At 37.9% G+C, this 72,089-nt stretch overlaps 1 protein-coding gene and 2 long non-coding RNA genes across 3 annotated transcripts; all 3 read left to right on the top strand.

Moving 5' to 3' along the window:
• The first annotated feature begins 31,054 nt into the window (after positions 1-31,054).
• LOC128126650 (uncharacterized) lies at positions 31,055-31,855 on the top strand. Its single transcript, XR_008224617.1, has 4 exons — positions 31,055-31,144; positions 31,239-31,341; positions 31,487-31,603; positions 31,707-31,855. It is a non-coding gene; the product is annotated as an uncharacterized LOC128126650 (long non-coding RNA).
• Positions 31,856-32,596: 741 nt separating this feature from the next.
• LOC128126651 (uncharacterized) lies at positions 32,597-33,233 on the top strand. Its single transcript, XR_008224618.1, has 3 exons — positions 32,597-32,801; positions 33,007-33,078; positions 33,170-33,233. It is a non-coding gene; the product is annotated as an uncharacterized LOC128126651 (long non-coding RNA).
• Positions 33,234-40,120: 6,887 nt separating this feature from the next.
• LOC111890510 (transcription repressor MYB6) lies at positions 40,121-41,135 on the top strand. The gene is made up of 2 exons (XM_023886616.3): positions 40,121-40,338; positions 40,445-41,135. Exons 1-2 carry the CDS (start codon positions 40,206-40,208, stop codon positions 41,116-41,118), a joined length of 807 nt encoding a protein of 268 aa, XP_023742384.1. The 5' UTR covers positions 40,121-40,205; the 3' UTR covers positions 41,119-41,135.
• Positions 41,136-72,089: the final 30,954 nt, after the last annotated feature.

Raw genomic sequence — 72,089 nt, forward strand, 5'->3', positions numbered from 1 at the left:
ATAAACTTCGACTCATATGGCTTGTTCTACTACTTGTTGAATCATACACAAAGGCACGTTTTATAACATCGAGTTACCAATGCGTTTTTGTGCAATCAATGTACTATCAACTCATAGTAACAACTCATATCTCTAGGTTTGAAGAATATAAGATATTATCGTCTCATGATCACTCGTGATAAAATCCATGAAGTGATTCCAATGAGCGCGGGTTGAATCCAATAATCAGAACTTATGAGCACTCATGAGTGTTGTAGCCCTTTGTCCAACATCTTAGACCTCTACAAGCCAACCCATGACAGTCTTGATTCATATCTACTTCCAACATATGACCGACTGTGGATGGTTTGAATAACTTAGTCAATCAAAACAATGACCTAGTTATTCTGGAAGTCAAAACATGCAAATTGAAACACAATAATAATCGAATCCAATATGGTATCAAAACCTATGAACATAAATAAAACACCAAGCATGTACACTACGTTTTCTAAACACTAGTCATGCCATACACCAAGTATACATACTATGTTTTTCTATGATCTTCACTTTGTGAATTAGATCAATTGAACATAACTCCAATGATCCTCTTTCACAGTCCCAAATCCTTACTGCAAATGCAAGAACTCCAAATTCATGCCATTTACTGAAATTTGTTAGATTCTAAACATATATGCATTGATCCTCTTGTAATGATTATGCACAAATTAACAAAGACTTGGCAACAATCATTACAGAGTATTCCAAAGGAGATCAAATCCTTGGAAAAATCCTTCCTGCATTAAGTTTCCTAATCTTACACAGATTGAACAATTTTTAACTTTGAAACATTTCCATATTCCATTTTGACTATCACTTCTGAACAAGAGTTTCCTCTTTACAGATTATGTCAATATGGTCCTTCCAGAATTATCACTATACTTCCAATTGTCCTTGAGCAACAAATTTTTGGTAAACCTTAGATTGTCCTCAATAATTGCTTAATCATTTTAGTCATATCCAATTCTAGACCTTTTCCCTTCTTAATGCCCCAAGCATTTGGAAAATTTTTAGAAAGGATGAATATAGCACATGTAATCGATCCTATATCCGAAACATATGGGACACGATTCATGATGTCTCACATAAAGACTAAACCAGTCTTTTGCTATAACATTTCCATTTCTATTTGCCAAGTTCTCATAATTCAGATTATGAAAAGGGATGTTGTAATCATAATCGAATTTTAGAACGCAAATAATGGACCCATATACATAATTTCCTTATGTTGAGCCATTCCAACATGAAATTCATATATATATCCTTGACTAAATGATTAAAACCTCACGATCTAAGCTTATAGATTTGAGATGAAGTGTAATTTCCTCTTCCTTAATTATAGCAAAACAACTTTTCCCCAATTGAAACCTTTTGTTTTCTATAATTAACATTGCTAACTTGCAACCTTTATCATAATTATCATGCTCCCACTAACATGATGATTATTAGCATAACACTTATGCTCCCACTAGCTTTGACATGTACTCAAAAATTAGCTGACTTTCTTACTAAAGTTCAGATTTCTGATACTAGATTGCTTTGATAAAACTTTATCAAAATCATACACCTTATCTTAGATAGCTCACAAGTGTGTCTAAACAATTTTAAGAACAATGAAAATGGATGTTGTAATCATAGTCTAAATTGTTTAGACCTTTGCCACTTCTCACAAGTCCATGTTAGTGTGCCGGTAAACCACACACGCTCCACTAATGACTTTGAGAATGCAAATATCACAATTGCTATCTAGCTAAAATCTACTTAGTGAAAGTGTTTCCTCACCATCATTTTCATGATTCGGAGAGAAACCTTATGACACTTAGATTTATTGGTGTATGTGTTCTTATCCATGTGAATTGTCAAAACCATAGTCACAAGACAAGGGTAATGACAAATCCAAACTCATATGGTGTATGTGTTCTTGCCACCTGGCAGCTCAAGGGCCTACCATTGCTTCCAAGTTGTTGTGCAACAAATTGACAACTCTAAGAACTCATATGCAAAGCCAACTTTAACTGGAATAGGCACAGAATATGTCAACACGATAGGTTATAAAGCTCAAGTCGTGTGCTAGTGAAGAACTTCAAGTTTTATTCTTGATTAGTTCTTGAGACTTTCAAGACCTTTAAGACTCCCAATGTCCTCTTGACATATAAGACTTTCTTGTCAGATATTCAAGAGATAGTGTGGATTCTAATCAAGACAAACACTTCACACAATTGGCCTAAGTTGGTCTTTGTTTTATCCAAAACATCACAACTTACCAATTTCAAATGTACAAGAGTAGAAAACTTTTACTCTTACATTTGACAAGTGTTTTAAACCTTCTTTAAGACATGTCACTCAAATTACAATCTTGGAGTATGACTCTAAGACTTGTATTGGAACGAAGTGTGACTCATCTTCTTGATTTAACCATTTCAACAATTCAAGTTCCTCTTCTTAGTCATAAGAATGCACTAAGATTTCCTTAGAGAACTAATTTTGATATGGTTTCTTAATCATTAAGATGATCACAAAAACTGATACTAAAGTACTCTCCCATCTTTTTATATTTGAGATACTTTTATGCTTCTGCCTAATTTGATTCTTCTTATTCGCTCTGTTATACATTGGAACCTTTTCCAATGTCTCAGGATTACACTTAAGCTTGTAAGTATAACCATATTTACTGAAGTTAAGTAAATCATGACGAATAGTCTTATCGATCTTTTGTTGTGGACTTAATCAGTGCACAAGAATGTGTACTTTCCTTAGTCCGTTACTTGACTCACACATCCATGTGAACAAGTAGTTAGTCTTAATTTTTCCAATGCTTGAAAGTTCTCATTCATCATGCTTTACAACTTGCATGATTCCAAGTTTCTATCCAACTGAAACTTGGGTGACGAGAATTTTTCCTTATTTGGTAAATTTAGACACTACCACAAATGAAAGAATCAAATTCATATTTCCACTCTTGCTCTTAATGGAATCTTATAAGCAACAAAAATTTTCACAGATGCCATTGTAAGGATATTTTAAAATAAATAAAAACAGAAATTTTCCTTTTATTTTAAAAACTTTGCGGAAAAACTTATCCTTACAATCCATATGAAAACTTGTCGTTGTCTATTCCTAAGCAAAAATATCATAACTCCTAAGAAGTAGCTCAAGAATCTAATCTTCAAACTATGCGATAGAAATCCATCTATGCGATCAAATTCAGCATATTCTTTCTTTAAGTTTCTTTACTTTTTCTTTGATTCTTAAAACATCAACATGTGACCCAGTCACATCATGTATCAAGAATCTCATAATAGAAACTTACCAGAGTTAGATAGTGGATTTTACCTGAAATAAAGTCAAACTTATTGACTTTACCATCCTTACGTAAAATTGGCAGCTTCGCAACTAATGCCCCTTCCTTTGGCAATATAACATATGGACGCTTTGGTAATGGAACATGGGACTATCACAGACTTAGCCTTTCTCTTTACCATTTTGTCAACCGAGTTGACAATGGCCGATCCCTTTCCACTGGGAAGAGAGAGCTTTACTAGATATCCAATGTCATCATTGTCAATGTCCATAAAGTTTTAGGAAGTTGATCTTAGCAAATATATTGTAACATCCCGAGTTCAGAAGTGCAAGTTCAGGGTTCAAAGTGTATGTATGAAAGGGCAACTCGGCGAGTCCATGGGTGGACTCGGCGAGTAGGGTCGTGATTTTGGTCGCGTGTTAAGTGACCAACTCGGCGAGTCGGCGGCTGGACTCAGCGAGTTGGTGCTGTGTGGAGAAAAACCTAGTTTCAGAGGATGAGCCCTATTTAAAGGACATTATACCCTCTCCCCAGCCTCTTTACCCTCTCTTGAAGTCCAGAAAACCCTAAGGCGAGTTTGTGAGTGGGTTAAGAGCTTTTGAACCTTGGAGAAGAGATTTTGGAAGAGATTTTGGAAAGCTAAGAGGCTTGGAGCAAGGGGCTTTGCAAGGATTTGAATTTCTCTTCTGTTGGAGCTTTCCTTTGAGGTATTATTTCGTTGCTTGGGCTATTATTCATCATTTTGGAGTTTTTGGAAAAGATAACTTGTGGTATTTTGAGTTGGAGGTTAGATCCGAGGTTGCTACCTCAGATCTGGAATGGAGAAGGTCTAGAGAGCATTAAAGTCCCTGTTCTTGAGTGATTGGTGCAACCATCTTGTCCCAAACCCTAACCCTAAAGTGTTATATGCTTAGATCTCTTTGAATTCACGTAAAGTTTGCCACTTTACATGATGGATGGGTTGTAGAAGGGTAGATCTATGGTTTGGATCATCTGCATGGCCTGGAAAGCTTCTGTATGGATTAAGATCTTGGGGTACTCAGCGAGTCACAAAGGTGTACTCGGCGAGTTGTTTGAAGGTGGGCAGGAACTCGACGAGTTGGAAGAACAACTCGGCGAGTTGGTTGAAGATAGCCTTGGACTCGGCGAGTCTGGTCGTGAGCTCTTAACCTTCTTCTGGTTGAGTCGTGAATCGATGAGTCAAGGGAGGACTCAGTGAGTTGAGTGCGAGGGGACTCAGAGTTGTTGGACTCGGCGAGTCTGGGGGTGACTCGTCGAGTTAAGTCGTGGATTGGGGAAGTTCTGAGCATGGGGAATTGTCGAGTCATCGGGCTGACTCGACAAGTAGATTCAGTCAGGAGGTTGACTTTGACTTTGACTTTGACCAAGGGTTGACATGTTGACTTCCAGGGGCATTTTGGTAATTGTTGGCATTGTTTTGAGTTCAGTGTTGGTGTTGGCTAGTGGTGGAGATCGTGTCAGTGGTCGGAGCAGCTCGGTCTTATCTTTTCAGTCGGCAGTTGTGAGGTGAGTTATCCTCACTATATCAACAGGGTCTACGGCACCAAGGTCGTCCCTTTATCAGATTGTAATCCGGGTATCGTTGTTATGTTATTGATTTGCTATGTTTGCATCCTGGTTAGGATGGTATGTGTTAGAGACCTGGTTAAGGTTGGTATCCTGGTATATAGGATGATGATATGCTAGTGACCGGTTAGGTCGGTATCCTGGTTAGGATGGTGTTATGTTATGTGATCTGCTAGATCGGTTTGATTGGATGTGAATTGTCATATGATTGAATGTTTATGTGCACATGGTTGTTGGACTGGGGTTGGGTTGAGGCGGGTCCTGCTTTGTGCTGTAGGCCAACATACCCAGGGCGGACCGGTTATCCCGAAGGCCCAGCGAGCGGTCCGGATAGGCTGTAGGCCCTAAGAGGGCGGACCAGACGTGCCGAGGCTCGGAGAGTGGACTAGGCCGACTAAAGGCCCAGTGCGGGCGGACCAGTCATACTGTAGACTTAGAGAGTGGACCAGGTGGATTGAAGGCTCGGTTCGGGCGGACCAACCACACTGTAGACTCGAAGCATATGGATAGACTCGGAGGGTGGACCAGGTGGAGTGAAGGCCCGGTATGGCGGACCAGTCACACAGTAGACCCAAAGTGCATGGTTGTTCTGTGTTCTGTTATGATATGGCATGTTGTGCGTGTATGGTATATGTGGTTGGTATTTTGGGGGTATCTCACTAAGCTTTCGGGCTTATAGTTGTGATTTAATGTTTTTCAGGTTCGTCAGGAGACCGTGGCAAGGCAAAGGCGTGATCGTACCGCTCCTCATGATTGAAGGCTCCTCATGACTGGTCCAGTCACACAGTAGACCCAAAGTGCATGGTTGTTCTGTGTTCTGTTATGATATGGCATGTTGTGCGTGTATGGTATATGTGGTTGGTATTTTGGGGGTATCTCACTAAGCTTTCGGGCTTATAGTTGTGATTTAATGTTTTTCAGGTTCGTCAGGAGACCGTGGCAAGGCAAAGGCGTGATCGTACCGCTCCTCATGATTATGTTTTATGATGTGGTTCTGGGAAGACTCTGATAAATAATTGTAGTGAATACCTTTTTGTAATATCTTTATGAAACCGGGTTGTTTTTGAAAAGTTTAAATTGGTTGAAATTTTTAGAGTGTTACAAGTTGGTATCAGAGCCTTGGTTTGAGTGAATTGGAGGAACATTCGCGTGAATCCAGTCTCAAATCAAGGAGAGTTTTCAAAAGAGAATTTAAAATGGTTTTCAAAATGAGTAAAGGAGGACGCGGAGGTACGGTCAGCGGAGCGAATAAGTAACCCAAAAATACCATACATGATATTTGTTTTTGAGCTATGATAGAACAACATGCTAGTACTAGGCTAGGGATCTTCAGGATTTCATGATAATGTTGCCTGATTTATGATGCCTGCTAGCCTAGGGTTTCTTCTGTGGGAGATTTCCAGTGTTCCTCTAGGAGTGAGGGTTGAGTGGTTGTTATGTATGTTTTCACTAGGGTGTTGGGGTAATACTTGATAAAAATATGGGTAGGTGTGGAAGGTAGTATGGGCCTGTACTACTGAAAGCACAGGACCCATATGCGTATCAAAGAAACCATGACCTCTAGGGTTGGATTGGGGGTTGGTTCCCAGGTTTGTGGGAAGTATCTGAGACCTTGAGGTGTTTTTCAGTATGGTGGTTACGCGGCATGCTAGGAGCGGATCCGGGTTAGGATCGGGAGCAGGAGAGGGCGGTCAGGGTGGGTCAGTACCGCCCGAGGTTATTGGTCAGATGAGCACAGGCGAGTTGGATGCTAGGATTCGTGAGATTCTGCATGATGAGGTTGCTGTGTTGTTCCGGTTCGAGTTGTCAGAACTGTTTGGGTCGATCAAGACCGCCATGGTTGAGTATTTTGATGAGCGCTACGCGGCTCTCACAAAGACGGCTGTCGCGGCGGCTACGGTGGCTGTAGCAGCGGCAGGGGGAGGAGCCGGTAGAGGTTTTCAGTATTGGGACTTCGATAATACGAAGCCCCTACCTTCGATGGAGTTCAGGACCCGATTGTTGCTATGAGATGGTTGTCGGACGTGGAGGGTGTTTCTTCACGTGTTCATGCCCTGCTGATCAGAGGGTGAGGTGTGCTCTGAACCTGTTGAGGCTCGGGGCGAAGGATTGGTGGAGATTGACCACAGGGTCATATTCGGATGCGCAGAGGGCTGCAGTTTCTTGGGATCAGTTCCTGGAGATGTTTAGCACTCGTTATGTTCTGCGGGTTGAGAGAGAGAGAGAGAGAGAGAGAGAGAGAGGTTGGTTCAGGAGTTCCTGGAGCTGAAGCAGGATTCGGAGTCGGTGACGGAGATCACCAGGGTGGTCACTGAGAGGGAGGTGTTTTGCCCTGAGTTCGCTTCGGAGCAGGCTCAGATGTCCCGATATCTGAGTATGCTCAAGAGGGATGTCAGGCAGTTTGTGTCTATGCAGAGGTGCGAGACCTTCTTGGAGTTGCAGGAGGCCGCCAGGCGGTGTGAGTTGGAGATTGAGTTGCAGTTGCGAGAGCAGAGGCAGGCTCTGGTGCAGTCGCAGCCGGCGACGAAACAGTCCAAGACCGGTGATTCTAGATTGGGATATCAGTGCAGCCACACTTGTGGGAAGTGTGGGAAGGGTCACACCGGAGTTTGTAGGTCCGGTGGTTCATGCCGCAAGTGCGGAAAGGAGGGGCACTATGCGAGGGATTGTCGGCAGACAGCCCCGGTTCGGGATTTGAGGATTTGGTATCATTGCCATCAGGTTGGACACTTGAGGGTCAACTGTCCACAGCTTGTTGCGGGACCAGTGCAGGCTCCAGCACCAGCCACTTTGAGGATCACGGGTGGAGGTCAGGGTGGAGCGGAGCCCCTAAGGGCTCAGGGTCATGCTTTTCAGCTTACAGCGGAGGAGGTCAGGGCAGTGCCGGATGCAGCTACGGGTATGTGTCTTTCTTGATGTCTTGTTATTTTGTGATTATTATGGAGTATTGTTTATCTGCTAGTCTCGTTGTGTAATTTTCGGTATGGTTAAGGGTTTTGGTATTGGGAATTTCGTTGGTTATCATTCATGGGGATTATTAGTGGGAAATCCGTCTTTTGGTCTGCATGTCGGGTAACATCTTTAGTCTGAGGAGTGGTTTGCTGAATGTCGGTTCTTTTTTGATGTCCGAGACGATCTGTGTTGATATGTAACTTTGTGAAGGTTGCTCGTTCTAGTGGGAATCAGTTTGCGTGTAAAGGATTGTGTTGTGTAGGGTTGTTAAGGGAGGTCGGTGATGGCGACCGATGGTTGGTAGTCAGTGCTCTAAGTGGGGGAGAATTGGAAATTCTCCGGAAGATCGATAAGCATGAGTAGTCGATTAGCTGGTTGGGATTCAGTAGCGGTTCGGTCAGCCAAGAGCGTAGGCTGGTATGAGCAAGTGACAGGCAGACGAGGCGGGATACAGACCAAGGGTTTTGTGAAAAGGGTGATTGATTGTGGAAGGCCTAGGATCAGGCTGGGTTTGAGTATGTAGGATGGAGTCGGAGTTCGGAGCCCCTAGAGGGCTAGAACAGTATGCATGGGAGAGTTTTCTTGGAGGGATAATTCGGGATGTTGGATGCTAGTTGAGCGGTCCGGATAGACTGAAGGCCGGTGGGTGTACCAGTCAAGCCGAAGGCTCGGAGAACGGTCCAGACAGGCTGAAGGCCCTGGAGGGCGGTCCAGACCTACTGAAGGTTCTGAGGGTGGTCCAGATGGGCTGAAGGCCTGGTAAGGCGGTCCAGTCATGCGGAAGACTCTGCATGTGATGATAGATCTGTAAGAGGAAATGGAATGAGTATGTCGCGACGTGATAGCATCAGAAGGTCTGGCCCCGGGTATTGATCGTGATTAGTGGGAGGTAGTGCATGCACTCGAGAGTCCCTGCGAGCGGATTGAGAGCATGTATGGTTCATGAGATAGAGGTTACTATATAAGGGAATGGTGTAGTAATAGGTGAGCTCCGTGGCACTTGTGGTAGTGACAAGGTAGCCAAGTGTATCTCCTTGGTAAGGAAAGGGAAAGGAATGTAGCTCCGAGAGGGAGTGTAAGTTCACGGAAGTGAAAGCAGTAGTGTGGAGTTATCTTTGGGGTGTTCCAATTATGGGTATTGAGCAGTGTGTTGTGGCGGTGGTATGGAATCACATCAGGGTTGGATGTCTGCTGAGGTCGCGGAAGGAATTCCACGAGTGTTGAGCCAGAAGTCTCGGAAGGGATGCAGGGATGGAATCTTGGATTTCCAGTTTGATTTTTATCAAGGAATTATGTATGTGGTGGAAATTCATCCTGGAGGATGTTTGGAGGTGTCGTTAGTGTATCGGGTTTTCCCAACCCGAGGATGTTAGAGCCAGTTCAGCATGGGAATGAGATTGTGGAGGAGAACTCATAGGAGTTGCTCTGAGACTAAAGGAAGTGTCACCCTGTCAGCTTGGAGTGGATAAAGTTGGTCTTAGTTTGGGATTCCGGTGGTGCAGGGTTATTTCTAGCTCGTATGAGTCAAGTGATTGTTGTCATTTGGAACGAGCGAAGTATCATGAAGTAGTACACGGTTGATAAGTGTGGTTATCAAAGGATGAGGCCAGTGGCCGGCTTGAGGCGGTGGTCAGGACACCGCAAGGGGAAAGTTGGGTTTTGGGTTTCGGTGGTTGTGTTTTGAGGAACCTGGTCTGGTTAATACCAGGAGGGGCATTGCGAAAGTAATTCTAGAGTTGTGTTGCCACAGGCTTCGAGGATGAAGCCTAATTTAAGTGGGGGAGAATTGTAACATCCCGAGTTCAGAAGTGCAAGTTCAGGGTTCAAAGTGTAAATATGAAAGGGCAACTTGGTGAGTAGGGTCGCGATTCTGGTCGCGTGTTAAGTGAGCAACTCGGCGAGTTGGTGGCTGGACTCGGTGAGTTGGTGCTGTATGGAGAAAACCCTAATTTCGGAGGACAAGCCCTATTTAAAGGACATTATACCCTCTCCCCAGCCTCTTTACCCTCTCTTGAAGTCCAGAAAACCCTAGGGCGAGTTTGTGAGTGGTTTAAGAGCTTTTGAAACTTGGAGAAGAGATTTTGGAAAGCTAAGAGGCTTGGAGCAAGGGGCTTTGAAAGGATTTGGATTTCTCTTATGTTGGAGCTTTCCTTTGAGGTATTATTTCGTTGCTTGGGCTATTATTCATCATTTTGGAGTTTTTGGAAAAGATAACTTGTGGTATTTTGAGTTGGAGGTTAGATCTGAGGTTGCTACCTCAGATCTGGAATGGAGAAGGTCTAGAGAGCATTAAAGTCCCTGTTCTTAAGTGATTGGTGCAGCCATCTTGTCCCAAACCCTAAACCTAGAGTGTTATATGCTTAGATCTCTTTGAATTCACGTAAAGTTTGCCACTTTACGAGATGGATGGGTTGTAGAAGGGTAGATCTATGGTTTGGATCATCGGCATGGCCTGGAAAGCTTCTGTATGGATTAAGATCTAGGGGTACTCGGCGAGTCACAAAGGTGTACTCGGCGAGTTGTTTGAAGGTAGGCAGGAACTCGACGAGCTGGAAGAACAACTCGGAGAGTTGGTTGAAGATAGCCTTGGACTCGATGAGTCTGTTCTTGGACTCGGCGAGTCTGGTTATGAGGTCTTAGCCTTCTTCTGGTAGAGCCGTGAATCGGTGAGTCAAGGGAGGACTCAGTGAGTTGAGTGCGAGGAGACTCAGAGTTGTTGGACTCGGCGAGTATCGGGGTGACTCGGCGAGTTGGGTCGTGGATTGGGGAAGTTTTGAGCATGGGGACTCAATGAGTCATCGGGTTGACTCGGCAAGTAGAGTCAGTCAGGAGGTTGACTTTGACTTTGACTTTGACCAAGGGTTGACCAGTTGACTTCCAAGGGCATTTTGGTAATTGTTGGCATGGTTTTGAGTTCAGTGTTGGAGTTAGCTAGTGGTGGAGATCATGTCAGTGGTCAGAGCAGCTCGGTCTTATCTTTTCAGTCGACAGTTGCGAGGTGAGTTATCCTCACTATATCAACAGGGTCTACGGCACCAAGGCCGACCCTTTATCGGATTGTAATCCGGGTATCGTTGCTTTGTTATTGCTTTGCTATGTTTGCATCATGGTTAAGATGGTATATGTTAGAGACCTGGTTAAGGTCGGTATCCTGGTATATAGGATGATGCTATTGTTGGATTAGTGTCTAAGTCTATAACTATTTTGGTATGTACTTGACCCGATGGTGCATGGTCCTTTTGGGTTGCCTTCACCAAAGCAACTTGATAGGATGAATTATGGAGAGAAAGGATTAAATGTGATTTATTTATATATTATGAGAATAATATATTAAAGGAGAAATCATATTGTTTAATTAATATTAGTCAAGAATTAAGTTTGTGGCTAAAAGAGATTAATTAAACTTAAGGGACTGGAATTGTAATTATAAGATAATTGCAATTGGGCTATGGATTACCTTATAATATAAGGTTGGACGAATTCTATGGGGAAACCCATTAGAAATCGTCCAAGGCTTATTAAAGAAGGGTCCATGGGCTGGTTAGGGCTTAAGCAGACAGTTTAGGGTTTCCTAGTTCAAAACCCTAATAGCCTACATCTATTTAAAGGACCCTTAAGCCCCAAAAACGTGGTGAACATATTCCTTATGGTTTCCACACGTTTTGGGCAGCCTCCTTCTCTTCTCTTCTTCATCCTCTTGCTCTTGGTGTTTGTGAGCCATTAGAGGAGTGACATTTGTGACTCTAAGCTTTCGAAAGTAATTACAAGAAGGATTTGAGATTGTTATTGCTACATAACAATCAATGTATAATCTAAACCCTAATTCATATATTATATTGTTTATCATATGCTAGATCTAGGGTTCAAAGTCTTGGATGAATTGCATGTACAATAGAGAAACCTAGATCCAAGCATTAGGGTTTGTATGAGCACATAGGATGTTCTTATGGCTAAAACCCATCAGTGGTATCAGAGACTTGATTGGTTTCTATTGTATTGATGCCTTGTATGTTTGTTCAAGCTGTAAAATCGAGTTTTGGGCTCCCTGCCTGATGAACTCGGCGAGTCCCATTGTGGACTCGGCGAGTAGGCTCCTACTCGGCGAGTCCATAGGGGTACTCGGCGAGTTCGAGCGTCAAAAAGAGGGGATTTCGGGATTTCTTGCTGTTTTTCTCATGGATACTTGCCTTATCTGTTTTAGGTCATAAAAATCCGATTTTATACATATTTATGAGTATATCCTTGATTAAACAAAAGATAATTACCAATTAATTAGATAATAACTTCCTTATATGATTAAAGTTTGATTATTTGTATTAATTAGGTAACTTATTTTGCAAGAAATTGAAATTAGGTCAAATATAGATAATGATAAAATTAATTGTTTAATTTATACAATTTGTTACTTGATCCTTGTGTTATGAAAAGTTTCAATTTTTCCCACTTTAGGTTTTATAGTTTAAATTTGAACTCAAAAGTTTTTGTTTTGAAATTTAAATAGTTGAAACCCTAATGTTTTGAAATGTTTCAAACTTTCCCTCAAGTTTTGGAATTTAAAAGTTGATTAAAAGTTTAATTTAGGAATGTTAAATTCTAAAACCCTAATTTTGTTTTGAAAAGTTCAAATCACACCCTTATGGTTTTATTAATTAATTAAGGTGTATAATTAAAAGAGGTTAATAAATCCATAAAGTTTTGGTTCACAATTTAATTGTTAAATTTGACCACCTACTACTTTAAAAGTGTAAAATACACCCTATACTATATATAACATTAAAAGTTTAACATTATATATATGTATGAGTAAAATTCAGTCTTACTGTTAGTAGGCCTCATTCACGAAGCTGGTCTATAAGGGGTGTTTAAGGAAATTGCCTATAAAATGACGATTGAATGGGTATCCACTCTTACCCACCGCACTCTTGACTAATGGAGGGTCGTTAGCCAAACGGGTAGGGTAGGACAGAAACCTTCCATTATAAGTATAATAAAGTACGAAAGTAACTAAATGTTTTACAAATTCCCAATCTTAGTTACTTTAGGCAAAAGTGAATTGATGTAATTCCATGAAATTACACTTTGTGCCCTTGCAAGGACGTTAGTGGAGCGTGTGTGGTTAACCGGCACACTAAATAGTTCTAAGCAAAGGTAGCAAAGGGTGACTCAATGTTTTTCATAGTTCGGTGGAGCGTGTGTGGTTTACTGGCACATCGAATAGGTGACTGTAACATGTGAGGGCACCATGTAAGTTTACATGGTTATTCACACCCGCTTTGTGATCCTCGGCATCCCAGTCACAAACCAGAGGGGCATATCGAGATTTAAACATGCCATTGAAAAGTTCAATGAATCTCAAAGGATCTAGGAGTTTTCAAAGCATTTAAAACTTAATTAGTTTTTCGTTTTTCATGGTGGAAAATTAGTGAATCGTCATTCACTTACCTTCAAATGTTCTGCAATTTGGGTTACGGCATCCCTCTCCCAAGTTGTGGAATATTGTGTTGGGTCCTAGCCTTAATATCTCATTTGGGTGATTTATTAAGGACTCAATCTATCAACTAACTTGAATTTATTTTTCTCCCGTTTTGTAGATGTCAATGTACGACAACTATGGTCTTCCCAAATCCCATGGAACAAGCTTTCCACATGAAGATGATATTCCATGATTCGATCGAGGAACAAGATATCATGCATCACTTCCTCCACCTCCTCCAATTATTCTCCCTAACCCACAAGATCGAAGAATTGAAAGGTTCAATGTCACTAAATCCCTATTGGAAATGAAACATGAAGATGGTAAACCCGTGTGTGCCCATGTTCTAGGAATGAAATCACACATCGATAGGTTGATAATGTTGGGTGCGTCATTCCCTGATAAGTTGGCTGTGGACTGGGTTCTGCAGTCACTCCCTGAATCATATAATGAGTTCAAAAGAAAGTATTATATGATGGATCATGACGAAAACCTCAGTGACCTAACTTACATGCTAATTGCTGCTGAATCAGAAATGATTTGGCAAAGCAATGGAGCATATTTGTTGGGAAAGTCAACCAACCATGCTTCTGAGGACGTTCTATGAGAATCGACCTGTGTTTGCTGCCAAGAGAAAGGGCGTTGGATACTAGTCTGCCCTAAGAGCCTGAAGAGTCCAGAAGATGGGAGAGTCAAAGAGTATGGTTGCGCTTCAGGTAAAATCCACTATCTAACTCCATTAAGTTCCTATTCGTTGATTCTTAATACACGATGTGATAAGATTGCATGTTTTGCAGGATCAGTGAAAAGAGAGGAAGCTTGATGAAAGAGCAAGATAAGTCTAATCAAAAAGAGATGGATCTCAATCGCATGGATTTGAAGATTAGATTTTGAGCTTAGAAAGTTATGATAGAGTTGTTAGGAATTTTTCTTTTGACTACATAGTTTTCAGTTGACTTTGCATTGTAAGGACAAATGTTTTCCGCTGCTTTTATGAATAAAATTAATTTTGATTTGACTCGTTTATTTATTTATTTATTTCCTTGCAATGAAATCGTTATGAAAAATTGATGTTTGCATATTTCTACAACAAATGGATGTGATTCTTAATAATGTTATGTCAAGAGTTTACCAAATAGGGAGAGTTTCTCATCGCCCAAGTTTCAGTTGAACAGAAATTTGGAATCACGCAACTTGGTTGCATGATGAATGAGAAATTTCATATTTGGAAATTAGACTAATTCGTTGACAAAGTGTCAAGTGAAGGACTAGGAAATCTAGTACACAAAGTTGTGTGTTGATCAAGTCCACCACAAGAATAATAAAGATATTCGTCATGATTTATTAAAAGTTTAGTAAATGTGATTATACTTACAAGATTAAGTGTAATTTTGAATTGATTGAAAAGGTTTAAGTCGATAGCAGAACGAATAAGAAGAATCAAGTAGGCAGAAAGATAAAAGTTTCTCTATTCTAAGAAGAAGGGAGAGTACCTTTTATCATGTTTTATGATAGGTCTTAATGATTATGAACCATATCTCAATTGATCCTCTAAGTGAGTCTTAGTGCAATTGTATGTATCACAAGAGGAATCAAGAATTGAAGAAATGGTTAAATCAGAAAGTCAATCATACTTCATTCCAAAACAAGTCTTAGAGTTAAGACTGTGACATTGAGTGACAAGTCTTAAGAAGGTTTATAACATTCATCAAATGCAGAATTTAGAAAAAAGTTTTGTCTTGATAAAAGCTACACTAACTCTTGAATATTTGGTTGTCAATAAATGTTTATTGACAAGAAAATCTTATATGTCAAGGAGTCAGTGGGATCCTTAATGGTTTTGAAAAGTTTAAGAACTAATCAAGAATAAACCTTATAGATCATCACTAGCACACGAGTAGAGGTTTACAACCTATCGTGTTGACATTATCTTATTTCTGTGCCATTCCAATTGAGTTAATTATGCATATAAGGCAAGGACCTTGACCAATGAAAAGTACATTGATAGGAAAGGGTGAGCTGCTTAACTACTTGGAAGACATGGTGGGCAGCCGTGTTACCATAAGGCAAGAAATCAAGATTAAGAAAGTTCAGTCCATACAAGTTTGGATTTATCGCAAAACCTTGTTTTTGACAAATTCACATGGATAGGAACACATACACCATTAAAATGTAAGTGTCATAAGATTCCCTCCTTCATGAAAATGACTGTGAGGAAATGCTTTCACTAAGAAAGATTTTAAGAAGATAGTGATTGTGAAAATTGGATTCTCGAATTCGATTATGGTTACGGTATCCCTTCCATGATTCGAATTGTGAGATTTGGCAATTAGTCTGAATTGTTTAAGACACACATATGAGATATCTAAGGCAAAGGTGTATAAGTTTAAAAGGCCTTGATAAAAGATTATCAAAGCATTAGGTATTAGAAACATGGACTTAAGAAATTCAATAGGTATTGTTTTTTTTTTTTTTGAAAGTTAAGCTGTTTCTGAATACATGTCAAAGCTAGTGGGAGCATAAGTGTTATCTTTATAATAATCATCATGATAGTGGGAGCATAAATGTTATGATTGCATGATTATTAAGGCAAGTATTGCAAGTTAGCAATATTAATTATAGAAAACAAGAGTTATACTTTGCAAAGTCGTAATGGTTGTAAAGTTGTTTTGCTATAATTAAGGGAGAGAATATATGCTTCATTTCAAATCTAAAGGCTTAGGTTATGGAATGCTAATAAATTTTGTCAATGAAACATAGTGCGTTCTTAAAATTCGATTATGATTACGGCATTCCTCTTCATAGTTCGAATTGTAAGAACGTAGCACATAAAATATTATGACAGAAGATTGATAAAGTATCAAATCTTTATGTAAGACATTATGTATCGTGTCCCATACGCTTCGGGTATAGGATCGATTGCAAATATTTGACCATTCTAAAATTTTCCAAATGTCTAGCGCATATAGAGGAAAAAGGACAAGAATCGGTCTTGACTAAGATAATTAAACAACTATCAAAGGACGATCCAAAGCTCGATGAGGATTGGTCGCTTGTGAGAAGTTGGAAGTATGATATTGGATGGACCATATCGACATTATTATGAATAGATAAGATTCTATTGAGAATGAGTTGTCATATGGTAAGTATGGAAATGTTTCCATATTGGGAGTTGGATATTGAGAGTCTATGTCTAGATTAGAAATTTTATGCAAAATGATGTTCAATGGAATGTACTTTGAGTGAGAGACATCATGTCTAGGGAATTGTATTGTAACAATCTCAAATAGAGGACTTTGCAATTTCATTGGCAATAGTCATTGTGACTTTTGTGCTATGACATTACGAAAGGATCATTGCATAAAATGTTAGAATCTAGCATATTCTATAAGTGGCAAGAATTTGATATTCTTTCACTTGTGAAAAGGATTAGGAGTTGTGAAATGAGTATGATTGGAAATGTGTTCATTTGATCTATTTCACAAAGTAAGAACCATAGGTAAACATTGTGTGCATGCTAAGAGCATGGGACAAGTGTTGTAATAATTCAAGTAAGAAGTTAATTACCCAAAACAATAAATAATGAGTAATCAATATGGTGATAAATAAAAGGTGTTTTATTTATACTCAAAAGTTTGAGGCCATATGGGATTAGTATTATTCTTGTGTTTCACTTTGCATGTTTTGACTTCCTGAATAATTTAATTGGTTGAGAACAGTCAAATTATTCGAACGGGCCACAGTCGTTCATATGTTGGAAGTAGGTATGAATGAAGACTGTCGTAAATTGGTGTGTGGATTGTCTAAAGAGTATTAGACATAAGCAAATGTTTGCTACAACGTTCATGAGTGCTTATGAATATGATTTGAGCATTGGATTAAACCCACGCTCACTTGGATCACTTCATGGATTTAATCACGAGTGATTGGTGAGACGATAACATCTTATATTCTTGAAACTGAGATGTGTGAGTTGTATCTTGCGAGTCGGTTGCACATTGATAATATGTAAACGCACCAGTAACTTGGTGTTATAAAACATATTGTTGTGTGTGATTCGGTGAGTGAGTGCAAGTGAGCATTGAATCCAAGTTTATCCATTCCTTTTATCCAAAGTAGGATAAAAGCGATATCTTTGGGCCCCTCGATGATTTAGTGATGGCACCTAAGCGCTTGGCCAAGCTGGGACTAAATTGACATGTTCAATTGTAGTCTGTTGTCAATCGTCATAAATCGGAAACCGGGAAATGGTATAGAGAGAATGATTATATATTTCATGTCTCATATCTATATGATATCTAGAATGGAGGAATATATGATCCCTTATCTAAAGGACACGCGTATCTGATAAGATCAGAGTTGACAGCGGCTTTGGAAAGCTACGATTGCAGATCAGGATCTGAAGTCATACGCAGAATAGTTATTAGACTTATCCAAGTGGGAGACTGTTGGATTAGTGTCTAAGTCCATAACTATTATGGTGTGTACTTGACCCGATGGTGCATGGTCCTTTTGGGTTGCCTTCACCAAAGCAACTTGATAGGATGAATTATGGAGAGAAAGGATTAAATATGATTTATTAATATATTATGAGAATAATATATTAAAGGAGAAATCATATTGTTTAATTAATATTAGTCAAGAATTAATAAGAATTAAGTTTGTGGCTAAAAGAGATTAATTAAACTTAAGGGACTGGAATTGTAATTATAAGATAATTGCAATTGGGCTATGGATTACCTTATAATATAAGGTCGGACGAATTCTATGGGGAAACCCATTAGAAATCAGCCAAGGCTTATTAAAGAAGCGTCCATGGGCTGCTTAGGGCTTAAGCAGTCAGTTTAGGGTTTCCTAGTTCAAAACCCTAATAGCCTACATCTATTTAAAGGACCCTTAAGCCCCAAAAACGTGGTGAACATATTCCTTAGGGTTTCCACACGTTTTGGGCAGCCTCCTTCTCTTCTCTTCTTCATCCTCTTGCTCTTGGTGTTTATGAGCCATTAGAGGAGTGACATTTGTGACTCTAAGCTTTCGAAAGTCATTAAAAGAAGGATTTGAGATTGTTATTGCTACATAACAATCAAGGTATGATCTAAACCCTAATTCATATATTATATTGTTTATCATATGCTAGATCTAGGGTTTAAAGTCTTGGATGAATTGCATGTACAATAGAGAAACCTAGATCAAGCATTAGGGTTTGTATGAGCACATAGGATGTTCTTATGGCTAAAACCCATCAGCTATGCTAGTGACCGGTTAGGTCGGTATCCTGGTTAGGATGATGTTATGTTATGTGATCTACTGGATCGGTTTGATTGGATTTGAATTGTTATATGATTGAATGTTTATGTGCATATGGTTGTTGGACTGGGGTTGGGTTGAGGCGGGTCCTGCTTTGTGTTGTAGGCCATCATTCCCAGGGCGGAACGGTTATCCTGAAGGCCCAGCGAGCGGTCCGGATAGGCTGTAGGCCCCAGGAGGGCGGACCAGACGTGCCGAGGCTCGGAGAGTGGACCAGGCCGACTGAAGGCCCAGTGCGGGCGGACCAGTCATACTGTAGACTCAGAGAGTGGACCAGGTGGATTGAAGGCCCGGTGCGGGCAGACCAACCACAGTGTAGACTCGATGCATATGGCTAGACTCATAGGGCGGACCAGGTGGACTGAAGGCCCGGTACGGTGGACCAGTCACACAGTAGACCCGAAGTGCATGGTTGTTCTGTGTTCTATTATGATATGGCATGTTGTGCATGTATGGTATATGTGGTTGGTATTTTGGGGGTATCTCACTAAGCTTTCGGGCTTACAGTTGTGGTTTAATGTTTTTCAGGTTCGTCAGGAGACCGTGGCAAGGCAAAGGCGTGATCGTACCGCTCCTCATGAATATGTTTTATGATGTGGCAAGGCAAATCGGGTTGTTTTTGAAAAGTTTAAATTGGTTGAAATTTTTAGAGTGTTACATATATAAGATCATTAAGGGTCTTGTCATAGTCTATTTCATAGGTGTCCCAAAGGAACTCACTATGTAACTTAGAAAGTGATTGAGCCACCAACTTTCTCAAGACTTTGACACCCAAATCTCTCGGCTTGTCAATATGTGACTACATCTCCAAGATGTGACCACACCTAGACCTTGCCTTGCCAATAGGGCTTGAGTGACCTTAAACTTTTCAAGAACTTGTGGGTTAGGGAGAATAATTGGAGGAGGTGAAAGAAGTATGATTTCCATGGGACATCATCTTCATTTAGGAAAGCTTGTTTCAAGAGATTTGGGAAGATCATAACTGTCTAAACCAGACATCTTTTGGGAGATATTCAAGATAGTTGATCTAAAGTCCTTAATATGACACCCAATATGAAATATTAAGGCGAGGACCCAACAAACTATTTTATAACTTAGAAGAGGGATGCCGTAATCCAAGCTATAAAATGTTTGAAGGTAGGTGAATAACGATTCACCAGTTTCCATCAAGATAAACAAAATGTATTATTAGGTTTTAATTGGTTTTGAAACTCCTAGATCTTTGAGATTCATTGAACTGTTCAATGGTATGTTTCAATCTCGAGTGTGCCCTTCAGGTTTTGTGACTGGGATGCCGAGGATCACAAAACAAAGTGTGAAGTAACCATGCAAATTACTTGGTACACTTAAATGTTTACCCCTCAATCAATGTGTCGGTTAACCACACACGCTCCATCGATACTATGATAAACATTAAGTTACCCTTTGCCTACCTTGTTAAATACGAGTTAGTGTGTCGGTTAACCACACACGCTCCACTAACCGACTTAAACAAAGTAAAAAGTGTAATTTCATGGATTAGCACCTTATTCACGTTTTCCTAAGTAATTAAGATTGGGTATTATTATGAGTTTAGTTACTTAGTATTTATCATTAATACTTTTAATGAAAGGAGAATTATAGTCCTGTCAAACCCGTTCGGCTAATGACCCTCCACCGGTCAAGGAAGCGGTGGGTGAGAGTGGACACCCATTAAACTGCCATTTTATAGACAGTAACCTTTACCCCCTTATAGATCGGCTTCGTGAATGAGGCCTACTAACGGTAAGACTGACTTGCTCTTATATATATATATATATATATATATATATATATATATATATATATATATATATATTATTCACTTATAAGATTATAAAGTATAAGGGTTGAATTTTAACTTTTAGAATTCTAAGGGCTAACTTGGAATTAAAGTATTTATAAGAGAAAACTTTACAAATTCCAAAACTTGAGGGCAAGTTTTGAAACTATTCAAAACTAATTATTTCCATAACTTATGTGTTTAAAGTAGTTTTAATCCAAAAACTCTTCAAGTTCCATAACTTGAGGACAAGTTATGGAAGACTTTAAACTAATAAAAGAATTAACTTATCTTTATTTTATCAGTTATGGAATTAATTAAGGTTACACTTTTTTTATTATTTAATGAAGAGACTCTTGGTCCTCCATAACTTGAGGACAAGTTATGGAGTCATAAAACCATTTAATTAGAACTAGACTCTTCATTTTGTAACCTTTGCCAACTTTTATGAGTTTTATGAAACTTAAATGTGACTTTTCATATAACTTGAGGACAAGTTACAAAAACACATTTTAGAATCAACTCTTAGATTAATTTGGATTGAAAACAACTATTTCACTCAACTTTTCTATTAATCTAAGCAACTCATAAGAACAAGATAATTCAAATCAAACTTTTTCATGTAATTAGTCTAAACCTTAAACTAATACAAAACATGAATCTATTAACAATTATCTTTGAAATTGGATTAGCATGAACATTACCACATCAAAAACAGGTTTATAAGTCCAAAAACATCTTAGGGTAATGTTCCTAGTCCAATTCCAGCCAAAAAAAAACTTGAAAATATGCTGTCTGGAGCTCCAACTCGTCGAGTGCACGAACCAACTCGGCGAGTTGGATGCATTTTGCCTTGGACTCGTCGAGTCCCTTCATGGACTCGGCGAGTCTGTTGGGCAGACAACAACAAAACTTGATTTTTCAGCTTCTATTGCAAGTATAACAAGAAAACAAGCCTAGGCTCTGATACCACTGTTGGGTTTAGAGCATTCTAACACTCCTAAGTGTACATGCAACCCTAAATACCTTGGATCTATGTTTTCTCTATTATACATGCAAATATGAACTTCCAAGGAATTATCCTAATCTAGCATACAAAAACAATGAATATAACAAGATAGAATACATACCTCTTTAATGTAGTATATCTTCATGAAGCTTGAGTGCCTAGCGCCCCAAGTGTGACACCTCAAATGGTTCACACAACACCAAATACACTTGGAATAACTTGAGAGAAATCTACACTTCATAAAATCGGCTAGCCCTTCTATTACCCACATTAGTGGCCGATTTTGGTCAAGAATAAGATGCGTATATAGTTAGGGTTACACCATGTAAACCCTAATTGACATGGCCTTTCATTTCTATGTTCCATGGGTACAAAAACACCATGGAGCATCCATGAAGTATCATATGGGTTTTAGCCCAACTAGATAATCCATGGAGCAATAGCCCACTATATAAGTATGGATTTACACAATCAACCCATATATTTAATTAGTCTTCTTTTGATCACTTAATTAATCCTAGATTAATTCTTGATCAATACTAATTAAATAGTCTTATTATTCTTATTATTAATATACTAGAACTAATAATATATTAATAACCATAAGTGTCTTATTTCTCTCATTTTAGTCTATCCAAGTGCATGATGCCATGCAACCCAAATGGACCATGCCGGGTCGGGTCAAATCTTACCAATTATAGTTATGGACTTAGACATTAATCCAACAGCTCATAGCATGCACACTATGTTTTCCTATGGTCTTTACTTTGTGAAATAGTATAATTGAATAACATTTTTAATCACCCTCATTTCACAATTCCTAATCCATTAGTGTAAGAATACAAAATTCTCGCCACTACTAGAATATGTTAGATTCTAACATTTTATGCAACGGTCATTTCGTAATGTCACAGCACAAAAATCACCAAGACTCGGCCAATGAAATTACAAAATGCTTTATTGGAGATTGTTACAAGACAATTCCATAGTCATGAAGTCTCATATTCAAAGTACATTCCTTTGAACATCCTTCTTGTATAAAAGCTTCTAATCTAGACATTTATTCTCCATATCCAACTCCCAATATGGAAACATTTCCATATTTTCCATATGACAACGCATTCTAAATAGAATCTTATCTATTCATAATAATGTCAATATGGTCCATCCATGATTATACTTTCAACTGTCCACAAGCGACCAATCATTGGCGAACCTTAAATTGTCCTTGGCAGTTGTTTAATTATTTTAGTCAAATCCAGTTCTATTCCCTTGTTCTCTCTAAATGCCCTAGGCATTTGGAAAATTTTAGAACGGTCGAATATTACAGCATATGCAATCGATCCTATACCCGAAGCATATGGGATACAATTCATAATGAAAAACGTGATACTTTACCAGTTTCTTACTATAATATCTTTATAATATTTCTATTTGCCATGTTCTCAAAATTCGAACTATAAAGAGGGATGCCGTAATCATAATCGAACTTTGAGAATGCAAATAATAAATATACCCTTGACTAAATTCAATTAAAATTTCTCGATCTATGCTTTTATATTGGAAACGAAGTATAACATTCTCTCCTTTAATTATAGCAAAAACACCTTTTCAACCCCTGCAACTTTGCAAAGTGAAACTTTTGTTTTTCTATAATTAATATTGCCAACTTGCAATACTTAAATAATAATCATGCTCCCATTAACATGATGATTATATCCATTCCAGCATAACATTTTTGCTCCCACTAGCTTTGACACGTATTTAGAAACCAACTAAACTTCTAGAAAACAATACTTATTGACTTCCAGAGTTCATTGTTTCTAATACGATATGCTTCGATAAGCCTTTATCTAAGCTTCTCAAAATCACACACCTTTCCTTAGATAGCTCACATGTGTGTCTATACTAATTCAGAACTTATTATACTAAGTCCCAAATGTTCAAACTAATTGCCAAATCTCACAATTCGAATTATGAAGAGGGATGTCGTAATCATAATCGAATTTGAGGATGCAATTTACATAATTACTATCTCCTTAAAATCTTTCTTAGTGAAAACGTTTCCTCACAATCATTTTCATGAAGGGGAGAAACCTTATGACACTTAGATTTTATGGTGTATGTGTTCCTATCCATGTGAATTTGCCATAACCATAATCAAAAGATAATGTTTGTGACAAATTCAAACTCTTGTGGACAGAACTTTTTCATTCTTAATCTCTTGCCATCAAGGGTCCCACCATTGCTTCCAAGTTATCTAGCAGCTCACCTATGCCAGTTAATGTACTTTCATTGAACAAGGTGCTTGCTTTATGTAGTCTATTTAGAAATCATAGAACTCATATGCATAATCACTCAACAGGATTGGCACAGAAATAGAATTTTGTCAACACAATAGGTTACAAACCTTAAGTCGTGTGCTAGTGTTTAATAGGTTTACTCTTGATTCGTTCTTGAATCTTTTCAAGATCTTCAGACTCCCACTGACCTCTTGACATATTAGATTCTCTTATCAAGAAACATTTCTTGATAAACAAATATCCAAGAGTTAGTGTGTGTCTATATCAAGATAAAACATAACACACATTTGGTCTTAGTTTGTTCTTGTCTTCTCCAAGACATCACAACTAACCAATTTCAAATGTGAAGGAGTAAGAAAAACAATTTTCTACTTCACATTTGATGAGTGTGTTTCACTTAATTCACAATCTTGGAGTACGAATCTAAGACTTGATTTTGGAACGAAGTATGACTCATCCTTTTGATTTAACCATTTCAACAATTTTCGATTCCTCTTCTTAGCCATACTAGTGTACTAAGATGTCCTTAGAGGATCAATTTTGTGATATGGTTCTTAATCATTAAGATGATCATAAAATCCGATATAAAAGTACTCTCCCTTCTTCTTAGATTGGAGAAACTTTTATCTTTCTGCCTAATTGATTCTTCTTATTCATTATGTCATTCATTGAAACTTTTCAATGATTCAGAACTAAACTTAATCTTGTAAGTATAACCACAATTACTAGACCTTTTGGTAAATTATGATGAATAGTCTTATTGTTATTTGTGGTGGACTTGACTAGAGCACAACATTGTGTTCTAGTCCTTTAGTACTTCACTTGACTCACATACTTGTGTGATCAATGAATTAGTCTTAATTTCCTAAGTACCAAGATTTCCATACATCACATGATTGAAATCATATGATTCCAAGTTTCTGTCCAATTGAAACTTGGGTGATGGGAATCTTTCCTTACTTAGAAATTTTTGACACTACCATAAATAACATAACTAAGAATCACATCCATTTATATAAATACACAAACATCAATTTTTCACAATGATTTCATTGCAAGGATATATAAATAAGACAAATCAAAATTTATTTTACTCATACAAGCAGTGGAAAACATGTCCTTACAATGCAAAATCAACTGAAAAACTATGTAATCAAATATTCCTAACCACTCTATCATAACTTTCTAAGCTCAAAATCTAATCTTCGAATCCATGCGATCGTGATCCATTTCTTCGTGATCAGACTCATCTTGCTTTTCCATCAAGCTTCCTCTATTTTCTCTGATCCTGCAAAAAATTCAAATGTAATTTTATCACATTACGTATTAAGAATAAATGAATAGGAGCTTAATGGAGATAGATAGTGGATATTACCTAAAGTAGAGCCATACTTCTTGACTCTCCCATATCTTAGATTCTTCAGGTCCTCTGGGCAGCTTTGTATCCAACGCCCCTTCTCTTGGCAGCAGAAACATGTGGCTTCTCTTGGAGCGACCACAGAAGCATTGTTGGTTGAATTACCAGAAAAATATCCTCCATTACTTTGCCAAATCATTTCTGATTCAGCAGCAGTAAGCATGTAAGTTAGGTCAATGAGGGTCGCGTCAAGATCCATCATATAATACTGTCTTATGAACTTATCATATGATTTAGGGAATGACTGAAGAACCCAGTATACAGCCAACTTATTTGGAAAAGATGCACCCAACATTGTCAACCTACCGATCTGTGATTTCATCCCTAGGACGTGAGCACACACGTATTTTCCATCTTCATGTTTCATTGCCAACAGGGCTTGAGTGATTTTGAACTTTTCAATTCTTCGATCTTGTGGGTTTGGGAGAACAACGGGAGGAGGTGGAGGAAGTGAAACCAAGCTAGTCCACAATGCAGGGATTGATCTTTCACCTTCATTGTGTAATAGACTTTCACTTTGAGCAGGAAAACCTTTTCCATGGGATTCGGGAAGACCACGGTGAGATTCAGACATCTACAAAACAGGAGAAAAATCATGTTAGCTGATTGATTGAGTCCTTAATAAATCACCCAAATGAGATATTAAGGCTAGGACCCAACACAATACTCTACAATTTGGGAGAGGGATGTCATAACCCAAATTGTAGAACATTTGAAGGTAAGTGAATGACGATTCACTAATTTTCCACCATGAAAAACAAAAAAAGAGATTAGGTTTTAAATGTATTTAAAAACTCCTAGATCCTTTGAGATTCATTGAACTTTTCAATGGCATGTTTAAATCTCGATATGTCCCTCGATTTGTGACTGGGAAGCTGAGGATCACAAAACAAGGTGTGAATAACCATGCAAACTTACATGGTGCCCCCAATGTTACAGTCACCTATTCAATGTGCCGGTTAACCACATACACCCCACCGAACTATGACAAACATTGAGTCACCCTTTGCTTCCTTTGCTTAGAACCATTTAGTGAGCTGGTTAACCACACACGCTCCATTAACGTCTTCGCAAGGGTAAAAAGTGTAATTTCATGGAATTGCATCAAATTCACTTTTTCCTAAAGTAACTAAGATTGGGAATTTTGTAAAACATTTAGTTACTCTATACTTCATTATACTTTTAATGGAAAGGGATTGCCCTATCCTACCCGTTCGGCTAACGACCCTCCACCAATCAAGGAAACGGTCGGTGAGAGTGGACACCCATTAAACGACCATTTTATATGCCATAACCTTATACCCCCCCTTATAGATTGGCTTCGTGAATGAGGCCTACTAACGGTAAGACTAGCATTTTAAGTTACACATATATAATATTATACTCTTAATGTTATATATAGTATAAGGGTGTATTTTACACTTTTAAAATACTAGGTGGTTTAATTTATTAAATTACACTTTTAATTAAATATAAATCATATGATTATGGATTTATTAATTCTCTTTTAATTATACTTTTAATTAACTTAATAAAACCATAAGGGGTGTAACTTGAACTTTTCAAAAAACTAGGGTTTTAATCAAATTTAAAATTTCAAAAACTTAAAACCTTTTAATTTAAAATTTTAAATATTAAAACTTTGATTTATTAATTATCTCAAAATTAAACAATTAATTTGAATTATCAAATCTTGAAGGATTATCTATTAAATTAAACAATTAATTTAACCCAATCCTTCAAATCCCCTAAAATTCGAAAATTTGGATAGGATAATTCAAAAGATCTTTAATTATCTAATTTAAACAATTAAGAGATAATTACAAAATATGGCATTATCCAAATCCTTAAAATTTGGGACTCTTATCATGGGTACAAGGCAAATTTCGAAATCCAAGGGTTAGACAACCCTAATTTCGAAATCTTGGTGGCTAAGGAAAAGGTTTTGGGAAACCCTAATACAATTCGAAAACTAGGGTTTTAAAACCCTAATTTCGAAAATCCAAGCACTAGGGTTTATTAGCCATAAAACCTAATTTGTCAAATTCATACATTTGTATTGAATCTAACTGAAAACAAAAACCAATGGCTCTGATACCACTGATGGGTTTAATACAAACAATCCTATGTGTGCATGCAACCCTAGATACGGATCTATGTTTTCACTATTAGTCATACAACATTATGAACACAAAAGGAAATCTAGCATGCATCTACTATTTTCGAAATTGACATAGGAGAATAAAATACATACCTTTTGTTGTTATATAGTAATAACAACTAATTCCTTGAGCTTCCTTAGCTCTTGAAAGCAAGTACCACAAGTGTAGTACCTTTAATGGCTCACAAACACACTTTGAGTGAGAGAATGAATATGGGAGAGAGGAGGAAAGGTACTAAGCTCCAAAATTCTACCTTATTAGGGTTTTCCCAAGGGGTGGTCAAATTCTAGTGTCTTAGGGTGCTATTTATACTTGAGGCTAGCTAGGGTTTCAAGGTGGAAAACCTAATCCCTTAGCTTAGGGCCTAAGCAAGTCCATGGACTCCTTTCCTTAAGCCTTTGGATGAAAACTCCTAGATCCTTCTAGGATTTTCGTTCAAGCCTTAATAAAGGTGATCCAATAGCCCAAAGTCTCAACTATCAAATAATTACAAAACAGCCCCTGTACTTTTAATTAATTCCTTTAATCCAAAAATTAATTCCTAATTAATTTCTGATTAAATACTAATTAATAATATGATTCCAAATTAATATATTATTCATATATTATATTAAGAAATCATAATTATACCCCAATTTATTATTCTTAACAATAAACCTGCCTCTCTCCTCAACAGTCATCCTGTCTAGTCACCAGTGTGAAGGCAACCCAAAAGGACAATGCTCACAATCGGGTCAAGTACATACCAAAATAGTTATGAACTTAGACACTAATCCAACAAAAAGGAAAACATTTAGTGTCTTCTACTCCAAATATCAACAAAAGATTTATGGGTGGTTAAATAGAATAATCATCCAAGTCAAAGCCTTATGATACTGTTCTTTCAAAAGCACTTCATACTATGCATTTGATTTGCATAGAACCTATGAGCATAAAAATTATCTCACTGAAGCTAACTTTCCTATCTCCAATCCTATTGATCTCCTATACATTGAAAAAGAGTTAAAGAGAAGAATTTATTCCAAAGAATCAACAAGGTCTACTCTCTTTCCGATCCAAAATTTTCTGCAAAGACTCACATTTAAGATATCCACGGTCGACTTTTGAAGTAAAGACCATTATTCTTCTGCCACACTTTGAGGAAATGGATTCCAGCTTGGAAGGAACTGAAGAAAGATACTATGACATCACTGGCACTCCTTAAGTCAGAGTCGTTTATGGAGTTAATGAAACATAAGAGAAGCACTTCTTCAAACTTAGTCAGAAGCATCACTTCTCAGACTCCTTGTTAAATAGTATTATGAATGTTGCAATGGAAACTCCAAAAGACTTTGTTGGAATCAAGTTGGAGATTGTCAAACAAACTGAATTAATGTTCTTTGTGATAAGATTCTACAAGAGGACGATTGATCTTCTGAACAACTCTCAAGACATTTTAAGCAAGAGTAGTTAGAGTCACTTAGGGGGATTGTTAAGCCTTAAAGTGACCCTCCGTAAAAGTTCATTTATAGTTGTTATCCAAAGATTTTCTTTGTCATCCGTAGGAACGCATCACATGAAGTTGAGTTATGTATTTTTACATTTAGGGTTAGCAGTCTTTATCTATTAGTTTGTAAAGATGCTCGATCATTAACTGCTTGAGAGGATATTGTCTATATCTTGTATCCGATTTTATTTACAAGATTACCATTTTGCGTATCTATAAAAAAGAAACCGATATGTGGTTCTCCTTACACCTTTCCCACATCTTTCTAATACAATCTACCTTGGAATACAAGATTGCTCTTTTTTCATCATGTTTGTCTATTTACGTATTAGGTCTATCATTCTTTATATTAGTTGTTAAGTTTATATCTTCTGCACTTACTTGTCACAATTAAAAGATTAATCTTGGTTATATATATATATATATATATATATATATATATATATATATATATATATATATATATAGACACACACACACACACTAGGGGTGTAGCCACGAAAAGCAACGACGACGTGTATATATATATATATATATATATATATATATATATATATATATAGGGTTAGGTTATTGTGTCCTAACTATCTATTGTGTGCATGTACACTACTAGAAAAAAGACCTTTTACGACGCGCAAAACACGACGCTCTTTGATTTATGTTACGCATTAGAGAGCGACATTAAAAAAGTGTCATCTCTTAAAAAATTTTAAGGATTTAGGTCGCGCATTACTGAGTGCCCTTAAATTAGTGTCTGATGTAAAAATATTAAAAACACGGAGGGCACCTATAATAAAAAGGGCGTCCTCTACAAATGTCGCTTTATAATTTTAATAAACACGCGTTTCTGGGACTCAGGGGGGAAACTAAATCCCCCAAAATTTTGAACACCCGCTTCCTCTTCCTCTCTACTCTCTACACCCGCCAAATCAACTTCATTCTCTCCCTTCTTTCTCTCTGCAAACCCCTTCTTCTCCGATCGACTTTCACTTCCTTCTATGTGCAAACCCTAATCAAACATAACACATTTGAAATAGTAATATCTTCTTTCATTTTCTCCCCTACTACTCTCTGTAAAACCTAGCAGCCGCCACCACTAGAAACATGGAAAATCCCCCAAAATTTTGAAGTACCCCGCTCACTCCTCTCAATATCTCTTGCGCTTTCGTATTTATAGCCAGAGTTGGAGAGCGAAAAGAAGAAAGAAGAAAGAAGAAAGAAATGATGTGCGTATTCTTCCTCTTTTCTTCCTCTAGCTCGATCACAACCCTTCTTCTCCCTTCTTATTATTTCTTTTTTTATTTGCAGGTGAGGGTGTGAGGTGGTGTTCAAAGGTTGTCAAGGGGTTGTGAGGAGCTATAGGGCTCAAGTTCGAGGTTGAAGATTAGAAACCGAAGGTTGAAGATCAGATTTGGGATTAGATGAGTCGCTGGTACAACTGACGTCGTTGTGGTGTAGGTCAGATGAGTCGCCGGAGTCCAGGCCAAGTAACAGTGTCGTTGGAGTTTCGGGAAGCTAACGACGTCATCAATTCGAGTGCAGGTGATGTGCCGATTATTGATTTTGGATCAATTACTAACTGTTTTCCATTTTCTTTCTAGAAAATCAATGTAGTGTCTGCTTCTTAATCTTGTTCTCTATGAGTACCATTGTTACCGTCTCTGGTAAAAACATCTAACCATATGCCAGATTCGTTGATTCAGGTTCTCCTCTTCTCCTTTACATCCCTAAACTTCTTTTCAATCAACACAATTAAGTTTTTACTGCCCACTAAGTGTTTGATTATTTGCTTCACTGAGTATTGCAATATTTGATTATCAAATCAAGGCCCCTGTCTCATCTTGTGTAATCCATTTTTGATACTAGTATTGTTGTTGTATGTTAAAAGGCTACAAAAGTACCTGTTAAAGAGTATGAGTTTGATGAAAAGAAGATGGAAAATGTGCAGTCTCATCTGGTGCGTAACAATAAGGGCATTATTGTACTTTTTAAATTTATTATTATTTTTTAATTTTTAATAATTGGGTTATGCAGGAAAAATTGGTTGCCAATAACTATTACTTGAACAGGTCTCCAAAAGATGCGTACAGATAAATATATTATTCATGAAGTGAAGGCAAGAATAGTTGAATGGTATATGATTATGAACAGGGGCAAATGCATAAAACAAATTATGATTCTTTTTATTATGGATGGTGCACAGGACAAGGGCAGGCTGGTCAAGACTGGAAGCTTTACACATTCATATCCATTTTGTTGAAGATCTGATACCCCTCTTATCTACAGAGCAGTTCCCATGATGAGCAGGTAATAAACAATAATAATATTAGTAATGACCTTCTTTCTTTTTAGCATACCCTTTTTAATATGTTTTAATTTTTATTCTGGATCCATAATACAGTTGCTTGAAGCAGCTTGGTGTCTTACAAACATAGCTGCTGGAAAACCTAAAGAAACAAGAGCTTAATTGCCTGCATTACCTTTACTCATTGCTCAAATTGGAGGTTAGTGTTAAGTACTTAGTTTTTAATATTTCTTGATTTTTTCATATCACTTCAATGGCGTAATTCTAATTTTGTAATTGTTATCCAAAAAAGAGTTCAGTGCCTGTTGCAGAGCAGTGTGCATAAGCATTAGGAAATGTTGCAGGAGAAGGTGAAGAACCGAGACAAATTCTGATTTCTCAAGGGGCATTACTTCCTCTTGCAAAAATGATGTTGCCAAATAAAGTTTCAGTTAACGGGTGAACCAAGTTTCTCTGAAATGGTTAGTTTTTGTAAATTTTTTATACAAAATCCAATTCTGTTCTTCAATATTATAAAGATCAACGGTAAATTGGTAATTTTTGCTTTTGTTTTCCAATTTTCAGGCGACAGCATTGTCAGGGCCTCCTTATATCTTTGTTTCTACTCCAGCTTGTGTCCAAAGATGTCTTTCATCAGGTGTTCTTCAAGCAAAATCCGTTCATGATTATCTTTCAATTATTATTCTTGATAAGGTATGGATTCTTTTCTTTCTGTAACATTTATAATACTCTTTATTAAAGTACTGATTCATGTTAGTAAATCAGGCATATCTTCTTTTTACATATGGATATGAAAAGAATCTCAAAGATCTCAAAACTCACATTCCTAAAAGATGTCAATGCCTTCTCATGGCTGCTACCTCAAGGTTTGTTTGTGTCATTATCACTTCTTATAAGATGGTATTTCCATTTCTACCCCTGCAATTTCTTCATTCAATTAATTCTGATGAAATTTTTGCAGTGATGATGTTGAAAGCTTGAAGAAGCTTTATCTACACAATCCCTATATTCTTACTTTAGCAGAAGTTGGTGATGGAAAGGACGAAATTGTCCCCAAAAATGTTCAGCAATTTTGGGTAAGAGCTTAAGAGCTAAAATCTTGTATACTTATTTAACAAACTTATTTTAGGGCATTTCTTTAATACATTTTATAGTTTCTTGAATCTTTATTTATTTCTTTTACTTTTATATTTAGATACAATGTAGTTATAGAGATAAGCTTCTTTACATTCTTGCAATTTTGAAGTTGGATCTTGTTCAAAAGAAAGTCTTTATATTTACAAATACAATTGACACAAGTTTTAGACTAAAACTTTGAGCAAGTATTATTTTTCCCATTAAATTAATCTTTTTTTACCTATTATAGATTTTAATAAAACTTTTTATATATTTTTTGACAGTTTGGTATAAAATCTGTTGTGTTAAATGCTGAATTGCCTGTGAATTCACGTCTACATATTCTTGAGGTATTATTCCCTTTGACTTTTCTTGAAGTTTTTATAATTCTATATAATGTTTTTTAGGGTTTTGGTTCTTAAATGAATAAAGAAAACAAATTTCCTGGGCGGGAAAGAAGCAGACATACTTGCTGGTAAGATGAGTATGGTACAGTTGCAAGGGCGGGACCAGTTGCTGACAGCACAAAATGAAATGCTCAAGGTACTCTACTCTACTGCTTCATCATATATGTCTGCAAGTTTGGTTGGCAGTTTCCCTTATTACAGATGCGTTGGCTGCATCTGGTTAGGTATAAATTCACCAAATGTTGACTTTGACTTGACTTGACATATAGTTTAAGGAAAATGTTTGACTATTTTTCAGTTAGTTGACTTCTTAACCATTTTTTTGTTTTGTTTTGTTTTAGGCGTTGATTGCTAGTTCGGTTTCAAAAGGGAATTATAGATCTGTGAAGGATATCACATACTTCGTGTTGACTGTAATGTTAATTAATAATTATTTTGTTTATATAATATATAAAGATATTTTTATTTTATAAAAGTTAATTAATGTTTTATTATTTTCTTTAGATTGGTTTTGTGATGGGTGTTACTTTGGCTGCAATATTGGGAGTTTCATTTGGTTCCATAGTCATACTGTTCACTAAGGACATTGGAGTATTGGCGATTGCTAGAACCGGGGTTTTGGTAAACTCCCTATAATACCCTTGTTGTTAATATATATATATATATATATATATATATATATATATATATATATACATATATATATATATATACATATATATATATATATATATATATATATTTCTGATTCGTTTTGATTTTGTGAAAAAAGTTTGTGAGTGCTAGTCAGCCTTTGAATGTTTTTGCTTTTATTGTTGATGGTTTGCATTATGGAGTTTCAGACTTCCCGTATGCTGCTTATTCCATGGTATGCTTTTTTTTAGACATGAATATAAAATTACATATTTGCCCTTGGATTAATATGTTTTCACTGTAGATGCTTGTTGGGATTTTATCATCTGTAATTGCAACTTGTTATGAGATGGTATTACCACATTTTTCATACTAATACTAATTACTAAGGCAGATTTCATTTGAAGTGTCTCTTGGATTAATAATAGCACAATGTTTATCAGGCCAAAACCATTGCATTTTGCAATAGTTGATGAACTTGATTATGTCCTAATTGATGAGGGAAGAAACCCATTGCTGATAAGGGGTGAGGTATGTCTTCTTACTTTGAGTGTTGTACGGATAAATGATGTTTAAAAAATATTTGGGAAAGTAAACAAAAGGAACTAGTTACTTAACAAATTTGATATTTTGATATGCATCTCATTCTCAGGCTAGCAAGGATGCTGCACGTAACACAGTTGCTGCTAAAGTAGCTGAGCTTCTCATGCGTGGCCTCGTATTTTACTTTTCTGCCCTTCTTTTTCCTTTTTGATGTCTTGTTATCCATCTCCATTGTATGCGTATCTCATTGTTTGTTCCACTACACATCATGTAAATTTATATATTGTAACAAATAGAATTGTAAGACATTAAATTTTATGAAATGGATTATATTTTTTGTATATGATATTTTATTTTATATTGTGAGGCATTAAATGCAAATTTAATTTGAAAATTAGTAAATCTATAAAAAATATTTTTTTTTTAACATTTAAAATTATGATACGCAAACATGCGTGTCATCTTCATTTATGACATGGCCTTTCTTGACAGAGGCTTTCTTGATACGCATTGCGTGTCATTAACACGCGCGTCGTAAGGTTACGACACGCGAATGCGTATCGTCTTCCTTTATGACAGGGCCTTCCTTGATACGCATTGCGTGTCGTAACCGCGCGTCGTAAATGCGCGTCATAAATGCGCGTCGTAAATGCGCGTCGTCTCTCTTTATGACAGGGTCTTCCTTGACACGCATTTGCGCGTCGTCTGAGCGTTTTACGACGCGCAATGAGCGTCGTAAAAGGCCTTTTTTCTAGTAGTGGTAGAATTTTTTTTGGACCAAGCATTTTAGTTATTTTAAGAAGTAATTAATTCATATTACATATTGAAGATATAATGAGTATTAATTAAATATACAACATTTAATATACATATATTTGCAAAAATGTTATGTTCCCACTAAAACCCATTCATATCCCAAAAATTAAGGAACTATCTTATTTTAATTTTTAAATTCTAAGTTATCATCACGTCAAATGAAAAAAAAAAAAAAAAAACTATTATCAGAGTTTCCATTTATTGTGGTTTTGTGTATTAGATATTTGTATCTTAAATTTAAAAGTTTGGACAACTTAAAATATAGATTAGTTTATTTTTGGGAAGATGATACATTAACCTAATAATGTATTTCAAATTCAAATTTACCTATTCAGTCCCTTAATTTATTATCGTGCTTTTTGAGGGAATAAAGTAGACGTTGACCTGTTTATTTAGTCCCTCTAACCCGAAATAGTTTGTCTACTTTGACACACACTCAGTTGAAGAATACGTGGCTGCCTAATCAGCATGATGTGGCTGACACGTTGATTTCCACACAAACGACCAAATAAACAGCTCTTCTTTCTTTCTCTTTCTCTCCCTCTCTATCTATCTCTCCACCCACACACAAGAATCCACAATCAACAGTCCTAAAATTTCCCACCCACAAACTGAAACATAACCTCAAAACCACAACCACCTTGATTCAAAGAAACCTTTTTGTTTTATGATCTAATTCAACAATTTCTCTACTTCTTCATTCAATTATGTCCAGGTGAGTTTTGTTAAACTTTTCGACTTATGGTGGTTTATGTTCTTCGTTATCTCTTATCTTTTTACTTGAACTCCACAAACCCTTTTGATTTATCGTTTCAATCGCTTGTTTTTAGCTCGTATCGGGTTTCTAATTTCAACATCTCTTTGTACTGATTTTGTGAGTTTTCTTAATTTGATTTAGGAAACCCTTTTGATTTTTTTGATAGAATCACTTGTTTTTGATATGTTTCTTTTCTTCCCAAAATCCCCTGTTGGTGTTCCTGATAATCTTTATGTCTTAAATTCAATACACTTTTGATTTACCAGCTTCAATCACTTTTTCTTTTTTCGTTGTTTTCCCTTTTGAGTTCTTATCCATATTTTTATTCGATTCCATTCATACGGGCTGCTACATTTTGAAATTTACTGCTTTTTTCCTTCCTTATTTGATTGGAAGGTACTTGGTATGAGTATATGCCCACTTTAGTGTTAATAATTTTTATTCAAATGAGCTTCTAAGGGGTTGTTTGATAGTTGTTAATTACGTTAGAGATGACTGGGTTAGAAGTTCTGACTCTGTTAACTTCTGACTGAAACGTGTTGTTTGATTTTGCCTATGACTGACTGTGAAAAATGACTATTTTGCCCTCGTAACATGACTATTTTTCCCTTGTAACATCTAAAACACAACACATAATGGAATTAACATCAAACTCAATAACTAATATTAATAGCAACGTATTTTCATTTATTTGAGAATTCTGACAATAAATACAAAATTAAACATAAAAGTGGAATCAAAACATCAAAATTCACCTTATCATGTATACCATACAAGAGATTTGCAGGGTGGAAATATGGATTGATCAAATGACATGTTTTTGAAACAAACAAGTCATGCAATTTCTAAGTTGGTGCTTGCTACATGGAACCGAAAGAAGCAGAACATAATCATCGAACATGATAAGAACAAAGTGGGACAAGCTTCTATTTTACTAAAATAACCATGTAGCCTCATCTCATGTCAATGCTTTCATCTTTTCTACTTCTTCTTTATTATAACAGGAATGGAGGATAAACATGGAAAAGATAAAACAAAAGAGCTCCACATATTAAACACGTCATCAATTTATGTATGAATATGAACAAGTTCACAATGTTGACGGTGGATGAAGATATATAATATCAAACAAAAGAGTGCAATTGAGATCGAAAGCCTGCTCATAACTCAAAACAAAATTCATAAATACAAATTTCATCAAAGTGAAGGCAAGAAATTCAACAAACTGTAACATGAGATTTCGATAACAAAACTAGAGAGAAGAGTGCGATTTAGACCTAAAACTTGCTCACAACTTAGAACAAAATTGGAATCCGAATCAATTGTGTCTTTGTCGACAATGGAAAAGGTCAAGAAGGGTATAATAATCATACCTAATCGATGGAGAAGATGCAAAATTATAGGTGTGATTGTTGATGGAGGAAAGAAGCAATTCGTGTAAATGAGGGCAATTGAGGAACGTGAAAGAATTTACCGAGTCCACACCTTTTATTCTGAGGATCGAATCAGGAGAAGACCTCCGACCGAATCCAATTCTTCAGACCGAGTAAGAATAAATGCACTAAAACAAACACACAGACTGAAGGATATGGACCGAGTCCATGCTTCTGACCAAATTAGAAGGCTTATCAAATAGGCCCTAAGATCTGTTCAAATCAAGCTTTTTGAAGCTGGGTTTTTGAAGAACCTGAAGTTAGAAACTGAATTTGAAACTTAGTTTAATTCTCTAATATCTAGGTTCCATAGGTGACAGATAAACAATATAGGTCTGGTAAGTTCCTTGTTGTCGAGTTGCAGCATGACGACAAAGCCATTCCAGATGAACCTCCGGCCAACTGCAAGGTGACGCGGTAGAGTTCTAATCTGTTAGTGATTTTGGATTTCCCTCTTGTTGCTTGAGATTGAGCAAATTAGTTTGTTGGAAAGTCAATAAATGTTGTGAAATTACGATGAGGTGAGGAAAATGATGATGATGAATGGTACGAGATGGGGTTAGAGAGAGAGAGAGGAATGTATTCTCTAACCATCATATAATTTTGGCTTTGAAGTTGAATTTTGACCAAAGTATTCTCTATGTGGCAAAGGGGTAACCGTGTTATCTTTTTATTTTGTACAAAGGAATCAATTAAACTACACAAAAACAACTTTATTCCCTCAAAAAACATAAAAATAAGTTAAAGGACTGAATGAACAAATTCAAAATATATTGTTGAGCTAATGTGTCATTTAGTTAAAAAAAAAAATTAATGTCTTAAATTATATTAGGTCATCCGTTATACCCACCACATACCATATATGTGGTGGGTGCCACATCAGCACCATATTCCCTACCACTAACGAAGGAATGCCTACTACTAAACACACCACTCCACCTCATTTTTTTATATGAATTTAATTCAAAAATACATTAAAATCATTTTTTAATACTAGTTTTCCATTAAAAAGACCAAATTACATTAAATAAAAACTACATTAATTGAAATAAAAAAAATAAAAATAACAATAAAAATAAAAATTACATTACTTTAAATAAAAAAAAATAAAAAAAAAACATTAAAAAAAACTAAAAATTCCAACCATAAATAAAATAAACTACCCCATAAGCCTACGTTGGGCTTGAACCGACTATTTCATCGCAAGGAAAAGTTCCAAGTCTTCGAGGTCGTCCTTCATTTTCAAGATTTTTATATCGGTTTTTGTTTGGATCGTCACTTGTGCTTCTTGAAATGATGTTTGTGCTTCAATCATTTTTTGCTCCATCCGAGTCATCACCTCAGCCTTCGTTTCTTGAAGTTGCATATATCGATCAAATTTATCGTCAAACATATCCATAACACTAGCATTCGAAGATGTTGAAGCCGTTTTTTTTGCTTTATTTCTTACAACGGGCCGACGAATAGGTTGGTCGTTTTCAAGATCTAGCGAATCGTACTTGATGTCGATGGGTGTTCAGCCGTCCGATTGTTGGGAGGTTCCATCGGGGTTTCTCAAATGCTTTGAATCGGAAGATTGCGAAGTTCCTTCCATTTGCTCCTTCCATTTTGGAGCGTCTTTCAATTTTAGCCACGGTTTCATATACGGAAAAGCTTTGCGTGTTGGCGTTGTTTTTTCAAATTGCTCCATGGCCGCCTTGAAAACATCAAAATCGTTCGAGCCGCTTTTACATATGTTTAGGAGGTTGTTGTAGATTCCTCCAAACTCGGTTCATTTTAGTCGAATATCTCGCCATTTCGACGTAATTTGATCGGCATTTCGAGTTTGACTTTCCATTAACTCGTAGAAAATGGATCAGACTTTCTCCCAAAAACTTTCGTAAGGCTGACTATCTCCTACAATTGGATCTTCGGAAGCCGCTAACCATACCTCCACTAACTTTTCTTCTTCTTCTTTTGTCCATGGGACCCTTTCTTGGGTGGTAGTGGGTCGGGCCGATGTTTTCCTTTTCTCTTTTTTGGTTGAGGTGGTGGTGAATGTTGCGTTTCCGCAACAAAATCCGGCGAAAGTGGTGATTGTGAGCTTGGTGGTTGTGAAATCAGTGATTGTTGTTGTTGTGACGATTGTTGTTGGAGTTGTTGTAGTTGTGGGAATTGTTGAAATTGTTGGTATTGTTGTGAAATTTGTTGTTGGAAAGACGGAAAATATTGATATTGTTATTGGAAAAGTGGTGTTTGTTGGATAGGGGAACCGGTTTATATAGTTTGGAGGATTGGCGAGGGGTTGTATCTAACGCAAAGACGTTATCGGGTTTGCGGTTTATATAGTTTGGAGGAGTATTTTGGTTGGGATCCTTGTTTTTTTGGTTGTGAAGATGTAGGGGGTGTTTGGGTTACTTTTAGAATGACTTTTGGCTTCTAACTTTTTTAAAAAGTAAAAAAAAAAAAATAATAAACAAAAGATGTTTTGGTAATAGAAAATCCCTTTTGAAAATGACTTTTGCATAGAGAAAAATAAGGGCTTTCAAAATGTCACAAAAAATGACTTTTTGTGACTTTTTGTGAGTTTGCATGTAAAAGTTAACACAAAAGTTATTTTGCTAATCCAAATACTTTTAAAGAGTTTCTTTCACAAAAAAGGTCTTCTACAAAAAAAAAAAAAAAAAAAAAAAAAAAAAAAAAAAAAAAAAAAAATTGATCTTGAAAAGTAATCTCAAACACACCATAGTGTGTATTTTTTGTATAGAGAAAGAAAACAATGGTGTAAAAAATAAGGAGTAAAAGTGTTGTATTTATAGATAAATAAATTGTTTTTTTTTAAACAAACTAGTCGTTGAACGGCTATAGAAAATGGTCAAAAAGGGCTTCGATTTCATTGGTCGTGCGAGTCAATTGTATCGAACATGAAGCATCACGAAAACGAACAACCACGAAACAACGGGGTAATGTGCATGCCCGTTGTTCGTGGTCAGCTCAACCACGAGGAGCCTCATGGTACGCATACCATAAGCCTTTATAATTAGATTCAATCAATTTTTAAAAGTCAAAGTTTCATATACTCACTTTGTCGGTTTTTTCGATGGCCCACTCTTTATTGTAGTTTTCTATAAAAGAAACGTGTATTTGTTGAAAAGCAAGCTATTTTTTTTATACGTATATGGTAATATAATTAGATATTTGAAAATTTAATTTCACTGTTAACCTCGAGAAAACAAAAAAACGTGCAAGTATTCAAAAGGGCATTTAAAAGGCCACGTAATGGTTGCATTGTTCTTCGTCTCACAGCATTCAACTCTCATAGAGTCATATCTCTTTCAGTATTCACGTTCATCTCTGCCGCCTGCCACAACCACCGAAAATGGGAAGAGCACCTTGCTGTTCAAAGGTCGGTTTGCACCGAGGTTCATGGTCCTCCGAAGAGGACGAGCTTCTTATCAACTACATTCAAACTCATGGCGAAGGCCAATGGCGGGCATTACCTTCAAAAGCTGGTACATTAATTAGCTTCTTACATGTTGATTGTATGTTTGTTTATGGTTTTTGTGTTGACAACTACATAGAAGGTTTAAGTTTAGTAAGATGTTGTTATGGACGTAGGGTTGCTTAGATGTGGGAAGAGTTGCAGATTGAGATGGATGAACTATCTACGGCCAGGTATCAAGAGAGGAAACTTCACTTCCGATGAGAATGACGTCATTGTCCGGCTGCACTCTCTCCACGGCAACCGGTGGTCACTCATCGCAACGGAGCTCCATGGTAGAACCGACAATGAGATCAAGAACCACTGGAACGCTCACCTCCGGAAGACAGTTGAAAACGCCGGCCACCACCATCCAAAACTGTCGAAAAACAAGAAGAAGGTAAAGAAGATGAGAAAATCGGCCGATCGGAAAGCAGAAACAACGAACCAAGGAAAGTCGAAGAAAGTCAAACTTGATCGATCTCCTTCTTCCACCTCCTCTTCATCTTCTGTGTCGTTGAGCAAGAACGAAAGTTCTGATAATGGGATGATGAGTGGGGCATCATCGAGTTGTACAATTGACCTTGGAGATGTTGACTTTGACTTTTCATGGTCAAATTGGACACCATTGTTGGAGGTGGAAGGTACAAGCACCATGGACTGTCAACAAGATGAGGATTTTCTAATGGACGGCTGTGATTTATTTATGTCCAAAGCCGATGAAAAGTTGATGCTGGAGAAGCTGTATCATGAATACCTAAATCTACTTAATCAAGAAAATGAAGTACTAAGTACTAATCAAATAATGTAGTATTGAGTTTTCCTTAATGTATTACTCTACTAGTTGTGAAACCCGTATATTATACGGGTTGATTAAAACAAAATGTTAAATAGAAAGGATTAAATAAGAATTTTATTTGAATTCGAAATTTGAAATAAATAAAATGATGAGAAAAAAACATGCAAAAAATAAATAAATTAAAATTATTGTTTAGTTATCAGACTTGTATACTAAACTGATTAATTATAACAAAATGTTAAAAACAAAGGTTTAAACTGTAAATTTATTTGAAATTGAAATTTAAAATTTAAAATTTAAAATTTAAAATTAATATCATTATGATAGGTTTAATTTATGGAAACTAATTAATAATATATTAGATATGGAAAATGAAATAAATGACAAGTGAAAAATAAATATATCTTTAAATTATGACAAAATGACATGTGGCTAATTTTATGAGAGAATGACATGTGGTAAAGTCATTTTCATTTATTAGGGTAGATTTATTAAATTCAATATTTAATTAACTGAAACTAAAAAAAAAAGTTTTGGTTACCCTTTGTTAAAATTTAGATCATCTTATGTTTTGCAAAATTTTAAATCCAAAATTAACTATCATTTTTTTTCCACAAATCATATGAATTAAAAAAAGAAAAAAAAACATCTTATAAAAACGAAGAAACAAAATATTTGTGACCTTTGATTTACAACTAAAGCCATAAGATCACATTAGAAATAATGTGTCACAATTCTCTACCAAATACAAGATTAATGGATGTAGTGAAGATTGTCTATGAGACTTTTTCTGACATACGATGCTCGATTTCAAATTAATTCAATAATTTTTCAAGGGACGACTATGAGTAAGTGTCACAATTCTCTACCAAATACAAGATTAATGGATGTAGTGAAGATTGTCTATGAGACTTTTTCTGACATACGATGCTCGATTTCAAATTAATTCAATAATTTTTCAATGGACGACTATGAGTAAAGACTAAATATGTGGAATTGAGTTGTGATAAGATTTTAAGATCTAAGTAATGATACTAGGATCTCCGTATAATTTTTGCTTCAGATCTTACTCTGATAGATGCTTAATATCTATATTGTAATCTTAACAATAGATTCCACTCTTAACAACTTATATATCTACTTGATCATTTCAAACATACTTATAAAGCTAACATTTTTCCTTGAACCTCATGCATTTGAAACCCCCATAAAAATTTGCAAACACCTCATTCATTTGAAACCTCATATTTTAATGAATACCATTCAAAAGTCTCTTAATAATGATTAACAATTCAAAGGATTTATAACTTATATAATATATTTAATAAACAATTAATGGATACTCTACTATAAAAATGCCAATCTTTTTGAGTAACACACAAATACAAATCACATACAAAATTCACAATGAAAACAATTCTTAAGTTTTTTGTGTTGGTTTGAGGGCTTTGAATAATTTTTCATGTCACGTTATTATGTTGAAGTTTTTAATTTGTAAGTTTGTTATATACTAATCTTTTTTGTATTTTCTTGATTTAAGTGTTCATTTAAGAATATAATTGTATGTAGTGGTTGGAATTTTAATGTAAATTAGATTAGATTCATGTTATCGATCGTATGTTATGGAAGGTTATACATATAAAATTTAATTAACTATTGTATACATGTTTGTATGTTCATGTTGCTTCAAAACAATAACTAGTTAAAAATTATGGATATGTCATATTATCCATATAAGTCTTTTTTAAAATACAAATTGTATATCTTATCATTTTATATTTTAGTATATGTTTAACATTTTAATTATAATAATAAGTGTTTTTTAAAAGTTTCTTTCACTTATTAATAATAACAAGTGGTTTTAAAATTAATAAGCAATAATTATAAATAATAAAATCAAATTACATGGATATGTCATATTATCCATGCAAGTCTCTTTTGAAATGCAAACTGTCTATTTTATCACTTTATAATTTAGTGTATGTTTCATATTTTAATAATAATATTAAGTGTTTCTTAAAAGTCTTCTTTAACTTATTATTAATAATAAGTGGTTTAAAATTAATGAATAACAATTTTAAATGATAATCACATCAAATTATAAATTACATTTAGCTATAAATAATTTATATTTTAAATGAGCATCATTATTGAAATTAGAAAATGATCGCACAAGTAAAAATATAATTAATCAATAATAATAATCGTTAAAAATAATACTAAATAGATAATTCTATTTAATTCTATTAATAAGGAATGTGGGTTGATGTCAATGAATATTAGTGTTTAAAATAATTGAGATTATATATATATATATATATATATATATATATATATATATATATATATATATTAGTGTAAAAATATTATCTCAAAGTTAATGTCAATAACATAACTATTTTAAACATATGTCAATCTTTTTGAGTAGACACACAAATACAAATCACATACAAAATTCACAATGAAAACAAGTTTTAAGTTTTTGTGTTGGTTTGAGGGCTTTGATCAATTTTTCGTGTCACATTATTATGTTGAAGTTTTTAATTTGTAAGTTTGTTATATAATAGTTCTTTTTTGTATTTTTTTGATTTAAGTGTTCATTTAAGAATATCATTGTATGTAGTTGTTGAAACTTTAATGTAAATTAGATTAGATTCATGTTATCGATTATATGTTATGGAAGGTTATACGTATAATATTTAATTAACTATTGTATACATGTTTGTATCTTCTTGTTGCTTCAAAACAATAATAATTAAAAATCATGGATATGTCATATTATCCATATTATCCATATAAGCTTTTTTTTTTAATAAAAAATTGTCTATCTTATCATTTTATATTTTTGTATATGTTTAACATTTTAATTATAATAATAAGTGCTTTTTAAAAGTTTTTTTCACTTATTAATAATAACAAGTGGTTTTAAAATAAATAAGCAATAATTCTAAATAATAAAATCAAATTACATGGATATGCCATATTATCCATGCAAGTCTCTTTTGAAATGCAAATTGTCTATCTTATCACTTTATTATTTAGTGTATGTTTCAGATTTTAATAATAATATTAAGTTTTTTTTAAAAGTCTTCTTTAACTTATTGTTAATAATAAGTGGTTTAAACTTAATGAAGAACAACTTTAAATGATAATCACATCAAATTATAAATTACATTTAGCTATAAATAAATTGTATTTTAAATGAACATCATTATTGAAATTAGAAAATGATCGCATAAGTAAAAATATAATTAGTCAATAATAATAATTGTTCAAAATAATACTAAATAGATAATTATATTTAATTCTATTAATATATATATATATATATATATATATATATATATATATATATATATATATATATATATATATATATATAATCTTAATTATTTTGAACAATAATATTCATTGACATTAACCCACATTCCTTATTAATAGAATTAAATATAATTATCTATTTAGTATTATTTTTAACTATTTTAAACATATATTTTTCAATATTTTAACAATATATTTTTAATCTTCGATGCGCAACGCGCACGAATTCGTCTAGTTATCTTATAAATTAAACCTATTAAAAAAATAAAATATACATCATTGATTCATATGAACCTATAAAATTAAAATTTATTACTTAGTTGATCTTATGTGCATTTTATAAATCAATTGATCCTATAAAATTAAAATTTATTTCTAGTTGATCTTACGTTCATTTTATACGTTATAATTGGTAGCAAATGATTTCAAAAGTATATGTTAGTTGCATTATATATTTTTAACAATAATGGTTTTGGTTATCTCTTAAATATTGGTTAAATATAAACGAAAATGACAAAAATAGAAAGTGCATTTCAATAAAATGTGAAATACAAAGAATCCATTACTATAAAAAAGTAAAAAAAAAAAAAAAAAAAAAAAACAAAAACAAAAACAAAAAAAGATAGTTTATATATATATATATATATATATATATATATATATATATATATATATATATATATATATATATATATATATATATATATATATATATATATATATATATATATATATATATATGGGTTTGAGTCATAAGAACATTCATATGTGCACATACAAACTCTAATGCTCGGATCTAGGTTTCTCTAATTGAACATGCAATGTATCCAAGACTTTGATTGATAGATCTAATGAAAACATTCATATCATAACACATGAAATCAGATCTGAAAGATTACCTTGAATTGCTTGCTTGAATCTTCTTGTCCTTGGAGCTTAGAGTCACAAATGTTAATCCTCTAATGGCTTACAAACACCAACTTAGCAAGAGGATGATTAGAGAGAGAGGGGAGGGTAAGAAAAATCGGCCAGGGTTTCTTCAATCACAAGGATGCGGATTTTCTTAGCCTTAAGGGTCTATTTATACTAGTGAGCCTCCTAGGGTTTCACCCTTAAACCCTAATTGGATAACTTAGGCCCTAAGCAATCCAATCTCCTTATTGATAAGCCTTGGACGATTTCTAGGTCTTTCCCAACCCTAAAATCGTCCACTCCCTTATTCATAAGGAATCATATCCCAAAGTACAACTATCATACAATTGACAGTTTATGCCCCTTTATTCAATTAATCACTTTAAGTCACCAAATTAATTCCTAATTAATTTATGACTTACATTAATCAAATTACAATATTATTATTCCTTATATTATTCTCATAATATATTAATAATACTTCTTCTCTCATTATAAATCATCATGTCAAGTTGCTATGGTGAAGGCAACCCAAAAGGACCATGCACAATCGGGTCAAATACTTGCCAAATATAGTTGCAGCCTTAGACACTATTCCAACAGTCTCCCACTTGGATAAGTCTAGTAACTATATACACAAGCATAATCCGATTAGCAATCGTAGCTCTCAAAGACGCTGTCAAACTCTGATCTTATCAGTCTTGTCCTTTAGATAAGGGATCATACAGTTCTCTGTTTAGATATCATGCGGACAATTCTATGGAACCAATTGTCCAGCAGTTGGTTTCTCGATCTCAGATTTATTCGACATAGAACTTAATCGAACACATAAATTTAGTTCTGACCGGGCCCGACACATAAGTCAAATCAAATCATCGAGCGGCCGAGATATTGCTTTTACCCTCTTAGGATAAAAGTAACAGATAAACTTCGACTTATATGCATTTACTTATTCATTAATCAATTATACACAACAATGCGTTTTATAACATCAATTGACTGATGCGGTTTCGCATTATCAATGTACAACCAATTAACAAATAATAAACCATATATCTTGGTTTTAAGACTATATGATATTATCGTCTTGCGATCAACATTTTCGTCACATTCCATAAGGTGATTCCAGCAAGCGTGGGTTTGTTCCAATGCTCAAAACTAGTTCATAAGCACTCATGAACGTTGCAACAAGCTTTTGCTATGTCTAATACCATTTAGACAATCTACACACCATTTCATGACAATCTTCATTCATACCTACTTCCAACACATGAACGATTGTGGATTGTTTGAATAATTCGCTTATTCTAAATAACTTAATTATTCAAGAAGTCAAAACATGCAAAGTGAAACAATAGTTAAACAATTAACATATGACAGTAACTTTACTCATAAATAATACTCCTTTATTTATTCATCAAATATTAAATTACATTTACCTATTACAAGTTTCTAAAACTTTCTAATCTAAACTAATATCATCCTTCAGCCCAATACTCCTAGCATGCTGCAAATGCCTAACCCTACTCAGTCCCTTCGTAAGCGGATTTGCTGGGTTATCTTCTGATGATATCCTCTTAACCACGAGTTGTCCTTCTTCTACTCGATGTCTAATAAAGTGATATTTTCTTTCGATATGTCGAGATCTACCATGATCCCTTGGTTCCTTGGTCAAGGCAACCGCTCCTTCATTATCACAGAAAATTTCCATAGGCTCCTTTATGGCAGGCACAACTCCAAGATCACCAATGAAGTCCTCCTTCGACGCTTCGATCGCTGCAATGTACTCTGATTCGCATGTTGAATCAGCTACGGTTTCCTGCTTGGAACTTTTCCAAGTTACTGCCCCTCCATTCAGGGTAAAGACCCAGCCCGACTGCAAACGGTAGTTGTCCCTATCGGTTTGAAAGAAGGCATCACTATACCCTCGCACCTTCAAGTCATTACTCCCTCCGAGGACTAAAAACCATTCCTTGGTCTTCTAAAGCTATTTAAGGATATTCTTGACCACAATCCAATGGGCTCTGTCAGGGTTCCCTTGATATCTACTAACCATGCTCAAAGCAAAGGCTACATCAGGGGGAGTACAAGTCATAACATACATGATTGAGCCAACTGCGGAAGCGTATGGTACTCGGCTCATTTATGCTATTTCAGCTTCAGTACTCGGACTTTGAGTCTTACTCAACTTGGCATTACTTTGTATCGGTAATTCTCCCTTCTTCGAATTTTCCATACTAAAACGCTTTAGCACTTTATCCAAGTAAGTGTTCTGACTAAGTCCTATTAGCCTCTTACTTCGTTCTCTCACTATCCTTATACCCAAGATAGAGGAAGCCTCTCTGAGATCCTTCATAGCGAAGCACTTCCCGAGCCAGGACTTAACCTCTTGCAGTGTCGGGACGTCGTTTCCTATGAGTAGTATGTCATCGACATATAGAACGAGGAAGCTGACTATACTCCCACTGGCTTTGACATGTACACATGATTCATCTTCGCTTCGTACAAATCCAAACTCTTTGACTTTCTCATCGAAGCAAAGATTCCATCTGCGAGACGCTTGCTTAAGTCCATAAATGGACTTTTCAAGCTTACACACTCTATTTGGATGCTTCGGATCAACAAAACCCTCTGGCTGAGCCATGTAAACATCCTCAGCCGACTTCCCATTAAGGAAAGCAGTCTTGACATCCATTTGCCAAATCTCATAATCATGAAATGTGGCAAGCTAGCATCACTCTAATAGACTTTATTTTCGCAACTGGTGAGAAGGTCTCATCATAGTCAACTCTGGGAGTTTGAGTAAAGCCCTTCGCAACCAATCGCGCCTTATATGTGTGTACCTTTCCATCCACGTCGGGCTTCTTCTTGAATATCCATTTGCACCCAACGGTTTTACGTCCGGGCACATTATCAACCAAATTCCAAACTTGGTTGTCATACATGGATTGGATCTCACTATCCCTTGCCTCCTTCCATTTTGTAGACTTTGGGCCTGCCATGGCTTCCTTATAGCTATTAGGTTCATCTAGATTTATTAGTGTACCATCACTAATATATGTGTCCCCTTTGGTAGTAATATGAAAACCATAAAACTGGGGTTGAACTCTAACTCTTTCGGAACGTCTAAGAGGTGAGGACTCGTCAATTGGTTCAACCGGAGTTTCCTCCTCGGGTTGAGCGCCAGCGGTAGAGGTTCCTTCATCATTCGATTCTTGAATCTCTTCAAGCTCAATTTGCCTCCCACTGTCTCCTTGGCTTATGAGTTCTCGCTCTCGGAAAACCCCTCTCCTCGCGACGAAGACAACATTGTCATTCGGTCTATAGAAGAGATATCCAAATGATTTCTACGGGTAGCCGATGAAAATACATCGCTCACTACGAGGTTCGAGCTTGTCGTGAGTATCTTGTCTTACGAAAGCCTCGCAACCCAAAACCTTGATATGCGCTAACGAGGGAGCTTTCCCTGTCTGTCACACCCCCAAACCTGAACGGCGGAAACGTTCGGGGGCGGATGACTTCATGTGGTAACGTAACAAATGAATACATAGTAAAGAAAGCAATACAACCATCATATATATAATTGAAAGTTTACATTTGTCAAAAGTTACATGTTCAAAACTCAATTACAATATGATGTCAAAAATACGAGATTAAACTGGCGCCGCAGCATCCCTTCATCAAAAGCGTAATGAATACCTGAAATTACTGATTGCCTGGGACATACAAGAAATTTTGAAAGAGTAGATCAGCATTTAAGCTGGTGAATTTCATAAGTATTTAAGTGACAATGTTTGAATGAAATGTTTTATCTTTGTTTGTTTGTGTTTAGAAAATCCTATATTTTCTACTAGTATAAAAGTAGCCTTCACTCAAGACCAATGTTTGTTTCCAAAATGTATGTAAATGTAAAATAACCAATGAGTTTGAAAACCTTGTAAATCAATGCATTTTTAATACCCCTTGTGAGTTTTATAACCATACTATTGACTCGGAATGCCTATACACAACGTTCTTCAGGCGTTGGAATGTTATGACGTTTGTCACCCCAAACGGTGGACTGCAGCTAACAGTCAGGGCGCGGGTTGTCAAGCCCGTATAGATCTATACACAAACACCATGCTCCCCCTCCAAGGGATTCTGGTATATAATACAGGACTTGAAATGTGTACTCGAACGTACATGAAGTTAGTGTCTCACAAAACCGTGGTATAAAAACAGATCTACTTGTTAAAATGTTATGTTTGTTCTTGTATACGAAAGTAAACCTCTTGAAATTTATGTTTCTAGTACATAAGAGTTAGAAATCTGTTCGTAAAACTATACCTATTATAGTTTTCAAAAAGTGTGTCTTGTTTGTTTAGAAATACCTAGAAAAAAAGAATCACTTGTTTATGAAAGCGTAGATTTTTGAAGTAGAGTCTAAGATAGACGAGAATAATCTAAGAAAAGTTTAGTTTATACATGCATTACAACGAATTTATATTTCAAAAGATAAAATGCTATTTTAACATATATTATGCATATATAAAAGTTCCTTAAAGGTTTATAAATCGCATGTGATTTGGATATATAACAGCATATAAACGAGTTTCTTTATGTAACACACGATAATACTCGTGTGTTTTACTTGTAATCCCCCCCCCCCATGAAAGCATATAAAATCATTTAGAATAATTAAAAAGGTTGATTAAGGGGTATGAAACTCACTTGAAAGTTTGAAGATAGAGAGATGGAAAACCGGGCAGAGTTTCGTCTCGGGAAACGGATTTTCCTCGGGATTCTCGGGAATCTCGGGAGTAAAATCGACCCTCGGGACTTGAGCCAAAAAGACCAGAGCTTCGGGTTTGAACGGACACGGAAAACGAGGCAAGGTTGTGAGAGAGAGGAGAGAAATGAGCCCTTTTCTTGGAAGCCCTCGCATCCTATTTATAGTAAGGCTGGTCTGCCTCGGTACGCTGGGCGTACGCTCGTACGCAGCGCGTACGCGTACGCCATGCATGACCGAAGCCTCGACTGCCTCGGCTGGATGGGACGGGTTGCTGGGTACGCGGGTCGGATGGGACGGGTTACTGGGTACGCGGGTCGGATGGGACGGCGGGTCGGATGGGTCGGCTTCCTCGGATATGGCGACGTGGACGATCAGAGGCCAATCCTCTCGGTTACGCAGGGCGTACAGGGGTACGCAACGCGTACCTCGGATGAGGACGCTGACTCCCCTTCGGATAATGTCCGAATTTTGATTTAAATAAATAATTAATTTATTTAATAAACTTCAAAAATTCATATCTTCTTCATACGAACTCCGTTTTCGATGGTCTTTATATCCATGCGTAGGTGAGACTACGCTCTACAACTTTCGTTTAAACTCCGTCGGCAAATTCCGAAATTATTGTTTTATTATTTATTATAAACTCATCGTGTTTAAGGAATTTCTTTGAAAATTCATAACTTCCTTATCTGATGTCGGTTTTTGCCAGACTTTTTACCGCTGGAATACCATTGTCGAGACCTTCGATTCTCGTTTAGGTCATTCCGGCCAAAAGTCACTCGATCTCCGATTCGAGTTTTTAGCTGTCTGTTGCTAAGCCGAACTTGGAAAAATCATAACTTCGCTATATGAAGTCGGATTTGGGCGTTCTTTTCACGTACGATCATGGTTCAAAGACATTTAAACATAGAAGGAAATTAAATAGAACTATTTGTACATTTTATTATGAAAGTAACTTTTATTACTCAAAAGTAGTTACAATACTTGACTCAATTTGGTCATTACAAAGAGTTGAAATATCGGGTTGTCACACTGTCCACATCTCGTGAGGTGTTTTGGCAACCTTCTTAGTAGGGACTCGGCTAAGGATATGGGCGGCAGTCTTTAAGGCATACCCCCAGAATGAGATAGGTAGTGAAGCACGACTCATCATAGAATGAACCATGTCTAACAAGGTTCGATTATGCCTTTCTGCCACACCATTCAACTGCGGTGTCCTAGGTGACGTCAATTGCGAAACTATTCCACATTCTTTGAGATAGTCGTGGAATTCAAGACTTAGGCACTCTTGTAACGACCCAATTTTCACGTCCAAAAATTTCGTTTATAAAACATTACGTAGAAAGCATTAATAATTAAAATATTGTTTAATTAACCCATTTCACATCGAAAACCAAATTGAAAACCACAACATTTGATCAACCAAACTATCAGAGTATCAATCCCAGAATAAACTCGTAACTGCGGAAACAAGAGAGTGTGTGTGACATGCTGCTACCGCGCCGGCTCCTTTCCCCTAGCTGAGGAGGTACCTGAAACCAAAACTGAAAAACGTAAGCACAAAGCTTAGTGAGTTCCCCCATCGTACCACATACCATACAAACACATAACATACATACTGCCAGGCTATTCTGGGGTGCCGACTACCCGTGCGGCCATTCTGGGGTGCCGTCCTACCCGTGTCAAGCCATTCTGGGGCGCTGACCTACCCATGTCAAGCCATTCTGGGGTGCTGACTACCCTTTGGTCCTAACAACCGAACCTCGGGGACTATTTCACCCCCTACTACTACTATCACATTTAAACATAACATAAACATATTATCAGACATATCTGGGGTGCTTGAACTACCCTTCGGTCCTAACAACCGAACCCGGGGACTGGTCCCCTCCTACTACCTCTATCACATAAACATAACAAGCCAGCATGCAACACATCATCACATACTGTCAGACGTATATGGGGTGTCTGACTACCCTTCGGTCCTAACAACCGAACTCTACTACTTTCACATACAACATATCATGCTAGCACATAACATATCAGGTAGTAGCAATCCTAGATGATATCACAAAGACAATCATCTATCATACGAACCCTACTGGTGGGCCGGCATTGTTGTCGTAGACCCACCGCTGGAAGGTAACTCACCTCGAAGTAGCTGCTGATCTGATCGGGAACTGACTGTCTACTACTGCTGCTGCTGCTCCGGAAATCCTCCGGATGCAACTCCCACAACATACTCAATCAATCACTACTAACTGACCTTTGGGTAAAATGACCATTTTACCCCTGGTCATGCCCTAAGTCAAAGTCAGAGTCAACTTTCAGTTGACCCGACTCGCCGAGTTGGCTCGCCAACTCGCCGAGTCCCTGTCTAATCGACTGACCTGGGTCCCGTTTCTACTCGTCGAGTTAGGCGTTGACTCGACGAGTTCTCCTTCCAAACTGATTGTTCAAGTCCTTCATCCTACTTGCCGAGTTGTATGAACAACTCGACGAGTTCATCTTCATCCGATGAACACTTATGCTGCGGCTCGCCGAGTTGTATAAACAACTCGCCGAGTCTGTTCTTGATCTAAGGAGATTGCCTTGAACTCGCCGAGTCATGGCAATGACTCGCCGAGTTCCTTCATGGGTGAGTTCGGCTTCCGACTCACTGAGTCACACCCCGCGACTCACTACTCTCACTCGACACAACGAAAAGGGGACAACTCGGAAACTCGCGAGCAGACTCGCTGAGTCAGATGAACGACTCGCCGAGTCATTACCATGCACTCACTAAAAACGCGATGTTGCTCAATTCTAGTCCATGCCATTCACAGATCTGGGTTCCTAGAGCATGAATAACACGTAAAGTTTCCAACTTTACGTGTTAATATTCCTCAATTAGAGTTTTTAGGGTTCAAAATGCACCAAAAGGGGTAGATCTAGGGTGTACAAGCAACATGGGTCGATATAGGCAGCGGATCCAAGCTCCTGGAGCACGATTCCACCTAGATCTAGAGGCTAATCAGCCTAAAACAAACCCTCCATATACACAAGCTTGGAAATGGGTCAAGAAGGACTCTAATGGGGCCATAAACATGAGAACATGAGGGAAAACGAGTCATACCTTAGTGAACACTCTGAGATAGCTCAAGGATGCTTGACCTCCTCTTCTTCTTCTTGATCTCCTCTCCTTCTCACTCCCCAAGCTTCAAGAGGACACACCAATGGCTTCAAATCCACCAGAACGAGGTATAGGGCTCTAAGGGTGAATGGGGGCTGGCTTGGGGCGGAAAGGAGAGATTAAATAGGGTGCAAACCCCTGAAACTTAGGGTTTCATCCAACAGCGGTGACTCGCCGAGTCCAGGATATGGACTCACCGAGTCGCCAACTTAAACATGTCCCGGGTTCCGTCTCTACTCGGCAAGTCAGACGTATGACTCGCCGAGTCCAAGGCTAAAAATGGGAAATACTCGAATAAGATTTGCGTACCAGGAACCGGGTGCTACAAATCTCCCCCACTTATTTTAGACTTCGTCCTCGAAGTCTGCTGCTCGATCCTGAAACAGCTTGGGGTAATGCTCCATCATCTCTTCCACTGGCTCCCAAGTCCATTCCGAACCCATGCGGTGCTGCCATTGCACCTTCACTAGCTCCACCCTCTTGTTCCTCAAATCCTTCGACTTCCTGTCGAGGATTGTGACTGGGCGCTCAATGTAATTCAGGCTACCATCAACCTGAATATCTTCTAACGGCACTACTGCTGAATCGTCCACTAGGCACTTCCGCAGCTGAGAAACATGGAAAGTGCTGTGGATCTGGCTGAGCTCGGCTGGCAGATCCAGCCTATACGCCACCTTGCCCACCCGGGCTACAACCCTGAACGGCCCAATAAACCTCGGGCCCAACTTGCCCCGCTTCCTGAATCAAATGACGCCCTTCCAAGGCGACACCTTCAGGAGAACCATATCCCCAACCTGGAACTCCAGGTCGGATCGGCGTTTGTCGGCGTAACTTTTCTGCCTACTCTGAGCAGTCTGAAGCCTGCTCCGAACCTGCTGGATCCTCTCCGTCGTCTTGAGCACCACCTCGGTGCTCCCCATGACTCTCTGGCCATCCTCTCCCCAGCATATCGGGGTCTTGCACCTCCGACCGTACAACATCTTAAATGGGGGGCGGTCAATACTCGTGTGGTAGCTGTTATTGTATGAGAACTCGGCCAAGGGAAGATAGGTATCCCAGCTACCACCGAAATCTAACACACATGCCCACAACATATCCTCCAAAGTTTGGATGGTCCGCTCGCTCTGACCATCCGTCTGCGGGTGAAAGGCGGTGCTAAAATGCAAGCGAGTGCCCAAGTCGTCATGAAATCTCTTCCAAAACCTGGAAGTAAAACGCACATCCCTGTCCGAGATAACCGATACCGGTACCTCGTGCCGCGCCACGATCTCCCTGATATAGATGTCGGCCAATTTCTTGGCCGATATGCTCTCCTGAATCGGGATAAAGTGAGCACTCTTGGTCAATCGATCCACGATGACCCAAATCGAATCTACTCCACGCACAGTCCTAGGAAGCTTAGTGATAAAACCCATCGTGATGTCTTCCCATTTCCACAGTGGAATATCCAACGGCTGCATCTTGACATGCGGTCTCTGATGTTCGGCCTTGACCTTCTTGCAGGTCAAGCACCGCTCGATGTACCATGCCACATCCTGCTTCATGCAGGGCCACCAATAGTCGGGACGAAGATCCCTATACATCTTCGTCGCCCCGGGATGAATAGAGAATCGGGACTTATGCGCCTCCTCTATCAAGATCTGGCGCACGCCTCCATGATACGGCACCCACACCCTACGGTGTAGTGTCAATAGTCCTCGGCTATCATAATCGAAGGAGGAAACCTGACCCACCACACGCTCGCTCTTCCGGTGTTCCTCCTTGATAGCCTCCTGTTGAGCCTCCCGAATTCGCTCCAACAGGGGAGTCACTACGGTCATCCTCATGCAAACGTCCCTGATCGGCGCCGCCTTGCGGCTAAGCACATCGGCCACTACATTGGCCTTCCCCGGGTGGTAGAGGATCTGACAAGCATAATCCTTTACCACGTCCAACCACCGATGCTGCCTCATGTTCAGATTCAGCTGATCCATGAGGTACCTCAAACTCTTATGGTCCATGTAGATGGTACATCGAACCCCGTAGGGGTAATGTCGCCAAATCTTGAGGGCAAAAACCACCGCCCCCAACTCCAAATCATGCGTCGGGTAGTTCGCCTCGTGAGGCTTGAGCTGCCTCGAAGCGTACGCAATGACATGCCCCCTCTGCATCAGTACCACGCCCAACCCTGAAATGGACGCGTCACAATAAACCACAAAATCCTCTACGCCCTCTGGAAGGGCTAAGATCGGCGCCTCACACAATCTCTGTCCCAGTGTCTCAAATGCAGCCTGCTGCTCGGGTCCCCACCGAAAGACCACGACTTTCTTCGTCAGCCGCGTCAGGGGTACGACTATCTTGGAGAAATCTTGAATAAATCTCTGATAGTAGCCTGCTAATCCCAGGAAACTCCGAACCTCAGATGGAGACTTCGGAACCTCCCATCTCATCACGGCCTCGACCTTGGCCGGATCGACCAGAATCCTGTTCTGGTTAACAAGGTGTCCGAGAAATTGCACCTCGCGCAACCAAAACTCACACTTGGAGAACTTGGCATACAAGCTCTCCCTCCTCAGGGTCTCCAACACCTCTCTCAGATGCTCCTCATGCTCCTCCTGAGTCTTGGAATAAACCAAGATGTCATCGATAAAGACTATCACAGACCGATCCAGCATCGGTCTGCATATGCGGTTCATGAGGTCCATGAACGCGGCAGGAGCATTGGTGAGCCCAAACGGTATCACCACGAACTCATAGTGGCCATAGCGCGTCCAAAATGCGGTCTTCTGCGTATCCTCCTCCCTGACCCTCATCTGATGGTATCTCGAACACAAATCGATCTTGGAAAACCAAGACGCTCCCTGAAGCTGGTCAAAGAGATCATCAAGCCTCGGGAGTGGGTAACGGTTCTTCACCGTTACCTTATTCAGCTCCCAATAGTCTATGCACATCCGGTGCGACCCATCCTTCTTCTTCACAAACAGGATCGGGGCTCCCCAAGGTGAACTACTCGGACGAATAAATCCCTTGCCTAGCAGCTCCTGTAGCTGCGTAGACAACTCCTGCATCTCGGGAGGAGCCAACCGATACGGTGCCTTGGCTATCGGAGCCGCACCAGGAACGAGGTCAATCCTGAACTCCACCTGTCGCTCCGGAGGTATCCCAAGAAGCTCCTCTGGAAAAACATCTGCGAAATCCCGCACCACTGGAACCTCGCTCACTGTCGCCTTACCCGCCTCCCGGGTGTCCATCACGTACGCGACATATCCTGCGCATCCCTGCTGAAGGTACCGTCTAGCCCTCGCTGCTGAACAGACTGAGGGTCCACACTGTGGCCTCTGGCCATGAATCACTAACTCTCCCCCACCTGGGGTCCGGACTCGCACTAGCTGCTGCGCGCAATCTATCACCGCCCCATTAGGGCTCAACCGATCCATGCCTATAATCACCTTGTTCCCACGCAACGGAATGGGAACCAGGTCTACTAAGTAGCGCTCCTCAAACAAGCGCAATACGCAATCCCGAAACACCATCGATGCTCGCACCGATCGATCATCAGCGATCTCTACCTCCAAAGGGCAATCCAACATGCTCGAAGACTCAGGAAACTTCTTGCTAAGCGCAAGGGACACAAATGATCAGGATGCACCCGAGTCGAACAACACCTGAACTGGGATACCGTTCACATGGAACGATCCTAACACATATACACATACCGAGCACATATCAATATCATAACATCATAAATTAAAAGTAGAGGGAAAGAATCATACCCGTCACCACATCGGGTGCGGCGCGTGCCTCCTCGGTAGTCAGCTGAAATGCCCGGCTCCTCACCACCAAAGCCTCCGCCTTGCCCTGCTGGCCATCAGTGATCCGCAGGGTCGCTGGAGCTGGCGCCTTCACTGGCGTTGAAACTGTCAACTGGGGGCAATTGGCCTTCTTGTGGCCCCTCTGGTTCCAGTGGAAACACAGCAACTCCAATGTCTGAATAACTGCTGCCGGAGCAGTGCAATCCCTGCTAAAGTGCCCAGACTTGCCGCACTTGTAGCAGCCCGATATCCCAACCTGCACGCCCCCTCGTGCGGCCTGCCGCATTACCTGCAGCGGCTCTGTCCTGACTGGCCTTTCGGCCTACCATCTGATCCCTTGGGCTTCTTCCCCGAAGCCCCTCCTGTCTGTCCCTCCTCTGACTTCCGTTTCTGGATATGCTCCAAATCTATCTCCCTTTCCCTCGCCCTGGCAATCATAGAGTCCAAGGTAGGGCAAGCTTAAAAGCTAACATGCTCCCAGATGTCAGCTCGTAGCATATCATGATAACGGTTCCTCCTCATATCCTCGTCACCAGCATACTAGGGCACCAACAAAGCCCTCTCCCGGAACTTGGTGGTGATCTCCGCCACAGTCTCAGTCGTCTGCCTCATGTCCAAAAACTCCCTGGCCAGCTGCTAAAGCTCGACAGCCGACGCAAACTCTGCCCTGAACCTGGTCACAAAGTCCGATCAGGTCATAGCCTCGATCGCTGAGGCTCCCAACGAGTCGCCCACTGACTCCCACCAATCTCGAGCTCGGTCTCATAAACACCCTACTGCATACCTCACCTTCGACCCCTCAGGGCAGAAGCTAGTCAACTGTGCAGACTCGATGTCTGCAATCCATCGCCAAACAGCGTGCGAGATCCCGACTGGCCAGCTGCCATGTCACTCCTGAACGCCCTGAGGCGATCCTCCATCAACTCGATGATCCCTTCCTTGATCGACCCGAAGATAATGGGAGTCGACTCAAGGATACCCCTGGTGATCTCTGACGCGATGAACTCGCGTAGTCCCTCATCTACTGGCCCAGAACCTGATCCCGAACCTGACCTCTCTCCTGAACTGCCATCTATCGGCCTCGATCGAAGTACCACCATTCTGTAATACATAACAACAATCATTACTGATACTGATACTTCCCGAGGGATCACAACTACCACAAAGTTCCCTGGTCTCATCTTGGTCTCCCTTGGTTCGGGTATGGATCCTCTGCTTCCAGTAGTACGGGCCCATACTGATGGGTTTTGAGCATTCTAACACTCCTAAGTGTACATGCAACCCTAAATACCTTGGATCTATGTTTTCTCTATTATACATACAAATATGAACATCCAAGGTATTATTCTAATCTAGCATATAAAATAATGAATATAACAATATATAATACATACCTCTTTCATGTAGAAAGTCTTCATGAAGCTTGAGTGCCAAGTGCCCCAAGTGTGACACCTCAAATGGTTCACACAACACCAAATACACTTGGAATAACTTGAGAGAATTCTACACTTCATGAAAATTGGCTAGCCCTTCTATTACTCACACTAGAGGCCGATTTTGATGAAGAATAAGATCTTTATATAGTGTTACAATTAGGGTAAACCCTAATTGTCATGACTTTCCATTTCCTTGGATCCATGGGTTCAAATACACCATGGAGCATCCATGGACCATCCTATGAGTTTTAGCCCAATTTGATTATCCATGGAGCATTAGCCCACTATACAAGTATGGATGATTTACACAATCAACCCATATATTTAATTAGTCTTCTTTTGATCACTTAATTAATCCTAGATTAATTCTTGATCAATACTAATTAAATAATCTTATTATTCTTATTATTAATATACTAGAACTTATAATATATTAATAACCATAAGTGTCTTATTTCTCTCATTATAGTCTATCCAAGTGCATGATGCCATGCAACCCAAATGGACCATGCCGGGTCGGGTCAAGTCTTACCAATTATAGTTATTGACTTAGACATTAATCCAACAGTCTCCCACTTGGATAAGTCTAAAACTAATATTGCATATGACTTCAGGAACCGACTGGCAATCGTAGCTCTCAAAAGCTTCTGTCGAAGTCTGACCTTGTCGATGAACTCTGACCTTTGTCAATGACTTGTCCATTAGATAAGGGATCATATATTCCTCCATTCTAGATATCATATGGACTGAGACATGGATTATAATCATTCTCTCTGTCCATTTGTTGTTTCCCGATTTCCGATTTATGACGACTGACTAATTGAACAAATCAAATCAGTCCTGGCCCGGCCGAGCACTTCCATTTGTCATCATCAAATCATCGAGGGGCCCACAAATATCGCTTTTATCCCGAAGGTAAAAGGAATGGATAAACTTCGACTCATATGGCTTGTTCTACTACTTGTTGAATCATACACAAAGACACGTTTTATAGCACTGAGTTACCAAATGCGTTTTCGTGCAATCAATGTACAACCAAATCATAGTAACAACTCATATCTCTAGGTTTGAAGAATATAAGATATTATCGTCTCATGATCACTCGTGATAAAATCCATGAAGTGATTCCAATGAGCGCGGGTTGAATCCAATACTCAGAACTTATGAGCACTCATGAGTGTTGTAGCCCTTTTTCCAACACCTTAGACCTCTACAAGCCAACCCATGACAGTCTTAATTCATATCTACTTCCAACATGTGACCGACTGTGGATGGTTTGAATAACTTAGTCAATCCGGAAGAATAACCCAGTTTATTCGGGAAGTCAAAACATGCAAAGTGAAACACAATAATAATTGAATCCAATATGGTATCAAAACCTATGAACATAAATAAAACACCTTTTATTTATCACCATATGATTACACATTATCCATTGTATACTGTTTCAGCTATCAACTTTATTCTTAAATTTAAAACAATAGTTGTCCCATGCTCCAAGCATGTACACTATGTTTTCTAAACATTAGTCATGCCATACACCAAGTATGCATACTATGTTTTTCTATGATCTTTACTTTGTGAACTAGATCCATTGAACATAACTTCAATGATTCCCTTTTCACACTCCCAAATCCTTACTACAAATACAAGAATTCCAAATTCATGTCATTTACTGAAATCTGTTAGATTCTAAACTTATATGCATTGATCCTCTTGTAATGATTATGCACAAAGTCAGAAAGACTTGACAACAATCATTATAGAGTATTCCAAAGCAGATCAGCTCCTTGGAAACATCCTTCTTGCATTAAGTTTCCTAATCTTAAACATATTGAAAATTCTAACTTCGAAACATTTCAATATTCCATTTTGACTATCACTTCTGAACAAGAGTTGCCTCCTTACAGACTATGTCAATATGGTCCTTCCAGAATTATCACTATACTTCCAACTGTCCTTGAGCACCCAATCTTTGGTAAACGTTAGATTGTCCTCGACAGTTGTTTAATCCTTTTAGTCATATCCAGTTCTAAACCTTTTCGCTTCTTAATGCCCCAGGCATCTGGAAAATTTTGGAATGGATGAATATAGCACATGTAATCGATCCTATATACGAAGCATATGGGACACGATTCATGATGTCTCACATAAAGACTAAACCAGTCTTTTGCTATAACATTTCCATTTCTATTTGCCAAGTTCTCATAATTCAGATTATGAAAAGGGATGTCGTAATCATAATCAAATTTAAGAATGCAAATAATGGACCCATATACAGAATTTCCTTATGTTGAGCCATTCCAACATGAAATTCATATATATATATATATATATATATATATATATATATATATATATATATATATATATATATATATATATATATATCCTTGACTAAATGATTAAAACCTCACGATCTAAGCTTATAGATTTGAGATGAAGTATAATTTCCTCTCCCTTAATTATAGCAAAACAACTTTTCCCAATTGAAACCTTTTGTTTTCTATAATTAACATTGCTAACTTGCAATACTTATCATAATTATCATGCTCCCACTAACATGATGATTATTAGCATACCACTTATGCTCCCACTAGCTTTGACATGTACTCAGAAATCAGCTGGACTTCTAGAAATCAATACTTCATTGACTTTCTTACCAAGTTCAAATTTCTGATACTACATTGTTTTGATAAGACTTTATCAAAATCATACACCTTCCCTTAGATAGCACAATTGTATATCGAAACAATTATGAAGAGGGATGCCGTAATCATAATGGTTAGACCTTTTTGTCACTTCTCACAAGTCCAGGTTAGTGTGCCGGTAAACCACACACGCTCCACTAACGACTTTGAGAATGCAAATATCACAATTGCTATCTAACTAAAATCTACTTAGTGAAAGTGTTTCCTCACCATCATTTTCATGAATCGAAGAGAAACCTTATGACCCTTAGATTTAATGGTGTATGTGTTCTTATCCATGTGAATTTTTCAAAACCATAGTCACAAGACAAGGATAATGACAAATCCAAACTCATATGGATTGAACTCAATCTTAATTTCTTGCCACCTAGCAGCTTAAGGGCCTGCCATTGCTTCCAAGTTGTTATGCAACCAATTAAGAACTCTAAGAACTCATATGCAAAGCCAACTTTAACTGGAATGGGCACAGAATATGTCAACACGATTGGTTATAAACCTCAAGTCGTGTGCTAGTGAAGAACTTCAGGTTTTATTCTTGATTAGTTCTTGAAACTTTCAAGACCTTTAAGACTCCCACTGTCCTCTTGACCTATAAGAATCCCTTGTCAAACATCCAAGAGATAGTGTAGATTCTAACCAAGACAAACACTTCACACAATTGGCCTAAGTTGGTCTTTGTTTTATCCAAAACATCACAACTTACCAATTTCAAATGTACAAGAGTAGAAAACTTTTACTCTTACATTTGACAAGTGTTTTAAACCTTCTTTCAGACATGTCACTCAAGTTACAATCTTGGAGTATGACTCTAAGACTTGTATTGGAACGAAGTATGACTCATCTTCTTTATTTAACCACTTCAACATTTCAAGTTCCTCTTCTTAGTCATAAGAATGCACTAAGATTTTCCTTAGAGAACTAATTTTGATATGGTTTCTTAATCATTAAGATGATCATAAAAACTGATACTAAAGTACTCTCCCATCTTTTCAGATTTGAGAAACTTGTATCTTTCTGCCTAATTTGATTCTTCTTATTCGCTCTGCCATACATTGGAACCTTTTTCCAATGTCTCAGAGTTACACTTAAGCTTGTAAGTATAATCATATTTACTGGGCTTTTGTAAATTATGACGAACAGTCTTATCAATATTTTGTGGTGGACTTAATCAGTGCACAAGAATGTGTACTTGATCCCTTAGTCCTTTACTTGACTCACACATCCATGTGAACGAGTAATTAGTCTTAATTTTTCCAATACTTGAAAGTTCTCATTCATCATGCTATACAACTTGCATGATTCCAGGTTCCGGTCCAATTGAAACTTGGGTGATGAGAGTCTTTCCTTATTTGGTAAATTTAGACATTACCACAAATGAAAGAATCAATTTAATATTTCCACTCTTGCTGTTAATGGAATCATATAAGCAACAATTTTTCCTCAAATGCCATTGTAAGGATATTTTAAAATAAATAAAATCAAAAATTTTCTTTATTTTAAAACTTTGCGGAAAAACTTATCCTTACAATTCATATGAAAACTTGTTGTTATCTATTCCTCAGCAATATCTCATAACTCCTAAGAAGTAGCTCAAGAATCTGATCTTCAAACTATGCGATAGAAATCCATCTACGCCATCAGATTCAACATATTCTTTCTTTAAGTTTCTTCACTTTTCTTGGATTCTTAAAACATCACCATGTGAACCAGTCACATCATGTATCAGGAATCTCAGAATAGAACTTAATAGAGTTAGATAGTGGACTTTACCTGAAGTAGAGTCAAACTTTTGACATTAACATCCTTAGGTAAATTTGGCAGCTTCGCAACCAATGCCCCTTCTTTTGGCAATATAAACATATGGACCCTTTGATGATGGTACACGGGACTATCACAGACTTAGCTTTTCTCTTTACCATTTGGTCAACCCAGTTGAGTATGGCCGATCCCTTTCCACTGGGAAGAGAGAGCTTTACTAGATATCCAATGTCATCATTGTCAATGTCCATAAAGTTTTAGGAAGTTGATCTTAGCAAATAGATAAGATCATTAAGGGTCTTGTCATAGTCTGTTTCATAGGTGTCCCAAAGGAGCTCACTATGTGACTTAGAAAGTGATTGAACCACCAACTTTCTCAAGACTTTGACACCCAACTCTCCCAGCTTGTCAATATGTGACTACAACTCCAAGATGTGACCACACCTAGACCTTGCCTTGCCAATAGGGCTTGAGTAACGTTAAACGTTTCAAGAACTTGTGGGTTAGGGAGAATAATTGGAGGAGGTGAATGAAGTATGATTTCCATGGGACATCATCTTCATTTAGGAAAGCTTGTTTCAAGAGATTTGGGAAGATCATAAATGTCTAAACCAGACATCTTTTGGGAGATATTCAAAATAGTTGATCTTAAGTCCTTAATATGACACCCAATATGAAATGTTAAGGTTAGGACCCAACAAACTATTTTATAACTTAGAAGAGGTATGCCGTAATCTAAGCTATAAAATATTTGAAGGTAGGTGAATGATGATTCACCAATTTCCACCAAAATAAACGAAATGTATTATTAGGTTTTAATTGGTTTTTGAAACTCCTAGATCTTCGAGATTCATTGAACTGTTCAATGGCATGTTTCAATCTCGAGTGTGCCCTTCAGGTTTTGTGACTGGGATGCCGAGGATCACAAAACAAGGTGTGAAGTAACCACGCAAATTACTTGGTACCCTTAAGTGTTTACCCCTCAATCGATGTGTCGGTTAACCACACACGCTCCATCGATACTATGATAAACATTAAGTTACCCTTTGCCTACCTTGTTAAATACGAGTTAGTGTGTCGGTTAACCACACACGCTCCACTAACCGACTTAAACAAAGTGCAAAGTGTAATTTCATGGATTAGCACCTTATTCACATTTTCCTAAGTAACTAAGACTGGGTATTATTAAGAGTTTAGTTACTTAGTATTTATCATTAATACTTTTAATGAAGGGAGAATTATAATCCTGTCGAACCCGTTCGGCTAACGACCCTCCACCAGTCAAGCAAGCGGTGGGTGAGAGTGGACACTCATTAAGTTGCCATTTTATAGGCAACAACCTTATACCCACCTTATAGACCGGCTTCGTGAATGAGGCGTACTAGCGGTAAGACTGAATTTACTCTTATACATATATAGATTATTAACTTATAATATTATAAAGTATAAGGGTTGAATTTTAACTCTTTAAAATTCTAAGGGCTAACTTGGAATTAAAGTATTCATAAGTGAAAACTTTTCAAATTCCAAAACTTGGACAAGTTTTGGAACTATTCAAAACTAATTAATTCCATAACTTATGTGTTTAAAGTAGTTTTAATCCAAAAACTCTTCAAGTTCCATAACTTGAGGACAAGTTATGGAAGACTTTAAACTAATAAAAGAATTAACTTTTATTTATTTTATAACTTATGGAATTAATTAAGGTTACACTTTTTATTTATTTATTATTTAATGAAGAGACTCTTGGTCCTCCATAACTTGAGGACAAATTATGGAGTCATAACACCATTTAATTAGAACTAGACTCTTCATTTTGTAACCTTTGCCAACTTTTATGAGTTTTATGAAACTTAAATGTGACTTTTCATATAACTTGAGGACAAGTTACAAAAACACATTATTAATTTGGATTGAAAACAACTATTTCACTCAACTTTTTTATTAATCTAAGCAACTCATAAGAACAAGATAATTCAAATCAAACTTTTTCATGTAATTAGTCTAAACCTTAAATTAATACAAAACATGAATCTATTGACAATTATCTTTGGAATTGAATTAGCATGAACATTACCACATCAAAAACAAGTTTATAAGTCCAAAAACATCTTAGGGTAATGTTCCTAGTCCAATTCCAGCCAAAAAAAGTCGAATTTATGCTGTCTCGGGGTCCAACTCGTCGAGTGCACGAACCAACTCGGCGAGTTGGATGCATTTTGTCTTGGACTCGGCGTCTGCTGGGCAGACAACATCAAAACTCAATTTTTCAGCTTCTTTTGCAAGTATAACAAGAAAACAAGCCTAGGCTCTGATACCACTGTTGGGTTTTGAGCATTCTAACACTCCTAAGTGTACATGCAACCCTAAATACCTTGGATCTATGTTTTCTCTATTATACATACAAATATGAACATCCAAGGTATTATTCTAATCTAGCATATAAAATAATGAATATAACAATATAGAATACATACCTCTTTCATGTAGAAAGTCTTCATGAAGCTTGAGTGCCAAGTGCCCCAAGTGTGACACCTCAAATGGTTCACACAACACCAAATACACTTGGAATAACTTGAGAGAATTCTACACTTCATGAAAATCGGCTAGCCCTTCTATTACTAACACTAGTGGCCGATTTTGATGAAGAATAAGATCTTTATATAGTGTTACAATTAGGGTAAACCCTAATTGTCATGACTTTCCATTTCCTTGGATCCATGGGTTCAAATACACCATGGAGCATCCATGGACCATCCTATGGGTTTTAGCGCAGCTTGATTATCCATGGAGCATTAGCCCACTATACAAGTATGGATGATTTACACAATCAACCCATATATTTAATTAGTCTTCTTTTGATCACTTAATTAATCCTAGATTAATTCTTGATCAATACTAATTAAATAATCTTATTATTCTTATTATTAATATACTAGAACTTATAATATATTAATAACTATAAGTGTCTTATTTCTCTCATTATAGTCTATCCAAGTGCATGATGCCATGCAACCCAAATGGACCATGCCGGGTCGGGTCAAGTCTTACCAATTATAGTTATGGACTTAGACATTAATCCAACACATACTACCTTCCACATATATCCGTACCTTCTTCAAGGACTGCCTCGACTCCACCAGATCCCTTTCACTATGGCTGATCACTGCTATACTCATCCTCCAGTCCTCAGCTGCTGCAGGCCTCCTTGTAATGCCAGTTAGCCACTCCCTGAATACATCACATGTGATGAGGCTCAGATAATCCTTCGAGTACCCGACTCGTCCCTACAACGGTTGGACTCAAACAAGAGCTACGCAGTAGGACCAAATCCGACACTCTAAGATTATTCAACCCTGATCACATGTGAGGTGACGTATTCGCCTAATGGCTAACTCCCATTATTCAGAGTCCCACAAAGCACGAAGCAAGCAACATTCAGATAAGGGTAACAATCTCAATCAACTCTATCTGCTTACAGGAACCGTACTAGCGTACAATGCTAAGCTCATATTACCAGGCATAACCTAATCAGGCTATCCTACTAGCTGTCTACTTAATACTAGCATGCAATTCTCATACAACTGAAACACATACAACAGGCACATAAGGCATCACTCCTAGATCCTTAGTCCTATTCTAGCATGCTGTTATACAAAAGCTGATAAGCATAACATAAACTTGTATGGGTACTTTGGGGAATACTTACTTGAGCTCGGCCGGTCGCGCACATCACACACTTCGTTCTCCCTCAAAACTCTTTTCTCAATTTTTAGAAAACATTTTCTTTTAGAAAATCTTCTAGTCCCTCGATTTGAGTTCAGACACCCCCGAAGGTGTGTTCGAATCCCTCAAACCAGGGCTCTGATACCAACTTGTAACGACCCAATTTTCACGTCCAAAAATTTCGTTTATAAAACATTACGTAGAAAACATTAATAATTAAAACATTGTTTAATTAAACCATTTCACATCGAAAACCAAATTGAAAACCACAACATTTGATCAACCAAACTATGAGAGTATCAATCCCAGAATAAACTCGTAACTGCGGAAACAAGAGAGTATGTGTGACATGCTGCTACCGCGCCGGCTCCTTTCCCCTAGCTGAGGAGGTACCTAAAACCAAAACTGGAAAACGTAAGCGCAAAGCTTAATGAGTTCCCCCATCGTACCACATACCATACAAACACATAACATACATACTGCCAGGCTATTCTGGGGTGCCTGTCTACTCGGTACGGCCATTCTGGGGTGCCGAATACCTGTGCGGCCATTCTAGGGTGCCGTCCTACCCGTGTCAAGCCATTCTGGGGCGCTGACCTACCCATGTCAAGCCATTCTGGGGTGCTGACTACCCTTCGGTTCTAACAATCGAACCTCGGGGACTATTTCACCCCCCCTACTACTACTATCACATTTAAACATAACATAAACATATTATCAGACATATCTGGGGTGCCTGAACTACCCTTCGGTCCTAACAACCGAACCCGGGGACTAGTCCCCTCCTACTACCTGTATCACATAAACATAACAAGCCAGCATGCAACACATCATCACATACTGTCAGACGTATCTGGGGTGTCTGACTACCCTTCGGTCCTAACAATCGAACTCTACTACTTTCACATACAACATATCATGCTAGCACATAACATATCAGGTAGTAGCAATCCTAGATGATATCACAAAGACAATCATCTATCATACGAACCCTACTGGTGGGCCGACATTGTGGCCGTAGACCCACCGCTACTGGAAGGTAACTCACCTCGAAGTAGCTGCTGATCTGATCGGGAACTGACTGTCTACTGCTGCTGCTGCTCCGGAAATCCTCCGGCTGCAACTCCCACAACATACTCAATCAATCACTGCTAACTGACCTTTGGGTAAAATGACCATTTTACCCCTGGTCATGCCCTAAGTCAAAGTCAGAGTCAACTTTCAGTTGACCCGACTCGCCGAGTTGGCTCGCCAACTCGCCGAGTCCCTGTCCAATCGACTGACCTGGGTCCTGTTTCTACTCGTCGAGTTAGGCGTTGACTCGATGAGTTCTCCTTCCAAACTGATTGTTCAAGTCCTTCATCCTACTCGCCGATTTGTATGAACAACTCGGCGAGTTCATCTTCATCGGATGAACACTTATGCTGCGACTCGCCGAGTTGTATGAACAACTCGCCGAGTCTGCTCTTGATCTAAGGAGATTGCCTTGAACTCGCCGAGTCATGGCAATGACTCGCCGAGTTCCTTCATGGGTGAGTTCGGCTTCCGACTCACTGAGTCACACCCTGCGACTCACTACTCTCACTTGACACAACGAAAAGGGGACAACTCGGAGACTCGCGAGCAGACTCGCCGAGTCAGATGAACGACTTGCCGAGTCGTTACCATGCACTCACTAAAAACGCGATGTTGCTCGATTCCAGTCCATGCCATTCACAGATCTGGGTTCCTAGAGCATGAATAACACGTAAAGTTTCCAACTTTACGTGTAAATATTCCTCAATGAGAGTTTTAGGGTTCAAAATGCACCAAAAGGGGTAGATCTAGGGTGTACAAGCAACATGGGTCGATAAAGGCAGTGGATCCAAGCTCCTGGAGCTCGATTCCACCTAGATCTAGAGGTTAATCAGCCGAAAACAAACCCTCCATATACACAAGCTTGGAAATGGGTCAAGAAGGACTCTAATGGGGCCATAAACATGAAAACATGGGGGAAAACGAGCCATACCTTAGTGAACACTTTGAGATAGCTTAAGGATGCTTGACCTCCTCTTCTTCTTTTTTATCTCCTCTCCTTCTCACTCCCCAAGCTTCAAGAGGACACACCAATGGCTTCAAATCCACAAGAACGAGGCTTAGAACGAGGTATAGGGCTCTAAGGGTGAATGGGGGCTGGCTTGGGGCGGAAAGGAGAGATTAAATAGGGTGCAAACCCCTGAAACTTAGGGTTTCATCCAACAGCGGTGACTCGCCGAGTCCAGGATATGGAGTCGCCGAGTCGCCAATTTAAACATGTGCCGGGTCCCGTCTCTACTCGGCGAGTCGGACCTATGACTCGCCGAGTCCAATGCTAAAAATGGAAAATACTCGAATAAGATTTGCGTACCAGGAACCGGGTGCTACAACTCTCCTCCTCGATCGGATCGAAGCATCTTGATTTTCCTGCCTAATTGATTCTCCACTTCATTTTTGAATTCTTTGAACTTTTCAAATGTTTCTGACTTTTGCTTGATTAAGTAAATATACCCATATCTACTATAGTCATCGGTAAAAGTCACATAGAGGCGGTTCCCGTCCTTTGTGGTTGATCTAAAGGGTCCACATACATCGGTATGTATGAGGTCCAATAAACCCTCACCCCTTGCACATGTGCTAGTGAAGGGTGACTTGGTCATTTTTCCAAGTAAACAAGATTCGCATGTGTCATCTTCCCTAAGGTCGAATGACTCCAACACTCCATCCTTTTGGAGTTGGGCTATGCGCTTTTTGTTAACATGTCCAAGACGACAATGCCACAAGGATGCTCTATCCATACTATTGGAAGAATCCATGCACAAAACATCATTTCCTAGGTTATCTACAATCATAACAGTTTCATAAATTCCATTACATGGCATTGCTTCAAAATATAAGACACCATTTAGATAAGCATAAATTGAACCATTCTCATTATTAAAAGAAAATCCAAATCCTTGTCTAAACAAACCATGAAACGAAATGATCTTTCTTGCCATTTCTGGCAAGTAGCAACAATTATTCAAATCTAAACATAATCCATTACTAAGCACTAGAGAATACACTCCAATCTTGGTCACAGGCGACGATCTTCTGTTCCCCATGATTAGATTTATTCTTCCACGTTCCACATCCCTATTTCTTCTTAGTCCCTGCAATTCAGAACAAATGTGGTAACCACGCCCGCTATCTAGGACCCAAGAAATTGCATGAGATGAATCATTAGATTTTATTTTGTAAATACCTGTGAAAAACGGCTTGATCTTTCCTTCCCTGATGGCTTGCAGGTATTCTGGGCAGCTTCTTTTCCAATGCCCTATTTTGTGGCAGTGGTGGCACTCTGCCTCCTTTGGGTTAGGGTTGGGCTTAGCAGGATCAACTTTGGTCTCACTAGAAGAGGAACCATCTCGGGACTTTCCCTTGCGGTGGCTCTTAGACGGAGCCTTCCTCTTCTTACCCCTTCCTTGCCCAATTGCCAAAACAGGAGCAGCGGGTGGATTGGGAGTTGGTGTAACAGACTTGTCCTTGAGGTTGCTCTCAGCAACCATTAGGAGACCTTGGAGCTTACTTAGGGTGACCTCTTCCTTGTTCATGTGGTAGGTCATCCTAAATTGATTGTAACACGGAGGCAAGGAATGAAGCACCATGTCGATAGCCAAATCTTCCCCAAAGTCGACATTCAACTTGCGAAGATGATCGACATACCTTTGCATCTTTTGCAAGTGCACGGTTAGAGATTCTCCATGTCCCATTTTAGCGGAGATCATGTTAGTGAAGATCTCGTAACGTTCCTGCCTCGCGTTTTGATGGTATCTCTCCAATAAGTCTTGATGCATCTCGTACGGGTACATGTCCTTATAGGACTTTTGGAATTTGGCGTTCATTATGGCTATCATGATGCAATGAACCTTCGTCGCATCATGTTCATGAGTCTCAAAAGCAGTCATTTCAGCCGGAGTAGCGATTTCTGGATTGATCTTCTCGAGCTTCTCGTCAAGGACATACTCCTTGTCCTCGTAGCGAGCAATCATGCGAATGTATCTTATCCATTCGCTAAAGTTCGTTCCATCGAAAGTCACCTTTTGGCAAAGGCTCATCAATGTGAATGAACTTGCAGCAGTGTTGTTCGCGTTCGACATCTACAAATAGAAAGGACAAAGATAGATTAGAATTTGAATCCCTAATTATCACCCAATAAGAAAAATTAGGGCTAGGATCCAACAACAATATTTACATATTAGAAAAGGGATTCCGTAATCCAACATGCAAACAATTTGAAGGTAAGTGAATGACGATTCACTAATTCTACACCATGAAAACATAACCTTAAGTTCTAAATGTATTGAGAATTCCTTGTTTTTCGATGAGATTCATTGAACTTTTCAATGACATGTTTAAATCTCGATATGCCCCTCTCGTTTGTGACTTGGATGCTGAGGATCACAAAGTGGGTGTGAATACCCATGCAAATCTACACGATGCCTTCATTGTAACAATCACCTATTCGATGTGCCGGTAAACCACACACGCTCCACCGAACTATGATAAACAATGAATCATCCTTTGCCACCTTTGCTTAGACCAATTAGTGTGCCGGTAAACCACACACGCTCCACTAACTTCTTAGCAAGTGTGCAAAGTATAATTTCATGGGATTGCATCAATTCACTTTTCCTAAAGTAACTAGGATTGGGAATTTGAAAAACATGTAGTTACTTGGTATTTCAATATTATACTTTTAATGAGGAGATGAGGTTTCCCTATCCTACCCGTTTGGCTAACGACCCTCCACCGATCAAGCAAGCGGTGGGTGTGAGTGTACATCCATTAAGCACCAATTTATAGGCAGCAACCTTATACCCACCTTATAGATCGACTTCGTGAATGAGGCCTACTAATGGTAAGACTAGCATTTAATTATACATATATATTAAGATTGTAATCATATAGAGTATAGGGTTGAATTTTAAACTTGTAAAATTCTAGGGTTTGAAATTTAAAATTGTTTAAATTAAACTTTTAATCACAAAACATAAATTTCAAAACTTGAGGACAAGTTTTAAACCTTTTAAAACATAAGGGATCAAATAACAAATAATTCAAATTAACCATTTAATCTCATAATTATCTATATTTGATTTATTTAAATGTTTCTTGCAAAACAATTTACCAATTCAATTAAAATAATCAATCAATTATCACATAAGGAAATTATTATTCAATTAGTTGATAAATATCTTTAATTAGGTCAAGGATATACTCAAATATATGTTAAAATCGGATTTATATTGACCCATTAAGATAAAGGCAAGTTTCCATAAGATAAACAGCAAGAAATCCTGAAACTAGCTCCTTCTGACGCTCGAACTC

Source organism: Lactuca sativa, chromosome 6 (genome assembly GCF_002870075.4).
Source record: "Lactuca sativa cultivar Salinas chromosome 6, Lsat_Salinas_v11, whole genome shotgun sequence".
Lineage (NCBI taxonomy): Eukaryota > Viridiplantae > Streptophyta > Magnoliopsida > Asterales > Asteraceae > Lactuca > Lactuca sativa.

Bases quoted from the DNA above. Each gene is read 5' to 3' on its own strand.
- LOC111890510 (XM_023886616.3), top strand. From the start codon at position 40,206: ATGGGAAGAGCACCTTGCTGTTCAAAGGTCGGTTTGCACCGAGGTTCA. The intron at 40,339-40,444 runs GTACATTAATTA...TTATGGACGTAG, and splicing joins GGCATTACCTTCAAAAGCTG to GGTTGCTTAGATGTGGGAAG.